Source organism: Nomascus leucogenys, chromosome 4 (assembly GCF_006542625.1).
Source record: "Nomascus leucogenys isolate Asia chromosome 4, Asia_NLE_v1, whole genome shotgun sequence".
Classification (NCBI taxonomy): domain Eukaryota; kingdom Metazoa; phylum Chordata; class Mammalia; order Primates; family Hylobatidae; genus Nomascus; species Nomascus leucogenys.
The window spans coordinates 142,043,724-142,115,812 of NC_044384.1; the positions used below are offsets into that span (position 1 = coordinate 142,043,724).

At 43.6% G+C, this 72,089-nt stretch overlaps 1 long non-coding RNA gene across 1 annotated transcript; it reads right to left on the minus strand.

Moving 5' to 3' along the window:
* Positions 1-27,877: 27,877 nt before the first annotated feature.
* LOC101176489 lies at positions 27,878-38,085 on the minus strand. The gene is made up of 3 exons (XR_178220.2): positions 37,726-38,085; positions 36,835-37,232; positions 27,878-30,537 (listed from the first exon to the last, which is right to left on the minus strand). It is a non-coding gene; the product is annotated as an uncharacterized LOC101176489 (long non-coding RNA).
* Positions 38,086-72,089: the final 34,004 nt, after the last annotated feature.

Below are 72,089 nucleotides of genomic sequence, written 5' to 3' on the forward strand. Positions count from 1 at the left end.
ACCGAATCCAGCAGCACATCAAAAAGCTTATCCACCATGATCAAGTGGGCTTCATCCCTGGGATGCAAGGCTGGTTCAACATACGCAAATCAATAAATGTAATCCAGCATATAAACAGAACCAAAGACAAAAACCACATGATTATCTCAATAGATGCAGAAAAGGCCTTTGACAAAATTCAACAACCCTTCATGCTAAAAACTCTCAATAAATTAGGTATTGATGGGACGTATCTCAAAATAATAAGAGCTATCTACGACAAACCCACAGCCAATATCATACTGAATGGGCAAAAACTGGAAGCATTCCCTCTGAAAACTGGCACAAGACAGGGATGCCCTCTCTCACCGCTCCTATTCAACATAGTGCTGGAAGTTCTGGCCAGAGCAATCAGACAGGAGAAGGAAATAAAAGGTATTCAATTAGGAAAAGAGGAAGTCAGATTGTCCCTGTTTGCAGATGACATGATTGTATATCTAGAAAACCCCATTGTCTCAGCCCAAAATCTCCTTAAGCTGATTAGCAACTTCAGCGAAGTCTCAGGATACAAAATTAATGTACAAAAATCACAAGCATTCTTGTACACCAATAACAGACAAACAGAGAGCCAAATCATGAGTGAACTCCCATTCACAATTGCTTCAAAGAGAATAAAATACCTAGGAATCCAACTTACAAGGGATGTGAAGGACCTCTTCAAGGAGAACTACAAACCACTGCTCAATGAAATAAAAGAGGATACAAACAAATGGAAGAACATTCCATGCTCATGGGTTGGAAGAATCAATATCGTGAAAATGGCCATACTGCCCAAGGTAATTTATAGATTCAATGCCATCCCCATCAAGCTACCAATGACTTTCTTCACAGAATTGGAAAAAACTACTTTAAACTTCATATGGAACCAAAAAAGAGCCCGCATCGCCAAGTCAATCCTAAGCCAAAAGAACAAAGCTGGAGGCATCACGCTACCTGACTTTAAACTATACTACAAGGCTACAGTAACCAAAACAGCATGGTACTGGTACCACAACAGAGACATAGATCAATGGAACAGAACAGAGCCCTCAGAAATGACGCCGCATAGCTACAACTATCTGATCTTTGACAAACCTGACAAAAACAAGAAATGGGGAAAGGATTCCCTATTTAATAAATGGTGCTGGGAAAACTGGCTAGCCATATGTAGAAAGCTGAAACTGGATCCCTTCCTTACACCTTATACAAAAATTAATTCAAGATGGATTAAAGACTTATATGTTAGACCTAAAACCATTAAAATCCTACAAGAAAACCTAGGCAATACCATTCAGGACATAGGCATGGGCAAGGACTTCATGTCTAAAACACCAAAAGCAATGGCAACAAAAGCCAAAATCGACAAATGGGATCTCATTAAACTAAAGAGCTTCTGCACAGCAAAAGAAACTATCATCAGAATGAACAGGCAACCTACAGAATGGGAGAAAATTTTTGCAACCTACTCATCTGACAAAGGGCTAATATCCAGAATCTACAATGAACTCAAACAAATTTACAAGAAAAAAACAAACAACCCCATCAAAAAGTGGGCAGAGGACATGAACAGACACTTCTCAAAAGAAGACATTTATGCAGCCAGAAAACACATGAAGAAATGCTCATCATCACTGGCCATCAGAGAAATGCAAATCAAAACCACAGTGAGATACCATCTCACACCAGTTAGAATGGCCATCATTAAAAAATCAGGAAACAACAGGTGCTGGAGAGGATGTGGAGAAATAGGAACACTTTTACACTGTTGGTGGGACTGTAAACTAGTTCAACCATTGTGGAAGTCAGTGTGGCGATTCCTCAGGGATCTCGAACTAGAAATACCATTTGACCCAGCCATCCCATTACTGGGCATATACCCAAAGGACTATAAATCATGCTGCTATAAAGACACATGCACACGTATGTTTATTGCGGCACTATTCACAATAGCAAAGAGTTGGAACCAACCCAAATGTCCAACAACAATAGACTGGATTAAGGAAATGTGGCACATATACACCATGGAATACTATGCAGCCATAAAAAATGATGAGTTCGTGTCCTTTGTAGGGACATGGATGAAACTGGAAAACATCATTCTCAGTAAACTGTCGTAAGGACAAAAAACCAAACACCGCATGTTCTCTCTCATAGGTGGGAATTGAACAACGAGAACACATGGACACAGGAAGGGGAACATCACACTCCGGGGACTGTTGTGGGGTGGGGGGAGGGGGGAGGGACAGCATTAGGAGATACACCTAATGCTAAATGACGAGTTAATGGGTGCAGGAAATCAACATGGCACATGGATACATATGTAACAAACCTGCACATTGTGCACATGTACCCTAAAACCCTAAAGTATAATAAAAAAAAAATAATAAAATAAAATTAAAAAAATAAAATAAAATAAAATACATAACACCTTACAAATTAAATGGGACAATCAAATAAAGGTTTTTTTGATCAAAAAAAATAAAAATAAAAAAATAAAACCATCAAATCTCATGAGAACTCACTATCACGAGAACAGCATGGAGGTAAACAGCCCCATGATTCAATTACCTCCCACTGGGTTCCTCCCATGACAAGTGGGAATTATGGGAACTACAATTCAAGATGAGATTTGGGTGGAGACACAGCCAAACCATACCACAATCTTAAGAATACCACGATAGCAATGTTTTGTTTTTGTTGTTGTTTCTGTTTCGCCCTCCTGTTTCTTCTCTGGTAATATAAACCTAACTGTTCCAAGCATAGCACTTTGGGTTGGATGTCATAGAACCCTTTCACCTACTTTCAGAGATGGTAACCTCCTGCAGTAGATGTGGTGAGCACATGTTTCATTCATTCATTCATTCACCAACAGTTACCGAGTGTCAAGCGCTGGTCTGACTACGTATATCTTGCCCTTGTTAATTCTCATTCAGTCAGATCCAAATATTCCTCAGAATGGTTTGCAGAGCTATAGATATGATTTTCTGTGTGTTTCAGAAAAGGAAAGTGACAGATAGCATTTTATCCCACCATCTGTTATTGGATGTGTCAATAGATAATTTTTTTAAAGTATTGGAAAAGTGGTTTAGATGCATGGAGCTCATGTGAAACTGAAGCTTGGTTTCCAAGTGACCATCTTCATGAACAGAGAAAGAATTCTCTTGCCTTAACCATTTACCTAAGCCTTAACTGATCTTTCATCTCCTAAATACTATTCAGCCTTTATGCCTTTTACCTTCCATCAAGCAGGTAGAGTTTATTGGTCAGAATTACTCTGTTGAAAACATGGGCATGGACAGGCTGGAAACAAAGACAGGGGGCAGCCTTCTGCCCTTGTCTAAGGAGAATGCCCAGACTCTCAGCCCTTTGCAGACCTGACTCTGAATCTGAAAATATGCTCAGCTTCTTTTATTCTTGCTTAAGGCTGTCTAAGGGAAGCTGGCAACAATAGCTGATGTGGAAGGTCAATAAGTGTGTCAATAAACCCTCGCCTGGACTCTTTTTTTTTTCCCACCTGCAAAATTGCTTTGGTCAGCAGAGACCCCAACTGAGAGGGGCCCTCTGTCTTTGGGTCATGCAGTTTCTGTTCTCGCCCCTGGACAAGACTAACTCCAAAGAAAGAGAATCAAAACCTAATCATAAGTCACACTGGAGGCTTTACATAAAACTGGAAAATAATCAGATGGAGTCAAGCATCTCTCAGTCAGACATTAGCTTGGGGCCCACTAACATATCAATGTGATGGCCTCTTTCACCCTGTGCTGGATGCTGCAGGCTTCTAGAGAGCAGCCTGGGGACCGAGGCCAACTCTGCATTCAGGAAGGCTGAAGGCAGTGCCAGGTGAGTTTGGACACACTTTCCAGCCACCTGCCTCATGTGACGATCCTGTGAAAAGCCAGAGATCCACTTCATGGGCTGGCTCACACTTTTGAAATAAAACACCCGCCTGAAACAAGCATTGGCAGGTTTTTTTCAGGGATGTGGCAGAGGCAGGGACCCTGGCCTTGTCTCCATACAGCTTTAGGTGATGGAGGATTTTTGAATTTGGACTCTATTTCAAGCACTTTCTGAAAAAGAAGAGCATAACCAGGATAGTTCCAAGGCAGATGGTGCTTCTGTTTATTTTTTCACAGGAGTGTGTGAGAAATGCAGACAGAGTGATTGGAGAGATGAGGATGGAGGATCCGTGGTCTCAAGCCCCCAAAGCTTGTGTGAGGGTGGGAGCTCAGGTGCGGGACAGCCTGGGTATGGGTAATGGCTTTCCTCTACATAAATTACTGGGGGATCTAGAAATGACTTCCACAAAATGCTTCCCTTCTGGACCTCACTCTGCTGAAAGGAAAGATACGTCCAGCTAATCAGGAAGGTAGCTGATAAAGATACCAATAAAAGCAACAGTAAAGTTTTTCCCAGGGTACACCAGCCTGGCCCTTCCTGACAACTGACAGAGGCTCTGGGTTAAAGATTACCCCTCCTTCTAGAACAATCTTTGAAACACTAAATCTGATTTTCATCCTGAGCGCATTTGTTAAACTCCAGCGGCCAGGCCACAGGAGAAAAAGCCTAGGGACTTTGCAAAGTATAGAATCTAATAGAAGACTGCACAGAAAACTGGGCCCCAGGGGTTTATATCTTTAGTATGATCACAAATTAGCTAGAAACTTATCCTCTCCCACAACTACTACTGCTAACCCCAACCACTGCTCTTACCCTGGATATCAAGGAAAAATGCCTTTCTCCAGACTTAGTACTTGGGTAAGAGAACAAAATATCTGCCTTGACTATTCATAAACACAAGGCCATTGTACAATTTTCCAGCTTCAATTCACACTACCTGGTTAGTCCCAAAAAACTCATGCTGAGAATTAGTGTAGAATGCTGCTGACTTGGAAGTGGCTTTAGGCTCATGGTACTAAGAAAAGTGAATCCTTTCCAATTTGTTCAAAGAATTCTCATTGATAGAACTTTCAAAACATATGAGCTCACCAGCACAGATCACAAAACTCACAAAAATACCATTCTCTAGAAGCACCATACACCTGAAAAAACAAACAGCAGATTTAGCTTCCAAAAGGTTTCACATATTGGCTTATCAGACAAAGAATATGAAACAAGTATTTTCAATTATGTTTCAAGAAAAATAATAGACAGGTCTGCATTAGTTTGCTAGGACTGCCATAATAAAGTATCACAGACTGGGTGGCTGAAACAACAGAGATTCACTTCCCATAGTTCTGGAGACTGGAAGTCTGAGCTCAAGGTGTCAGCAGGGTTAATTTCTTCTGAGACCTCTCCCCTTGGCTTGTAGATGACTGCCTTCACCGCCTTCATATGCTCTTTCCTCTCTGTGTTTTGTGTCCTAATCTCCTTTTCTTACAGGAAGACCATCATATTGGACTAGAACCCACCCTAATAACCCCACTTAAACTTAATGACCTCTTTGAAGGCCCTATCTCCACATAAAGTCATATTCTAAGGTACTATGAATTTTGGGAGTAAACACAATTCATAATAGAAAATAAAAATAAAATAAAATAAAGTTTTTTTGTTTTGTTTTGTTTTGTTTTTTTTAGATGGAGGCTAGTTCTGTCGCCCAGGCTGGAGTGCAGTGGCACGATCTCAGCTCACTGCAACATCCACTTCCTGGGTTTAAGCAATTCTCCTGCCTAAGCCTCCTCAGTAGCTGGGATTACAGGTGACTACCACCACGCCCAGCTAATTTTTGTATTTTTAGTAGAGACGGCGTTTCACTGTGTTGTCCAGGCTGGTCTTGAACTCCTGACCTCGTGATCCACCCACCTTGGCCTCCCAAAGTGCTGGGATCACAGGCATGAGTCACCGCACCCAGCCAAAATTAAAGGTTTTTAAGGACACAAAAGAAAAAATTCAACTAGAAATTCTACAAATGAAAAATATTCTAACAAAGTTTTTATAAACCTCAATGAGTGGTTTGAGAGAAGATTAGCATGGGTGAAGAAAGAATTAAAGAACCGAAAGACAGACCAGTACACTGTCCAGAGAAAAAAAGGGATACAGAGAAATGCTCAGAATTAATGGACTCCAATCCTCAAATTCAGAAATCCCAAGGAGCACAAGCAAGGTTTTTTACAAAGAAAGAAATGCACAGCCAGATACAGCCTAATGACACTTCAAGATAGACAGATTGCTTACAAAGGAATGACAATGAAATTGACTTCTAGATAGCATCCATAGCAACTATAGGTAATAGTGGAACAATATTTGCTGTTCTTGTTGTCACTGTTTAATTCTTTTTAACTTTTATTTTAGGTTTGGGGTTCATGTGAAGGATTGTTTCACAGATAAACTCATGTCATGGGGGTTTGTTATATAGATTATTTCATCACCAATAAATTAAACCCAGTACCCAATCATTATCTTCTCTGCTCCTCTCCCTCCTCCCACCCTCCACACTCGACTCTCTTGTTTTCTTCTCTGTGAAACAATATTTTAAATATGCTGAGAGAAAATAGCCATCAACCTAAAACTGTATATGCAGTAAAGATAGTTTTCAAAAATAAAAGTGAAGTTAAAAAAATCGAAGCAAGGAAAAACAGACAGTGATTAAAGGAAATTCTGAGGGCTTGTCTCAAGCAGAGGGAAGACAACTCAAGTTAGGGATATTGAGATGAAAACATGATGAGCCAAGAAAGTGGCAAATACATAAGCAAATCTTAAAAAAATTGACCGCATAGAATAATGGCAATAAACTTTTGTAAGTACAGCGATAGACATGCAATACAAAGCAACAATAGCATACAAATTGGGAGATGTAAGAGGATTAAAGTGTTCTAAGTTCATGTAATGTAAAGAAGGAGAGTAAACCTATTAATTAAATTTAGAATATGAGAAGTTAAAAATGCTTGTTAACATTCTAGGATGAGTTCTAGAAGAAGAGAATTTGATATAACTGTATTAGTCAGAGTTCTCCAGAGGGACAGAACAAATAGGATGTAGATGCATATAAAAGGGAGTTTATTAGCGAGAATTGGCTCACAGGATTACAAGATGAAGTCCCACGATGGGCCATCTGCAAGCTGGGGAAAGAGAGCAGATGGAAGCGGCTCAAGTCCAAGTCCAAATGCCTCAAAACTAGGGAAGACCACAGTGCATCCCTCAGTCTATCGCCGAAAGAGATGGAGTCTGATGTCCAGGGGCAGGAGGAACAGAAGCAAACGTCTTGCATGGGAAGAAGAAAAAGAGCCAGAAGACACAGCAAGCGAACTTATCCCACCTTCTTCCATCTGCTTTGTTCCAGCTGCACTGGCTGCCAGTTGGATGGTGCCCACCCACATTGAAGATTGGTCTTCCTCTCCAGTCCACCACTCACATGTCAATCTCCTCAGGCAACACCTTCACAGATACACCCAGAAACAATACTTCACCAACCATCTAGGCATCCCTCAATCCAATCAAGTTGACACCTAATATTAACCATCACAATAACTTTCCAAGTAGTAGAGAGAAACAAAAAATAATCAGTTCAAATGAAGGCAAAAAGAAAGGGCAGGGGAAGGAGAAAATGAGAGATATATAATATACATACACATATATATGTATATATATATGATTTTATCTATATAGATATATAGATATAGTATAGATATATAGTAAATGCAGGATAGTTATGAAAGAAAAAATAAGATACGGAAATAGGCCAGGCACAATGGCTCACACCTGTAATCCCAGCACTTTGGGAGGCCAAGGCAGGCGGATCACTTGAGGCCAGGAGTTTAAGACCAGCCTGGTCAACATGGTCAAACCCCATCTCTACTGAAAACACAAAATTTAGCTGGGAGTGGTGGTGCACGCCTGTAATCCCAGCTACTCAGGAGGCTGAGACATGAGAATCTCTTGCACCCTGGACACCGAGGTTGCAGTGACCCGAGATTGTGCCACTTCACTCCAGCCTGGGCAACACAGCAAGACTCTGTCTCATTAAAAAAGAAAATTTTCTAAAAATCTAGAAATAAAATATTTCAGTGATTACATTCAAATGAACATAGATTAAATGCCTCAGTTAAAAATCAAAGCTTGTCAGACTGAATTTAAATGCACTTTTATGAGAGATCCCATCTAAACCACAAAGATCAAAAGGCTCAAAGTACACAACGGAAAAAGATACAACAGACAAATCTAAATGAAAGAAAACAGTGTCACTCGTTTTTAGACTTTAGGGCAAAAATGTTTCTAGAGATTAAGAGGCTCCCAATGTATTGGTGGAAGTTTTAGTTGAACAGAAAAATACAAGCCTAAACTAATTGGTACCTAAAAACACAGTCTTGAAATACATAAAGCAAAATTAAAGAGACCTGGTAAGGACAAATAGACACTATAGTAAGAGACTCAACTAATTCTCATAAATGACTGGACAAATACATTTTTTAAATCAAGGAAAATATACCACACTGGAATAACGCATCAGACAAGCCATGCAGAAATAGGTTCCAAAGCTGGGTGCGGCAGCTCACGCCTGTAATCTCAGCACTTTGGAAGGCCGAGGCGGGCGGATCACGAGGTCAGGAGATCAAGACCATCCTGGCTAACGTGGTGAAACCCCATCTCTACTAAAAATACAAAAAATTAGCCAGGCGTGGTGGCGGGCGCCTGTAGTCTCAGCTACTCGGGAGGCTGAGGCAGGAGAATGGCGTGAACCCGGGAGGCGGAGCTTGCAGTGAGCTGAGATTGCACCACTGCACTCCAGCCTGGGCGACAGAGTGAGACTCTGTCTCAAAAAAAAAAAAAACAAAACACAGCCATGCTCATCTGTGTACTTAGTGTCTGTGGCCGCTTGCACGCTACAATGCAGAGGTGAGTAGACATGACAGGATCATATGGCCCTAAAATTTAAAATATTATTTTGCTTTTACAGAAGAAGTTGCTGATCTCTGACATAGAACAATGCCTATCAATAGAATTTTCTGTAACAATAGAATGTTCTGTAGTTGCACAATTTTAATCTGATAGTCGTTGACCAATATGGCTACGAAACACTTGAAATGTGACTATGACAACTGAATAAGTACATGTTTAAATTTAAATTAAATTTATTTATTTATGTATTTATTTGAGGCAGGGTCTCACTCTGTCACCCAGGCTGGAGTGCAGTGGCGTGATCACCGCTCACTGCAGCCTTGACCTTACAGGCTCAGGTGATCCTCCCACCTCAGCCTGCCGAGTAGCTGGGACTACAGGCACACGCCACCATGCCTGGTTAATTTTTGTACCTTTTCTAGAGACGAGGTTTTGCCACATTGCCCAGGCTGGTCTTAAACTCCTGGGCTCAAGAGATCCACCTACCTTGGCATCCCATCCCAAAGTGCCGGGATGATAGGCATGAGCTACTGTGCCTGGCCTAATTCACTTAAATTTGAATAGTCACTGTAGTACAACATACACCATACCCACTCTTAAAAAGCCTAAATCTGAGCCCTAATAGGATCGTCATGAGAGACAGTTTGGAGAATGAGTCTTCCAAGTTAGCACTTAGGAAACACGTCTGACTTTGAGAGCATAAAACCAAGATGGACATTCCAAGGTGATCAGATAATAATCAAACTGCTTGCTAAAATGAGAATCAACATTTTTCTGAGGAAGATAGTAGAATCCAGGTCTCTACAATATATTATCTACAACGTCCAGTATTCAGTTAAAAAATCACTAGGCTTTCAAAGAAACAGGAAAACATAATGGATAATCACAGCAAAATGTACTCAGAAGAAACTGAGATGGCCCAAGTATTAGACTTGGCAGCAAAAGACTTTAAATGAGTTATTAAAATTGTTGTCAAAGGCTGGGGCACAGTGGCTCATGCCTGTAATCTCAGCACTTTGGGATGCTGAGGCAAGTGGATCTCTTGAGTCCAGGAGTTCGAGACCAGCCTGGCCAACACTTCTAAAGTAGTAGAAACCCCATCTCTACTAAAAATACAAAAATTAGCCAGGCATAGTGGTGGGTGCCTGTAATCCCAGCTACTTGGGAGGCTGAGGCAGGAGAATCGCTTGAACCTGGGAGGCAGAGGTTGCAGTGAGCCGAGATCGCACCACTGCACTCCAGCCTGGGCGACAGATCGAGACTCCATCACACACATACACACACACACGCACACACACACACAAACACACACACATTGTCAAATAGTTAATGGAAGATGTTCAAAGAATTAAAGAAAAATATGGATTTAATGAATTAGTGACTATGAAATCTCACTTGGAAAATGGAAACTTTTTTTTTAAACCCTACGGAAACTCTAAAACTCAAGTGTATAATACCTGAAATGAAAAATTCCCTGAATGGGCTTATTAGGGATGACAGAAGAAAAACTCAGTAAACTTGAAGACAGATCAATAAAATTGAATCAATCTGGTAAATAGAAAATTAATTGAAAAAAATGATCAAAGCCTCAGGGATCGATAGGACAGTATCAAATGGCCTAACTCACCTGCAATACGGATTCCAAAGGAGAAGAGAATGAGGATGGAGGAAAAAGACATTTGAAAGAATAATGGCCCAAGACTTCCCAAAAGTTGTTGAAAAACACCAACTTTTAGGTTTAAGAAACTCAGTGAACCCCAAGCAGGATACACGTAAAGAAAACCACACCTAGGCACATCATAGCCAAACTGCTGAAAACCAAAAATGATACAAAATACGGAAATCGGCCCAGCGTCGTCACTCATCCCTGTAATCCCAGCACTTTGAGAGGCCAAGGCGGGCAGATCACTTGAGGTCAAGAGTTCACGACCAGCCTAGCCAACATGGTGAAACCCCATCTCTGCTGAAAATACAAAAATTAGCAGGGTGTGGTGGCACATGCCTGTAATCCCAGCTGGTCAGGAGGCTGAGGCACGAGAATGGCTTGAACCCAGGAGGTGGAGGTTGCAGTGAGCCGAGACGGCACACCACTGCACTCCAGCCTGGCAACAGAGCAAGACTCTGTCTAAAAAGAAAAAAAAGGAAACCAAAAACCAAAAAAACAGAAAATACAGAAATCATCCAAAAAAACAGAAAATACAGAAATCATCCAAAAAACAAAACACATTATATATAGGAAAACAAAAATAATTTCTGATTTCTTATTAGAGATAATGGAGGCCAAAAGACCAGGGAATAACACCATTAAAATGCTGAAAAAAATCTCACCAGTATAGAATTCTATATAGAGTGAAAATAAACTTAAAATAATGGTAAAATTAAGACACTTTGAGATAAACAAAAGCTGATAGAATTTGTTACAGGCAGAACTGCAGGAAATTCCTCAGGGTATTCTTCAGAATGAAGGGAAATAGTAGAAGATACAAACTTGAATCTACAGTAAGAAAATGGTGATTACTAGAAACCACGCTGCAAAGTATCTGACAGAAGAGAGTAATGAGAAGACAAACATTTTTGAGTTCTTGACTTTCGCTTAATTTCCAGATATGGTCAGAGAAGATTCTAGAGTTGATGACAAGCATTTAAGATTGGGGTCTTAAAAGAGTGACACAAAATGCTCTAGAACCTCAATATTTCATATAACACATAGACAATTTTTGTTGAAATTGTCCTATTGCAATGTTTTCCTCTTGAATTAGGTTTCCTTTTTCCAGTGAAGCTTTCTACCAGAAAAAAGGCAAAGAAGATGGCTTTTCTGATAAAGTCCCATGAGAATTGCTCTGATGACACTGCAGAAGCTTTCTTCCATTCCAGCTATCATTCCCACCCATGAATATTTCTATAGAAACAATTATTCATCATGCATAGTACTAGGTGCTGCAGGGAAGGGAATAAAAATAATCTTTGGCCTTGAGGATTTCATAAGCAAATAAGGAGATACATGCACAGAGCTAACTATAATGCAACTTAGATCGAGTGCCAGTGTTTATTTATCATCTATATATGAAGTGTCAAGGAGGAGATATTATAAGAACATAAGTCATTTCCCCTGCCTTTAAGTGGCTGATCATCTCACTTGAGGTACAGAATGTAAACCTGCTAAACGAATCCCGGCAAAATTCCCATGAGTGACCTTGGATTCACAGCTCGAGGAGCACATACTAAAAGAGAAACTCATCCTGGCCCATAGCTGTGCTTTCTCGCTGTCCTCTGGAGCAACAGTGGTATGTCTCTGAAAATGTACATCATCTCTGTGTGTGGGCAGGTCTGCTGGCAAATACTTTTACAAGCTGTTTTCATCAGCCCTTCGCCTGCTCAACTGAAATTCCCAGGGCTCAAAAGACCCATTGCTTAAGCAGGGTAGAGCTGTATTTCCATGTACGATTGACAAGCCTGGCATTTAAAGCACTAACAACAGCAGTGTGGATACCCTGGCAGTCCCAGGAGCCCATTTTCTAGACCAGCTCTCTTCAATGGAACTTTGTGCAGTGATGGAAAGGCACACATACTGTAGCCACCAGCTAATGCAGCTAGTGAGCACTTGAGACTTGGCTAGTGAGACAGAGGAAAGGAATTCTTAGTTGTATTTAATTCGAATGCATTTATTTCAAATTCAAACACCTTAATTTTAATTAATTCAGTCTTAAACCATGGCTACTATTTTAGACAGCAGAGTTCCAGATCCTGAAGCTGAAGGACAGGGTGAAATAAAGCATCCTTCTTGAGCAAGTAGGTGGGCGCCCTGGTAATTCACAGAATTAGGTAGCTACCAAAGTGGGTAAAACCAGACCTTGACCTTCAACAGCCAGATGGGCCCATGCCACAGGGTTCATCCTCCCTCTTCTCAACACCCCCACCCCCAGCTTCAATATAGTGGCTTCTAACATTTTTTTTATCCCCCTGGAACAAGGAACTCACAAGGTTTCTTAACCTGACCTCCATTAGCCTGAAGACTAATCCCCTTTTCCCCTGCCTTGGCCACTTCAAAACTTTTCATCAGAGTGAATGGAAAGATTAGGACACCGTCAGTGACACACCAATAACGACTGGGATGGGGCTCAAAAACCTGCAGGATTTCCAATGTGTCTAGGTAATTCTCCCGAGCTGCCAGGCTTGAAAACCATGTGGCTTCATTCTGCAAATAGAAACACAATACAGAACTCACCACGATGAGACCACTTACTCGCACAACAAATATTACTGAGCATCTGATATGAGGTGGGCATTCATATAAGTTAGGGAAATAGCAGAGAAAAAGACAGAAAAGATTGCTTTCATGGAGTCTAGTGCGGGGAGACAAAAATAAACCATAAATAAATAAAAAGATAAGTTGAGGCAGAGAGTATTGACATGGAGAAAAACATTTGTGATGAGATAAAGACTGGATTGGGAGCTACTTTAAGAGGGAAGTCCTCTCTTAGGAAATGACACTGATGCCGAGACTTGCATGGTGCACTGTGAATTGTGTTGAGGTCTTGGGGGAAAGCGTTCCAGGCAGAAGGCACAGGAAGCACAGAGGTTCTGAAGTAGGAACAAGCCAGGGCTGCCCGCAGGCTAGAAGACAGCCAGTGTGAACAAGCAGAGAATGCAGGCACGAGGGAAAGGGGTCAGATCATGCAGGGTCTTATAGGCATGGCAAGTTACCTAAATTTTATTCTGTAATGTGATTATAAGCCATTAGCAGGATTTATGCAAGGGAGTGATGCGGTAGATTTACACGCTTAAGAGATTATTTTGCCTGTTGGGTAGAGAATGCATCACAGTAGGGCAACTGTGGAAAACCAGAGATAGGAATTCTTGCTATGGCCTAGGCAGAAAATGACAATGGCTTGGATTAGGGCTATAACAGTGGATGCGGTGAGATATTATTAGATTCTGGATATATTCTGAAGTTAGAAAAAATAGGACTGGTTGGTTGAATGTGGGGTATGATAGTAAAAGAGCCAAAAATACATGATTATTAAGTTTTAGATCTGAGCAACTGGGTAGTAGTTGATGGAATTATTTGTTGGGAAATAAAGAATGGGGGAGAAATAAGCTTTGGAGGGATATCAAGAGTTTCATTTTGGATATTCAAGTTTGAGACATCTGTTAGGCATCTAAGCAGAGGTGTCATAGAGGCAGTTGGATTTAGGAATGTGGACCTTTGTGGGGCAATAAGGACTGGAAAGATAGATACGAGAGTCATTAATGTATAGACGATTTGAGACTGGAAGAGATTACCAGGAGAGGGAGTGCAGAAGAGAAGGAAAAGGGAGAGAGAAGAGGAACAAAGGGAAGATAAGAGAAAGGGAGGGAAGGGAAATGAAGAGAAGGAAAAGAAAAGGAAGAGAAGAGAAGGGAAAGGGAAGGGAAAAGAAGACAAAGCAAGACAAGAGATCTGGAGATTTATTTTTGGGGGTTCTAACTCAGGCAGAAAAGTCAAGCTGATAATATGGTAGGAGGAAAACCAAGAAAATTTCTTGGTTTCTGGGACCCCAGAGAAGAAAAAGCTCCACAAAAGAAGGGGGCGTCAACAGTGACAATAGCTGCTAGGAAGGCCTGTAAGATGGAGCAGAGAGTTGACCCCTGGATCAAACAAGTGGGGCCCAATGGTAGCACGTGAATAGAATTGAACAAGTGGATGACCTTGTTGGGAGAGAATGGGCAGTGAGAAATAGAGATGGTGCTAATCCCTGACTTTTCAGAACTTTTGCTATAAAGGGAAACAGAGAGCTTGGCCATGGTTGGATGGGACTATAAGGTCAAGGGAAAGTTTTTGTTTTGTTTTTAAGATGAGCTGTTCCAAGTTAGATGTATTTGTCAATGGAGATGATGTGGGAGTAAGAAAGATTTAGAAGGTGCAGAATGATGAGCAATTCTCACTATCCTATGAGAAATCAGTGGCCACCTGGAGAAGCCTTACAGACCCCTGCTTGTCCATGAGTCATTCTATGAGAATCACTCCTGTGGGCACTCCTGAGTTTCCATATGTGAGGAAAGCCTTTAACTGGATTGGATGAAGGCAATATGGCCACTTGACATCACAGTCTGTTAACAACTCATGGGTCCTGATATCATCAGTTGGCATAAATCTTACCACCCAGGGAGACCTGCTACTCAAGACATGGCCCTGGAGGAGTGGGAGGCACTAGCTGACTCACCAAGCCTGGTGTTTGCTGGAGTAAGAGCCAAGCATAGTCCATTGGCCTTCCATCAGCTACCACAACCTAGTGCCAGCCCCACTGTACCACAACATAACATGGACAGGGCTAGGCTTTAGGAGCACTGACCTACCTAGAGGGGATTGGCTTTCTTTCACCTTCATCTCTCTTTTACTTTCTTTTCTTTTTCTTTCTTTCTTTCTTTCTTTCTTTCTTTCTTTCTTTCTCTCTCTCTCTCTCTCTTTCCCTTCCTTCTTTCCTTCCTTCCTTCCTCTTTCTTAAACAAAAAACAAAAAACAAAAAAAACTGTTCTTCCCTTTCAAGCAATAGACACACAAGAACCCAGGAACTTGATACATGAGGCCTGGTTCCTTCCTAAGTCTCTTTCCCTCGCCGCACCCCCTGCACCCCTCCCCCCCGCCAAATTTCTCTGCAGTGAGAAGTTAAGTGGAGGTGGAGCCAGGCAGGCTGTACCTATTAATATGGGCATGTGCCCACAGAGCCTCTGAGATCGTGTATCTGTAGGGGGTAGATGACTGCTGCTCTTCCCTGACACCCCAAATCACATGATTCTTCAGCAAGTGGCACTAAAGATCCAGTAATGCCCACGACACAACAAACTGCTGCCCTCTAGACCAAAGACGGTGTGGTAGTAGCAAGAGGCCCCAATCGACCTGTAGAGTCCAGTCCACAAGGAAGTGACACATGTTCCTGTCTGGCTGGAGAGCTGAGGGCTGCTTTCTAAATGGCACTGCAGACAGCACTTCCATTCCTGGGGACAGCTGCCTCAGCCTCACCAACAAAATCACCAGTAATCCATGTCAATGAATGGGCACCCCTATGCTGGAATGTCCAGACTGAAAAAGAAGTGCCTCAGTACTATTCTAGAATAGTTGATAGGAGCTGGGCATGGTGGCTCAGCACCTTGGGAGGCTGAGGCAGGAGGATCACTTGAGGCCAGGAATTTGAGAGCAGCCTACACAACACAGTGAAAATTCATCTCTTAAAAAAAAAAAATGTAATTAGCCAGCCATGATGGCTTGCACCTGCAATCCCAACTACTCAGGAGACTGAGGCAGGAGGATCACTTGAGCCCGAGAGTTCCAGGTTGCAGTGAGCTATGACTGCACCACTGCACCCCAGCCTGGGCAACAGAGTCAGATCCTGTCTGTAAACAAATAATAATAATAATAAATTTAAAAAATAACAATAAATAAAATAGCTAATAGGGCCACAGCACTCAGAGTCACAGGTAGTTAAAATAGTGTTTGGTTACTTAAAATAGAGAGGGAGGTGATTGTTGCTACCATAAGAAGCCTTTTGGGGAAATACTAAAAAGCAGAGCTGTGTGGTATCCTGCAGGGTGACTGCCTTCTCTTTGGTTTCACTTGTGTTTGAATGAGAGAGCTCCAGTGGCCACTGGGGGACAACAGAAATACCGATCAGATAGCACTATGTAAGCATTAAATAACTTGCTACTCCACGAAGTGCCATTGACGCAAGAAGTCAAAAGAACAGCCCTGTGCTGGCAGGTTCTGGATGGAAATCTTGCTGGGGTTTTATTTTTTTCACTTGATTATTATTCTTGGGAGAGCTGGGAAATGGTGTGACTATGAAACTGTAGAACACTGACTGTAATACCTTAAAAAGCAATATCAATTTAAATAGCGATTTGCCCCTGGTTTGTGACTAATAATAGAATAATGTCATTGTATTCATCACAGAAATATTTATGAGTGGGAAAGAGCTTGACAACAAAGACAGAGTGTTTCAATCAGAATGAGCAAAATGACAGCAGGAGCAGCAGGCTCAGGAAAAGCCTCTATGTTCTGCCCAAATATGGAGTCTCGTCTGCTGTTCCCCAGCTGAGAATTTGACTCATTGATCAGTACACCTGGGAAGGGCTCAGCAAAGTGAAATAGTGCAGAGGGAGCCCAGGGAGTCATGCTTGGTTCTCATACAAAAAAATCTAAAGGAATGTGCAATGTGTTCTCAGTGCAGAAAACGGGGCTGCAGGTGCCTAGTTGGTTGCTTGGTGGATGCATTCAACTATCGCTCAATTTCTACATGACCCTGCTTTCAACAGACCTTGTGCATCCCAGAATGAGCAGACGTGGAAAAAGCTGTGGAGCTGGTTTTGGGCAGCAGCCCCCTTTTGGCTGCTCTTTTCCTTCCTGTTAACACAACCCTCATAATCATGCATGCCTTCAATGAGTCAGAGAGACCCTGAGAAAAGCAACATTTACTTGAACCGGCAGCCTGGGATTTTGGCACAGGATGACTGGGCTGAAGACCCAGCACACTGACTGGTTATGTGACCCCAAGAAGGTTATTTCACCTCTGGAGGCTCAAATTTTCTTATCTGTAAAATGGAGATTTCAGTACCTACTTTGTAGGGTTGCTATGAGAATTTGATGATCTAATACATGCAAAGTGTTTAATGTGTAAAATTCCTGGCATTGGGTGGGCACTCAATATATGTTACCTGTTACAAGTATTATTTGATAAATCAAGAACCATTAAAAAAATTAGTTGGTTTCTAAGCAGATCTCCCAAAGGTGCTGAGGCATGAAAAATAGGTAGAGTGAAGAGTCAACGCTTAACCAAAAGAAATGAATATTCAATTCTGACCTTCCAACCCAACCCTTCTGCCCACTGGGGAGACCTCTCAGGCAGGTAACCCCAAATTATAACAGACTCTTCTGCCTGAACCTAAGGTCATCTTGGCTCCAAATTCCTGGGTATGGTTAATGTGGCATTTGGTGACCGCGTACCTTTCAACTGGCTAACTAGCGATGTAAAAACTTCTCTTTTCTTGTCTTTCTTTTCTTTCTTTCTTTTCTTAGAAACAGGGTCTCTCTGTCACCCAGGCCAACTAGTGATCTAGAAACTTCAATTTCTTCCTTTCCTTTCTTTCCTTTCCTTTCCTTTCCTTTCCTTTCCTTTCCTTCTTCCTTCCTTCCTTCCTTTCCTTCCTTCTTCCCCTTCCCTTCCCCTCCCCTCCCCTTCCCTTCCTTCCTTCGCTCCTTCCTTCCTTTCTTCTTTCCCTCCCTCCCTCCATTCCTTCCGTCTTTCTTTCTGTTGAAACTGAATCTCTCTCTGTCATCCAGGCTGGAATGCAGTCGTGTGATCAGGACTCACCGTGAGCCTCAAAATCCTGGGTTCAAGTGATCCTCCCATCTCAGCCCCTGAGTAGCTGAGACTACAGGTGAGCATCAGCCTGGCTAATTCTTTAATATTTTGTAGAGATGGGGTCTTGCTATGTTGTCCACACTGATCTCAAATTCCTGGCCTCAAGTGGTTCTCCCATCTCAGCCTCCCAAAGAGTTGCGATTATAGGCATGTGTCACTCAGGGCCACAGAGAGTGGATCTCAATTCTTCTAGAAGTCCCTCTAACTATGAGTATGGGGCTTCCTGCTGGCAGTCAAGGCTTCATTCAGATATTTGCATCAGCAGGACCATTGTTCGTACCCAGATCCAAGGAGTCTTGCTTGGTTCCTTTGCACACAAAAGTCATGTGCACCCTCCCAGCACACACATAAGAGAAAGTAACTAATTAATAGACTTTGACTTTGCTTGGTCCTTGATTTTTTTTTATAAGTGCTTCTTGAGCCATTATGGCTAAAGAAGAGCTAAGATTAATGACTTGCAGTGTAACAAATACAGTATTTTCACAAATGCTTATGAGCAAATTTGAGGAGATACGAAGGTAAATCATAGATATACTCAGGTGTTCTAGTTCCCCATAGCTACCATAATGAATTACCACAAACTGGGTAGCTTAAAACAATGGAAATTCATTCTTTCACAGTTCTGGAGGCCAGAAATCTGAAATCAAGGTGTCAGCTAGGACTTCGCTTGCAGGAAGCAACAGAGACTTCTCCTTTGCCTCTGGTCACTTCAGTTTCTGGCAGCTCCTGCTGTTTCTTGATTTGTGGCTGCAGAAGTCCAATTTCTGCCTCCATCTTCATGTGGACTTCTTCCCTGTGTGTCTCTCTGTGTCCAAATCTCTCTCTCCTTTCTCTTATAAAGACATCAGTCACTAGATTTAGGGACCACCCTAAATCCAGGATGACATCACCTCGAGATCTTTAACTAATTATATCTGCAAAAACCATATTTCCAAATAAGGTCACCTATTCTGAGGTTCCAGGTAGACACAAACTCTTCAACCCACTATATTGGGGAACATATACTTTAATGAGACAAATAGCCATTACCTAGAGTACACAGTAGCATAGAAGTTCCATGAGAGACCTGCAATGAGTTCTGGGTATACAAAGGAAGAGATGTTCCCATTCATCAGATTTGGGGGAAATGGGTGGATAAGGTCATTTGAAAGGTATTAAAATGACCCCTATCCTACATTTTACACGACAGGGCATTCCTGGAAGAGGAAAAAATACGACTACAAAAACAGAGAGAATAGCAGGGCTGTTCGGGAATAATAGGATTCTATTATGGTATTATTCTGAATAATAAGTATTGGCCACTTTATATGTGGCTAGGCAACTTGATTACGAGTGTCTAGCATGGCACCTTGCATACACCACAGAGCTGGTTAATATTTGTTGACTGATACCAAGAAAAAGCAAAAGCGTAACTCGCCTCCTCCATTCAAGTTCTTGAACTGCTCAGCTAAGCTTTGTGGGCATACACATTATCCCTCACCAACTGGCACTAAATAATATAATCAATGTAGTGATGGCAAAAATTAATTCTAATAAACAGCTAATTAAAATTGAGTCTAGAATGGTAACATGGCCCTAATTACTACACTGGCGAATTGTTTTCCCTATTCCTGGAACAAATTCCTAGTTCATTATCCTCCATTTGTGCAAGAAATTGAGCTTTTCCAAAGAGCAAGGCATGGATTATGGATAGTGTTGATGGCAGCCCGACCCAGCCCCTGCTCTGTCCAGCTCAGAGGTGAACATGCAACTCAAATGCCCACGTGCCACCTGCCAGTGACTACAATCTGAAGTCACATTTCCTTTCACAGCCAAATTACAGTGACTCTGGGCTCCCACCTGCCACCTTAGCAAGAGTTTCCTTCAACAAATATTCCTAAACAGCCACAAGGTTGGTAAGTTGGTCCCCTTGCCCTCTGCTTATGGTCGAATTGGGAGGACAGAAACTCAGGCCAGTCCTCTTAGGCTGACTTATAAACCATTGACTGCTTCCCGACTGTTCTGTGTGCTGGGCTCTCTCCCGTCGGTGCTGCTACCTCATGCAGGAGAAGGAGCCCAGACTCCCTGCTTGGCTGTGCCAAGGCTGTCTACTGCTGGCCCACGCATGCTCCAATCTCCATTTAGTATTGAGGGTCCCCACTGGGTCAAGATCCCCTCTGGTTCCTTGGTGGTTTGATTTTATGGCTGCTCAAAGCAGGCTCTCTCTCTTCCAGGTGAGCCCTGCCCCTGCCCCTCCTGGATACAGCTGCTGTTTCTCAGCTCTCACTTTCCAGGTATAATCCAAGAAATGGCATTAAATGAATCAATATATCAGAATTTTATAAAATCACAGATGCTTTACCTGCAAGGGATTTCACTAACCACTTGCTCCAACGTCTTCATTTTACAGAGGTTAAAAGATTTTCCCCAAGGCCATACACACAACAACTTAATTTTAATGATGTACCTAAGTTTATTATTGATCTGTTGTCTTAGCTGGCTAGGGCTGCCATAACAAAGCACAACAGGTGGGTGGCTTGAACAACAGAAGTGGATCGTCTGACAGTTTTAGAGGCTGGAAGTCTGAGATCAAGGTATCGGCAGGGTTGGCTCCTTCTGAAGGCTGTGAGAAAGACTCTGTTCCATGCCTGTCCCTGGCTTCTGGTGACTTGGTGGGAATCTTTGGTGTTCCCTGGCTTGCAGATGATGCACCACTGTAATGTCTGCTTTCATCTTCATATGGTATCCTCCCTGTGTGTGAGTGTCTATGTCCAAATTTCCTCTTTTCGTAAGGACATCAGTCAGATTAGATTAAGGATCCACACTATTCCAGTAAGTTAAGACCTCATCTTAATTAATTATATCTGCAATAACCCTATTTCCAAACAAAGCCACATTCTGAGATACGATGGGGTTAGGACTTTAACACAGGAATTCTCAGTGGGGGATATAATTCAACGGATAACATCTGTCCCCACTCTGATTGAAGGGTGGGTGGGATGGCAAGATCATCTCCGCATGTGATTGGAGACTGTCAATACAGAAAGATCATGAGTTCATGGAAACATGCATAGTGTTTTTCAGACAGTGCTGATCTGTGTTTACCTTAAAACCTTTAAAACAAACTCCATCTTCTTTCTGTCTTTTAAACTACTTTGCATCAAAAGTGCTCAATGAACATGCACCAGAATTAATACCTCTCAGGAATCACAGGATGTCTTAGCACGATGGGCACAATCAGAACCTCTGAGTCCTTCTCTGTGGCTGGCCGCTGATACTCCAGCCTTGCATTCAACAGCCTCGCTAAGAAGCTGTTGACATTTATTTCAAAACTAATTGTGCTGCAGTTTGGGACAAGAAATTGAAAAAGACCGCTTCACATTGCAATCCATCTTGGAATGAAATGGCTATTGTGGCACCCGAAAAAATTTTTCCATTAAGTCAAAGGCAAACCTCAATTTGGAGGACAAAAAGTCCAGTGCCTTGAGATGAGGGTCTCCGCCTTACAGAAACATCACTGCATTTTATAGCACTATAGTCATCACGACACTCTGTCCCTTGCAGCCATAAAACTCTCCTTTCTCCCTCCCCTTCCCCAAACCAATAATTCTCCATTATCCATGAGCATTTTAACCACAGCAACATTCTGCATTTTATAGCACTATAGTCATCATGACACTCTGTCCCTTGCACCCATAAAATTCTCCTTTCTCCCTCCCCTTCCCCAAACCAATAATTCTCCATTATCCATGAGCATTTTAACCACAGCAACTTTCTACGCTCAGCCTGGCTTGACCCTCATCTTCTGCAAGAGTCTTGGAGAAGACAGTGCCAATCTCCCTCAGGAAGACCCCACAGACCTTCCCTCCAGAAGCCACGTAGTTAACACCCCCGACCTAACACCCTAACACCAATGACTCCTCCTCTGGCATTTGGGGCCATCCCCTCCTCTAAACTGCAACTGTATTTAAAATTTGGACCCCTCAGTCAACACCCAGCAGGAAATCTTGTAGGACAACAATTTTTCTGCACATTTATGTCTGATTTCTCCTAAGAACATCCTAGAAATGCCGAATCTTCGGCTCCACCTCAGGCTTATTGAAGCAGATTCTGTGTCTCAACATGTCCTGTGAGTGAAATGGATGCTGAATTACAGAAGTGCCACAGAGTGTCTCTCAGAGTTAGGACTGAGTTCAGGCCCTCAAGAGCAATTGTCAAGCTGGTGAATGACTCTCTCTTATCTCAGGGACTTATTCTGTCCTCCAGTGGCTGACTACCATTAGTGGTCATAGAATGTAGACTACTATTAGCATTCATTATTAATATTGCCAGACCCACTCAGTTCTCTGCAGAACAAACAATACTCAGATATGACACACAGGATGGTAAATCTGAATTTCCAGATCAAACATAAATGCTTTTTTCATTTTTTTTTCCTGCTGTCTGGGATTCCCTGTGTCATGATTCTAACAATTCTTGCAGGATTATCATGACCATCAGTTAATTGGAACTTTTGATAGTTTTAAAATTGAAGATCAGAAAATGTTAACCTTGGAAGGGAACTTAAATTTCATTAAGATTGACCTCCTTAATTGACAGATGAGGAAACCGAGTTATGGTCTAGTAATAGCCTCAGACGACTTCACCAGTCCTGGGAGTTTCCAGTAGGGACAAGAATCTACAATTTGGACTCCAGGTGTGAGCATTTTCTATACCACACTGTACTAATTTGTGTTACACTGGGATGGTTAGTAGATTGCATAACCTGTTTGGCCTGGTCACTTCTCAATTTCTAACCAAGCAGAGGGGACTGGACAGTGAATGAAAGTTTGTGGAAGGGTGGATGGAGTAGCTTCTTTATATTCTAGCCTCTAAACTCTTCTCAGAGCTCGCTGGTGTAGACTGGGGAGGAGAGTACATGAAATCACAGTTATCAGTATTGTTTTCTTTATGTAATAAAATGGTTACTTAAGGGAGTGGTCAGCCCCCGATCCCTGCTACAAGGGACCTGTGCAAGGGAGTGAATCCTGTCTAGACATCCAGAAATGCGGAGGCCCCCGCCGCCTCCAGTTTCACTTCATTCTTTGCAAAATAACCAGACTTCCAACTTGATGTTGCCTCTCCATCTTCTGTGTGTGTTTACAATGCCAAAGAACTGTCAGGAGCGGAATCAAGTTCCCAGGTTCTAATTAGTTCATTCATTCAACGAAATGAGGTCAGGGGTGTTAATTACGTGGCTTCTGGAATGCAAAGGCTGTGGGGTCTTCCTGAGGGAGATTGGCACTGTCTTCTCCAAGACCATAGCTCCACAGAGGCAACTGCACCCACAAGCCCCACCACCTCCACCCTCACCAATACCCGCTTGTGCCCAGCCTGAGCTTGGCCCTTTGCATCTGTTATTAATGCTCCGCACTGGCTGTTTTTCCTGATATGCAGCCTGACGCTAGAGGCTGAATCATTTGGAGCAGAAAAGAAATCATACAGTCTGTAGCCTGAGAAGCACATGAAAGGCAGAACAGGGTATTTTAAGGTTGACCTGAAGGTGGCCCAGGAATATCTATGCAACATTTATATTGTATATATTTACGTATGCTTAATATATACTGTGTAATATATTTTTATATTTAAATAAAAAGATATGTTGACTGTAGATTAGCTGGAGCTCATGCACACATAGAAACATACATATCTCACAAATATCTCATACATATATCTACACATATATCCCACAGATATCTCATAGGCATATTTATGTTATTGTTTTCTTTATGTAATAAAGAAAATATAGATATATGAGGTATCTATGGGATATCTATGTAGATATATGTAGACCTCTCCTATCTATGATATGTGTGTAATTATATGTAGATTTCATATCTATGATACGAGAGCTATCATAGATCTCTGCAGATATATGTAGATCTCTCATGTCTATGTAGGTAGTTATATAATGTCATATATATGAGATTTCATATATATGAGATATTCATGAGATGAGTGTAGATACATGTACATATATCTCATATTGCATGCATATTTCATGAATGTAAATATACACATACATAAATAACCTGTATACGTCTATGAATACACATAATGACTGCTACTCTGGGTCTAATATGCTCACATTCCCTAGGGATATTTTTCCTGGGCTGTGTTTTCCTTTGCATGCCCACAGCCTAGAAGTTTGAAGCGCTTGTCAGGAGGAGGATTCATTTTCCCAGAGGACAGTAGTAACTGAAAAAAAATGAAATAAAATGAATGCCCCCTGTAGTGACCAGGTCTGTCCATGAGGTGGTGGTGTTAGTATAATGGAAGCAGGAGGGAATAAGGTCAGGGCAGAGAGACGCCCTCTGTTGGATTCATGGTGGAAGGATTAAATCCACGCCCCTCCATGAACTTCCACCCCGAAGCCTGACAGATGCCCGGCCACTGGCTGCCAGGGTGTAGGAAATTCGCACACATAGCTTCTCAGCAGCTCCTAGACCAGCTGGCCTGGAGGTTTGGAAGCAGTCCAGGCAGGGGACACAGGATAAGCCATCAGGAGCAACAGCTCTATCAAGTGGACTTGAGTAGAATGTTCTCATGGCACTTGGACACCCTCACATTCTCCGGCGTGTAGCTGGTTTTCTTTGCCGCCCACTGAGGGCTGCAAGAAGCATTCCAGCCAACACACAAAGCCTGGCACTGAGGCTCCTCCAGCTCAGCCTCCTGGGCAAGCTTTTCTGCCCTTTCCACACACATCTGCAAGCTCCTGCTGTTGGAATCCATAGAGATACGACCCGGGCCAACAACACATCTCTGAATATTGAAAGCATTCCCAAACACCACTTCTTTTGCAAGCAATGGCTGCTAAAGGCTGAACCACACCAAAGTAGATACTCCCTGTCTGCATGGTCTTTGAAGGGAGTAGAGATGCTATGAAAACAATTCACCACTGAAGCTTTCCCTGGTGCTAATCTTGCTTTCTAGTTTCTGAAGTTATATTTTTTACATTTTTTTTAAAAAAGGTACCCTGTGTCTTCACCAGAGAGAAGGGAGAAGGAACCTTGGTTGATTATCTGTCTGTGACAGGCACAAGATCTTATCACTTTCAGTCCATTTAGCAACCCTGCTCTGAGGACTTCCCAGAGGGGGAAGCTGGGCTCTGAAGGGTGATGGAATTCGTCTGTAGTCGTACATGTGTCAGCCACAGACCCAGATCTCTCTGGTTTCCTTTGTTTTGTTGACTACTTTGTTGATATTAAACAACTGGCTTTCCAATGAAAAGTAGTAACAATCATAGGATAACACCCTTAACATCTGTGTGGCCCTCTACAGTATACAAGATGCCTTTCCATTGCTGCGGCCCGGCGCAGCCTGGAGATCAGCCCCCTCTGCTCTGCTTCTCCCTGGCTCCACCTTGCCAGCTCCAGACTGCGCATGTCCCCAAGGGAGCTGGTTCTCACTCCCTCATGCTCCCTTGGTGGGTGACTTCACTGGAAGCCTGTCTACTCATTCAGGGTGACAGGCTGTGCCAAAGCCCCACCCCTTGTGGGGCTCATAAATCCTGGGATGGTAGGCGCTAGAGAGGTGCAGCTCAATGACAGCAAATTTGGCCTGTCTCTCGGTTTTACCCAGGGCCAGCCTTGACTGATGCTGAGCAAAAGTGTCAGTGATGAAGGACTTGTCAACACTGCCTGGCTTCCTTCCTCACCCGCCATCAAAGGTGGACTTCTGTCCAAAGCTCTTTAATTTGGGAATTAGGTCTTACATGTAACTGCCAAGTTAAATTGGACCCGAGTGAATTTGGATCTGCATTGAAGAGGGAGTGGAAATTAGTAAGTTCTGGGGTGCCCTAAGCTTTGCGCATAATCATAATAATAAAGACTGACGCTTTGAGCTCTTGCTGCAGGCCAGCTGTGTGCTAAGTGCTTCTTCACTCTATCAGCTTCTTACTTCACAGCCCTGTCAGGTACAGGCTATTTGTGCCCAGAGAAATGAGACACTAAGAGATGATGTGATTTGCCCAAGATCCCACAGCTAGCAGTGGAGGCATTGGCATTTGAATTTGTATAGTCTTTATTGCCAGAATGGCCGCTGACCTCTCCAAGGCCATGTGGGAGGTTTTTGATGAGCCCTGAAGCTCTGCAGAGTTTCTGGCATCTAGGGGAGGCCTCTATTTAGATCCAAGCCTTCGGAGAAGCCCTAGGACAAAGCAGCCTCTAAGGACCACATGGGGTGACAGCGCTGTGTTGGTGGCAGCCCGTCATGGGTCCTGAAGCCCAGCTTATTTTCTTTCTTTTCCTCCCTCCCAAATCCTTTCTGCCTTGCCTGCCATCCAGCAAATCAATTCCAATTGATTCCAACTGATAACATTTTATTGGAGCTTTGTTTATTTGAAGATCAGTACTGACAAGAATGTGGCAGTCTCTGCCCTGAAGGACCATATCCAAGCACACTTTTTTATCTTGACTTCGAGTCCCACCCTGGACTCCAGCCTACAGCCTCTGGAAGGCAGACGATCTTGTGGTCGCCCTTGTCTTGACAGCACAATCACATGCTCATTTTGTGTGTTTGCCTTTTGGGCCCCAGTATACAAAAAATGGGCTTAATTGAAACTATAAGTGAATTTGTCTGGAGCACAGAAAACACTCAACAGCACATCTCACTCTGACAGACACTGTCAATCTAATCAGAGGCCTTGAATTATTAACACTCTCCAGCCACTTAGAGCTGCAGGTCACCAAGGCACTGAACACACTTGCCTGAGTGGCACTGGATTAGGAATCAGTGGGCTCACAGCCAGCTGTTACTGTGGACCCCCCAGACTTGTTTCATCACCACTCTTCTTAGTCATGAAATCCCACCCTCCCTTCCCAGGCCTGATCCTGCTGACAGAGCCCTGAACTGGCTCAGGTCCTGGCTTCTGGTCCTACCTCTGGAGTTGACTCTGGGGGTTTTGGCCAATCCTTTTTCTTCTTGGTACCTCCATATTCCCACCTGTATTGTGTGGCTACAAATATTTGTTTAGGATCATTTTAGCAGCTGTGAAGTGTCCTGGGAACTCTGAATGAAAGGCGCTCTATTCCAGCTTATGAACCAAGTGATGACTCTGGCCCTGTCCACACGGCAGGGCTCTGCAGGAGAGAGACTGGACCCATTCATCCTTTATACAGTCCTCATTTTATTCCAGTGCCTCACTGTGGGCTGAGGCAGCAGGGCTTGTCAGAGAACTGAGCAGTCTTCACACTTTCAAAGTCCCTTCTATTTGGTAGCATTGCTTTTTTTCCTTTCCGTTTTTTCTTTTTTTTAACCATTGCATATTAGCAAAGGTAAAATCTACCATGCAAAAAAAAGAACAATCATGAAAGGAGAAAGGACTTCTCAAGGGAGGGCTGCTTATTAGGCCATTGGAAGGTCAAGAAGGCCATTTGCCTGAGGCCAGGAGTTATACTATTAGCATGGTAGGCACACCTGGGGCCCACCCTGTGTAAATATCAGGGTGCCATTTTTACATTAATTTTTACGTATGTATCTTGTTTTAGGGTGCCCACAGTGCAAGAGAGCAGAGCTGAGAATCAATAGGATAATATGTCCAGGGCCTGCTAGTGATGAACGTGGGTGTTTTGGCCCATTTGGGCTGCCACAACAAAGTACCCCATAGACTGGGTGACATGCAAACAACAGAAATTTATTTCTCCCAGTTCTGGAGCCTGAAAGTCCAAGATCAAAGTGTCAGCACGGTCAGGTTTTGGGGAGGGCCCTTTCCAGACTGCACACTGCAGGCTTCTTGTATACTCACACGGTGGAGTGAGGGCGAGAGAGCGCTCTGGGGTCCCGTTTATAAGAGCACCAATCATATCCCTGAGAACTCCACCCTCATTACCTCCCAATGGCTTTACCTCCTAATCCTATCACATAGTGGGTTAGGGTTTCAACATATGAATTTTGGAAGGACACTAACATGCAGTCCATTGCACTGAGTATTTTTGCTTCTTCAAAATGACTCCATTGTTGTAACCTATAATTGTGCATCTGTCTTGAGGCTACAATAGCATGTCTTAGAGCTAGAATCTCCGGCTTCCCAGAATCCTGGGCCCCTCTGCCGACCTCTCTAACCCTTCCCCTGTAGGAGCACTTACTTACAGAACATTGAGGCTCTGCTCACTCTCTCCTGAATCCATTTCTGCTCCTTCTTCTTTGAACTCCTCACTAGCCCCAGGGGCCAGGCATCCCATCCCGATATCATCCCCACCTGCAGATATCTGAGAAACTTTGCAGTCACTCTCTCCTTCAGGGCTCAAGTCTTCACTGCCAGTAGGTCTTCAATCACCATGGTTTCCAATCTCACTCTTATTCTGAGTATGCAGAGCATGGCTTCCCATTGCTTTCAAAGGGAAGTGCAAATGTCTTATGCAAATTTACTGTACTAGTTTGTTCTCATGCTGCTAAGAAAGACATATCTGAGACTGGTAATTTATAAGGGAAAAGAGGTTTAATGGACTCACAGTTCTACATGGGTGGGAGGCCTCACAATCATTGCAGAAGGAGAAGGAGAATCAAACGCATTTCTTACGTGTGGGCAGGCAAGACAGAAGTGCCGAACAAAAGGGGGAAATCCCTTATAAAACCTATAAAACCATCAGATCTCGTGAAAACTCGCTCCCTGTCATGAGAACAGCAGCATGGGGTAATCACCCCCATGATTCAATTATCTCCCACTGGGTCCCTCCCACAACAGTGGGAATTATGGCAACTACAATTCGAGATTTGGGTGAGGACACAGCCAAACCATATCACTTACCAAAGCCTTACATGATCTAGTCTGTGTCTTCCTGTTTGACTTAATTTTTCCTCTTATTCACCTCCTTGCTCATCAAATCCAACCACACTGTCCTCTTTCCCATCCTTCAGACTCATCCAGGTTCATTCCCACTTTAGGGTTTTGTGCTTGTGCTGGTCTCTCTACCCAATATACTCTGCCCACCAAAATTGGCATGCTGGCTTCTTCTTGTCATTCAGATCTTTGTTTAAATGTCATATTCCCAGAGCTAATTCCTTGAGCATTTTGTATAAAATAGCCCTTCCCTCTCAGTTACTTACATCTTATACAGCTAATTGTCTTCAGACATTTAAGATCATTGACAATCATTGATGCTATATGTGCTATCTCTTTCCGTCCAATAGTAGAATATGGATTCTAAGAGTAGAAACCTTGTCTGACATTTTCCCTGTTACATCCCTAACACTATGGAATGTATATGGCACTTGATGGTTGCTCTATAAATACTTGTTGGATGACTCAATGAATGAACAAACTAGAAATATTTGCTATGGACTATAAGAGGTTGCCAGTGAACTGTACCTTGCAAACCTCATAGTCTTTAGTATTAGCACTAGAAGTCTCATCTGGATCCCATGCTCAACTGGTAGACGGCCACAATGTTGGGTCTGGGCTGGGTTGCAGCGTCCCAGTCACCTAGGCTTTGTGGAGCTTAGCTGTGGCCAGTAGAACAAGGTACCAAGGGTGAGCGAAGAAGCAACCTCCAACACTTATCACAAAGTCCAACCTGGCCGCTACTTCTTGTAGGACAGGCAAAGTGGGGAGATCTTGGTATGAAGCATAGGATATAAACTGGGGAAGTCAAACCAGAGTTCAAGTCTGGAGGAATTCCCAGAGCCATGGGAACATGACTGTAGAAAGCCCCTACAGTTCTGGGTGAGCTGGTGAAGGAGCAGTTAGACTTACTTGGTTCAGGCACACAATGATCTTCAGTCCTTCTCTTGAAGGCATGAGCTGGCTGCAGTTGCACTTTACCCTACTGGAGAGGATCTGACGCCAGACACTGACAATGGGTCAAGGGCTGAGTGGAGAGTATTCACTGCTGATTAAGCCTTTCTTGATACTGAATAGAGAGTAAATTTAGTGGAGGGGAAGGGAAGACCACCAAAGAGATTATTCTACAGTCCAGTAAAGAGAGGACAAGAGCCAGTAATGGCAGAAGGGAGGAAGAGAAAGAGATTCATGCAAGAGAATTACTAATGCAAAATGTGCAAAATTTAAATTCAATCAGATTAGACCAATGGAATAAGGAAAAAGAAAGACTCCATGAAGACTAGGAGGATCTGAGTTTGCTCAGCATTGCAGAGGGTGTTATGGGCCTTGATTAAGTCAAAGACAGCAAGGGAGAGGCACGTGAGGGCTGACAAATGTGCTTTACCCCTGGACGGGCTGATGTGACAAGCTCATTGGGCCTCCAGAGAGATTTTTTCCAAAAGTAGCTGGAAATATAGGCCTACAGCACAAAAGCCCTAGGAGCCAGGTGAATGCCTGGAAGAATAGAAGAAATTATATTATTTAAAGTAAAATGGGCCAGACGTGGTGGCTCATGCCTGTAATCCCAGGAATTTGGGAAGCCAAGGTGGGCAGATCACTTGAGATCAGGAGTTCAAGACCAGCCTGGCCAACATGGGGAGACCCCCGTCTCTACTAAAAATACAAAAATTAGCCAGGTGTGGCGTGCCTGTAATCCCAGCTACTCCAGAGGCCAAGGCAGGAGAATCACTTGAAGTGGGGAGGTGGAGGTTGCAGTGAGCCAAGATGGCACCACTGCACTGCAGCCTGAGCGACAGAGCGAGACACTGTCTCTAAACAAAACAAAATAAAACAAGCAAACAAACAAACAAAGTAAAGCGGGGCTTTTGAAAGTAACCAAGAATTCTAGTAGAGGGAGGGGAAGCCAGGAGGACATTTTTAATGTGAATGAAAACTAATGCTGATGCAGGGAAAGCTTGAAGCTGGAGGATGGTTTCTTATTCAAACGCAGTTTGGTATTCAGTTACTTAAAATGTATCATGTGATTTCAGAAATCAGCTGTCTTTTTGCTTTACAAAGAGAACTCAGGAGTGTCATTAGAGTCAGAAGCCTAGGAACCAAAACCCCAAAGGGGCCAGACCAGGAAAACCTAGCTCTCCCTGATACAAAGGGGAAAGCGCTCCCGTTCACTGCTGCTTTCTGCACCACAAACACTTGTGAAGAGCACTTTGTACGAGTAATTCTGAAAACGTCACACTAAAAAAAGAATTACATGTTTTTAATCATAAATGCGAAAGCAAAAACAGATGAAGTTTTCTCCTTGCCTTCAAATGAAGACAACCAAAAGCATCAGAGGTGAAAACAAGACAGACACGACATGATGATTGAAAACCAGATTATAAGGCCGGGCGCGGTGGCTCACGCCTGTAATCCCAGCACTTTGGGAGGCCGAGGCGGGCGGATCACAAGGTCAGGAGATCGAGACCATCCTGGCTAACACGCTGAAACCCTGTCTCTACTAAAAATACAAAAAATTAGCTAGGCGTGGTGGCCGGCACCTGTAGTCCCAGCTACTAGGGAGGCTGAGGCAGGAGAATGGCGTGAACCCGGGAGGCGGAGTTTGCACTGAACAGAGATCGCGCCACTGCATTCCAGCCTGGGCGACAGAGCGAGACTCTGTCTCAAAAAAAAAAAAAAAAGAAAGAAAACCAGATTATACCCTAGGGAGCACGCATAAAATTAAGAAAAGAATTAATGACCATGAGACATATATCACAGAGCAAAAGGAGTCCTAAAAGAACCTCCCACCCACAATAGAAACAAACAACAACTTAAAAATATGAAGAAAATCGGCCGGACACGGTGGCTCATTCCTATAATCCCAGCACTTTGGGAAGCTGAGGCGGGCGGATCACTTGAGCTCAGGAGTTTGAGACCAGCCTGGGCAACATCTCTATCAAAAATACAAAGTTAGCCTGGTGTGGTGACGGGTGCCTGTAATCCCAGCTACTCAGGAGGCTGAGGCAAGAGAATTGCTTGAATCCAGGAGATGGAGGTTGCAGTGAGCCAAGATCACGCCACTGCACTCCAGCCTAGGGAACAGAGTGAGACTCCGTCTCAAAAATAAAATGAATAGAACAGAATAGAGATATTTCATAAGACGGTGTTACATCGATGAGAGAATATTATCAAGGTAGCCTTGGGTCCTTCTCCCTGACTTCTGACAATAAGCCCCAGGCCAGGGTTACAAACATCAAGCAAAGGGAACACTAAGGAGGTAGGGATAGGACCACGAGTCAGGGCTGGTAATAAAAAGATGGTCATGTGGGGTGAGGTCATGTGGGGAAGTAGGGCAGGTCTTAGCTAAGAACCTCAGAGGAAGCTTCTCAGACCAGACCCAAGGCTACAGGGTAAGGATTGACCGCAGAGACGGGGGGCTGCTGGCTTTCCGCAGTTACAGCTTCTGGTGCTGCCTCTTGGACTAGTTCCCACATTACAGGTTACCTACAGCTTCCCCCAGAAATGAACATTTTCCTTTTGAAATATAGGACAGAGACTCTACTATTTCTTGAGTATGTTGGAGGGCCTCCAGGCAATGTGGACCCGGAAATAAGAGATTTGGTGGTCAAATCAACCTTGAGAAATGCTGGATTCAAATAACCTTCTTTGAATTCTCAGTGACCACTGAATTCTCAGTGTATGAAAGGCCCTCCAAAGTCCTGCTTTTATTTATTTATTTATTTATTTAATGTATTTATTTTGAGACAGAATCTTGCTCAGTCACCCAGGTTGGAGCACAGTGGCGCAATCTCGGCTCACTGCAACCTCCGCTTCTTGGATTCAAGTGAGTCTTCTGCCTCAGCCTCCCATGTAGCTGGGATTACAGACACTCACCACCACACCCGGCTAATTTTTGTATTTTTAGTAGAGATGGGGTTTCACCATGTTTGCCAGTCTGGTCTCGAACTCCTGACCTCAAGTGATCCGCCCGCATCGGCCTCCCAAAATGCTGGGATTACACGTGTGAGCCACCACGCCGGGGCAAAAGTCCTGCTTCCACAAAACACACTTTATCTTCACTGCCTTGGGGTTATAATTTGGAACAATCACAATATTGGTCACCAAATTGGAGTTGGCTGATGTGATTGACTGTGCCCATCTCTTCTTACTTCCATATTTCTGCTTTATAGTAAAGTTGAAGGGAGCAACTTTCTCAGAGGAGGGTATCTGAGCAATATGTATTCTGGCTAGAGCCTCTCAGCACACCCATGGAAAACTACAATACAAATGATCAATCCATTTGTAGAGCACTCTGTGTGTTATAAAGCACTTTACAATTATTTATCATAGTATGATAAATATGGTGAATATGTAAATACAGTAAATATATGTGCATAAAGTAAATGTGGAATATGACAGGAGTTGGAGGTAGCTGAGTCAACTGTACTCTAGGAGTGCAGTAAAACAAGCTTGGCTCCTGCAAGGTATATGTCAGTTGGAGCACACCTACTGCTTGCCCTGGGGGCGCTTTCCCCACCATCCCTTCTCAAGGTTCGTTTCTAATTACCTGAATACCCCTAGCGAGCTGACTGAACAGGTTAATTTAAATGGGAAGACCTAAAACTCTTGTTTTTCAGCTCCTTGCTGAGGTACCTGATGATTATCCCATCGCCAACAGGGGCAAGTCCAAATGCCTTTACATCCCTTCATGACGTCATCTCCCATCATTTTCCCTGCATGCTGTGTTCCAGCTCCTCAGAACGACCTCCCATTTCCTAAACAGGTCGCACTTCCTCCGCTTCTCACCCCTCAACATACCTACCCTGCATTCTGTTCCTGGCTGTCCTTCTTTCCTTTCTCTACCTGCAAAACCCTCCCCAGCTCCCCAAGGCAGAGCTAGTTGCTTCTTCCCCTGGATCCCACACCCGTTTCTGCCCATGGGCCTCCCATAGTGCCTAATGGCTTGTAGATGACGCCCAGGAAACATTCATTGAGGGGATGGTTCATTTAGGGACTGCCTTTTACTGTAGTGTCTCTACATTTGACATTAAGACACAGGAAAGCATGCCACCAATTGCCAGCAGTCAATCAAGATCGGTGGGAAGAGGTAGGAGCCAGAGCTGGTGCTGGCTGGCTGGGGGTGGTGGGACAGGCCTAGGTAAGTGGCTGCCAAGTATAATCTCTTTAGGGGAAGAGATATGGTATGGTTTGGAGGTTTGTCCCCTTCAAATCTAACGTTGACGTGTGACCCCCCCAATGTTGGAGGTGGGGCCTAGCAGGAGGTGTTTGGATCATGGGGGTGGACCCCTCATGAATGGCTTGGTTCCCTTGGTGATGAGTGAGTTCTCACTCTGTTCGTTATTGATATCTGATTGTTAACAAGAGCCTGGCATCTCCTCCCTCTCTCTCTTGCTCCCACTCTCACCGTGTGACACGTCTGCTCCCCCTATACTTTCTGCCATTAGTAAAAGCTTCCGGAGGCCTCCCCCAAAACAGATGCTGGCACCGTGCTTCTTGCACAGTCTGAAGAACCATGAACGAAAATAAGCCTCTTTTCTGTATGAATTACCTAGTCCTGGGTATTTCTTTATAGCAATGCAAAATGGACTAATACAAGGCATATACGTAAATTTTTTTAAATGCTTTTCTAAAGAAACATAGATTTAATGAGGATAAGGAACAATGGCCTGACAGGAAGAATGGATTCAAAGTAAGCCACCTTGAATAGTAGAGGGAAGAAGAGATGGGGCAAAGGACGGTGCCTGGGCCCCGCATGCTGGCAGGGCAGAGATCTCACTGCGCTGCCAGGGGCGATCCTTGTCTCAGAGACAGGGCAGGGCTGAGGAGCAGGCTGAAGTCCCTCCCCACACCTTCAGCCTCCATGATACAGGCAGGGACTCGTAGCCAAGTTCTCCTGGAAGAGAGGTAAAGGTAGTACATGATTTGCTACTGGTTTTTCACTATTTTACCAGTCATTTCCTCTTCATGTTTAACCTTCTGTTACTTGACTAAAATCTCTAAGAAAAGCTTAGTTCCTTCTGAGCTCAGTCCACCCTTGTTATCTTTTCTCAAAATTTCTGAACTCAAAGGGGCAGAAACCAGGTTTCCAGACATTCAGCTCAGCCATGCAAACGGCCTCTAGTAATTCCAGGCAAGTGCAAAGACAAGCACCAAATCGGGCAAACAGTAGAGGTTGCACCTGTTTTCTTTTTGAGAGTATCCTTATCAGAGAGCCAGAACTAGTCATTAAATTGTGTTCGTTTGCTAACGTTGCTTCATCTTGCCGAGCTAAAAGTGCCTCCACGGAAAAAAAAAAAAAAGATCACAGACCACTGCAATTAACAGGGACTGCAGAGTGCATTTAGTTCCTCCCACCTTATTTCACAGGGTGGAAATTGATAGCGGGAAAGGGGGAATTCAAATTACAACAGACTTGATAGAATTCTTTTGCTGTCTTCCTCTAGACAACTCACGCTCAGTTTAAGGTCCTCTTAAAAAGCCACCATTTTCTGATTTGCTCCTTCAGAAACAGGGTAGCAAATATAAGGATGGGAACAGAAGTGAGAAAGGCACTCCGAAGCAACAGACACAAAAGAAGAGCGATTGATGGACTGCCCGAGCTTGGGTAGGTAATTCCACTCTGAACCAATCCTCGCATAGAGGAAACACCATAAAACACTGATCTATGAACAGATATATTGAACTGCCCATTCCTTCTTAAAATATACTAATGGATAGATGCAGCGATACAGGTACATATCTTAACTGCTAATCCCAGAAACGTGATTGACCATCCACTCTGTATTAAATCCAGAGATTAAAGTAAGAATATGCATATGTATAATGAGAAGAACAAACATTTATTGAGAGCTACAATGTTTCAGGTGCTGGACCAAGTTATATCCTTAACAGTAACTACATTTAACCTTAATAGTAAGTACAACTGTTTGTCCATTTTATAGGTAAGGAAACTGAGTGTAGGTTGATGAAGTAGCTTGCCTGAGGTCACACAGCTGACAGGTGACGGTGCTGACATTCTGAATTAGTTTAGCCTGAGTTCCTAATCATTCTGCCCCAGTGACCCCCATGAGACTAGATCCCTGGAACCTGCAGTAAAATGGGTGGCGCATACCCAAACAGAGTGCCAGTACCACGTGATAAAAACTTCAAATATGACAAGGGAAGATGGGAGAAAGAACAGGGAGATTTGCTAAATGATACAAAATTACAGCTGGATAGGAGGTGTAAGGTCTAGTGTTCTATAGCACCGTAGGATGACTGTAGTTAATAGAAACATACAGTTTCAAAGAGCTAGAAGGAGGATCTTGAAAATTTCTAACACAAAGAAATGATAATGTTTGATGTGACAGATATGCTAATTATCCCAGTCTGATCACTGTACCTTCTATGTATCAAAAGATCACTATGCACCCCATAAATTTGTGCAATTATTATTTGTCAATTAAATAAATAAAATAAAAAGGATCCCAAATGGGAAAAAAGAAAGAAAGAATTCACAGGGAAGGTAACACTAGAGCAGTCACTTAAAGAATGAGGGGGGAGACCAGGTGAGGTGGCTCATGCCCATAATCCTAACACTTAGGGAGTCTGAGGTGTGAGGATTACGTGACCAAAGGGGATCGAGACCAGCCTGGGTAACATAGCAAGACTCCGTCTCTATTTTCAATACATATTTATGTTATAAAATTAAAAAAAAAAGAGAGAATGAGAGAGGAGATGTCCATTTGGAAAGGAGTGGAGGAGTAGAAACGTGCCTTAGGAATGGGGTCGAGCTAAACAGGAACATCGTACCTGATGCTGCAGAAGAACCGAATGGTGCCAGGGTCAGACAAAACATACCCCGGGGGCTCAGACGGTGGCCTAAATCCAGCTGAAGAGAGAGACCAATCTCCATGCCATCGGGATGAAGAGTTGTAGACCACAAGTTGGAAACTGCTGTTGGCCATCTGAGCTCAACCTTGATGGAGACTGGTGCGCCGCTGCCCTCTCAGGTCACCTACTGGACGCTGCCCTGGAGTAGACTAGCTGGGAGGGTTATGCAGGGTAGGGACGCAGCCAAATGGAGCTGCCAAGAACCAGAGAAATTACTGAAGATGGTGTCAAGTCCTCTGAAACAGTCTCCTTTTCCATAGCCCCTGGCTTCATCCAGCCTCACCCTTGGAGATCAGCACGTGCTGCAGGCAGGGGATCTGCAAGAAATGCAAGAGGTATCAAAGAAAAGGCTGGTTCCACGTGATATTGATGCCCAAGCATCTAGCAAAGTCAGCTTTCTGTTCTTTGCTCTGTGCTTGGTTAGGCAAGTCCTCAAGTTTGAAAGACCAAAAATCTTTCAGTGTCTGTGGCTAACACACGGACACCAGCCAGCCTGAGGGGCCCTAGCACCTCCATTAATACTCGCTAGCCTCCTTAGAGAGGCATCCCTTTTCTCTTTTGCACACCTTGGATTTTCTCTTTTGCCATTTCCCACCCTAATCCTCTCTGAGGTGCCCTGTTCCTTTCTTCTTCCTCTTTCCTCCATCAGTCTCTGGTGGACCCGCCCCATGGCTGGCAGCTCTGGGGCCAGGCAGTTGCCAGTTCTGGTTCTCCAGGCCCGCTATGGAAGAGCACCATCCCCTTGTGATCACGGACTACCTGCATCTGGATCCCCCAGAGAGCTGGGAAAATGCAGAGCCCTGGGCCCACCTCCAATCTGCTGAAATAGGCTCGCTGAACTGGAAGCTACGCCTCCAACAAGTCTTCTCAATCAGTTTTTGCTCACTAAGTTTTGAGACCCTCTGCTCTGGAGATAAAGGTCCTGGAAACTTTGGTCTCTCATCTCTCTCTGCTTCCCCTATTAACCCTTCTCCAAAAAATGGAGAAGCTGAGTTGAAGGCACAGCATTGAGCTTTTCCTTTCCCTTTTGTCTTCTGTCTAGACGTCTTTCTCCTCTACTGGATGGCGAATCCCTAAGGATGGGAGTTGTGTTCTACTCAGCCCTGGAACCCCGAGGTTCCCGTGATTTCTGGGTCACCATGGACACTTAGAAATGTTTGTGGAATGAATAAATTGTTGACGCAGGGAACACTCTCTCTCCCTTCCTCCCCGCTCCTTTCTTTCCTCCTCCTCCCCTTTTCTGTTCCTCTTTCTCTTGGGATCCCCTTGGCCTTGGGCACAAAAACCAAATGTTTTAAGAGATTGTTAATGTTTAAAGGGAGACAGGGGGGCACAGGCAGGGCAATGGCAGGTTGCTCAATGGACAAACAAATCCACCTTCTTCTGTTGTCTCCTAAGCCAACAGGAAGCAGCCAGAAGACGGTCAGACGGTCACTAACCCAGCAAGGGCTCGGGACAGCTGTCCTGCCTGCCCCACGCAGCAGTTGCACAACCTTGCTGCAATAATCTGAGCTATAAATAGTCTTTACTGAGAAGACCCAATCTGGGATTGGACAGGCCCGAGGAGTGGCCTTTATTTGTTGCCCCTTCAAATCAGTGGTGAAAAACGTTTTTTGAAAATCTCACTTATAGACTCTAAGCCTCGGGCAAAATATTCCGTGTTCTCCTTTGAGTTTAGCCTGTGGTCTCATTCTGTGACTGCATTTAGAGTCTCCATGCGGCTCTTTCTCCTTCCGCTTACTGTGACAATATATGACCCAGTTCCACTGATGGAATGATGCTAACGAAGATAATAATGATAATTCTTTAGTAGATCTTCTTTTCCCCTCATTCCTGTCACTCCTATTCTTGTCTAGTCTTTTATCTCTTGTGTATGGCCCTTTCAGTGCCTTGCCCACTGGTTGACTCTATCTCCATCTAGTCTGTAAGACCGATTCTTCTGAACACTTGTTTTTTTCATGTTTTCCCCCTGTTCAGAGTCTTTCAGTGGCTCCCCCTTACTTGCAACAGCAGCCTACAATTCTCAAAGGCACCTCCTATTCTTAATGTATGTGTTTTGCTTGTTTGGTTGTTTGAGACAGAGTCTTGCTCTGTTGCTCAGGCTGGAGCGCAGTGGAGGCGATCTCGGCTCACTGCAACCTCCGCCTCCTGGGTTCCAGCGAATTTCCTGCCTCAGCCTCTCAAGTAGCTGGGATGACAGGTGCACACCACCATGCCTGGCTAATTTTTGTATTTTTTAGTACATACGCGATTTCACCATATTGGCCAGGCTGACCTTGAACTCCTGACCTCGTGATCCACCCGCCTTGGCCTCTCAAAGTGCTGCCATTACAGGCGTGAGCCACCATGCCTGGCCAATATTTGTGTTTATTTATAAATTAAATACGTGTGCTACTGTCAGTTTATAGAAAATATTAGAAAAGCTTACTTTCGTTGTTAATTTTTGACAAACCATAAATTGTAGTTCTAATATTTTCTCCCTGACCGCCAGCGGATCATTGTGAATACCCCACAATGGATATCACTGAAGATAGCATTGAATCATTTTGCTGGGATATCAAAGGCTTCCAAGATCTAGTTTCAGGTCATTTCTCCATTGTCTCAACATTTCTTAGAGATGACTATGGCCAGGCACAAGGCTAGGCTCAGGAGGCAACAATGAGTAGTTACCATCCCTGCATATCAGGAGCTCACAGACTGGTAAAGGAGATAAACTCATAAACAGGTAACTTTTGGAGAGTCCTATGTATCATCAGAAAAGTTTGCACAAGGCATTAAGAAAGAACAGTGGAAAGAAATGACAGCCTGTGTGAATCCAGAAAGGCTTCAAGGATGACTATTTGACCGGGGTCTTGAAGGATGAGTATTTCACCAAGTCACAAAAAGGACAAAGGGCCTTTTGGGCACAGGCAAAGGCACAAAGATAAAAGAAGAGCTTGGTACACTAGGGAAGGGAGAAGCTGTTCACAGAAGCTGATGGGGCCTGGAGGAGAGGGATGGAAGATGAAGACTGTAAACGGAGGTTGAGACCAAATCACAGAGGACCTTATCTGCCATACCAATAAGACTGGCTTGTATCCTGAAGTTGGTGGGATCCAAGGATGTTGTGACGAACTACATTCTCTCCTAAATCTGACCTTTCCTGACCTCTCTGCAGGAGTAACAGACTATAAAGAAGAATAAAATCAGCATTTTCCCCAGGGCTCCCATGAAGCTGATAATCTGGGCTGCTCAACAGGCCCTACACCAAGGGCCACAGCCCCAACACAGTAGGACATGCCCCTCCCCAAAGTCTAAAGGCAAGGTCAAGAGGGTCCAATGTTCACACTAAAACTAAGGAAAACTCGCACTCCGTGACTGGGACTAGTGGTCATTGGAAAAGCTTTTCAGGGGTCACTAGAAGTTGACTTTGTGATGAGATGAAAACTATCTCTTGTACATTGTCAGGAATAAATCAACCCAAACTCTAGTAAAAGAACAAAGTTGTAAAATATAACAGAATTACAGATGCATGTAGTTTAATGGAACCAAGATTGGAGGGTAAGAATTTTTCATCTCTGGCTCGCCACAGTTTCAGTGTGGGAGACACCGCTATCCATCTTCTCTCTTTATCACACTTTTATTAAGAAACTGATGTTTATACAGTGTTCCCCAAGAAGCCATTTATCTTTTAAGTTCATTAGCATGTGCAATTCCTCTTCTAAAAAGCTTCACCTCGAAAATCTTTGTAGAAGGGTTTTCGTTCATTTAATCAACCTTATTATGTGCCTAATGGTTGCCACGCACTGCTCTTGGCTAAGTTTTTGCTTCTAAAATATTTCCCTTCATCTGTGAAAAAAGTGCAGATGGCCACTGTCCTCATGATGGGGACTTTCAGTTTTGCCCAGAAGGGATGCTAGACAGACCCTGAGCTGTCTGCTCTGTCCCTCCTGTGAACAGGGCCAGGCATTCGTAAGCTCCTTGGGTCATGTTTGGAGGGGTGGTCTGTGTTGGAGGACTGGCGCCTTCCTTTGTGGAATAGAGTTGTCCTCTGTGCTGTGCTGAAACAGCAGCCTTGAGCTTTTAGCCTAATGTGCTAACAAAATGAAATAATCATTCAGAGGGAAAATGTTGGACGGAATTAGAAATGATAGAGATCCTCATCTGGACAGGGACAAGACTATTAGAGATTATAAGAATGAAACGACAGGCCTGAGGTGTAGCTGTGTAGGGATGTGACCAGCAAGGTACTGACAACCTGGGCAACAGCAGGGTGTCATAGAAGATGGACTGGACGGCTGGGCACGGTGGCTCATTCCTGTACTCCCAGCACTTTGGGAGGCCGAAGCGGGTGGATCACGAGGTCAGGAGTTCCAGACCATCCTGACCAACACTATGAAACCCCGTCTCTACTAAAAATACAAAAATTAGCCAGGCATGGCGGTGAGTGCCTGTAATCCCAGCTACTCAGGAGGCTGAGGCAGGAGAATAGCTGGAACCCAGGAGGCGGAGGTTGCGGTGAGCTGAGATCATGCCACTGCACTCCAGCCTGGACAACAGAGCAAGACTCCTTTTCAAAAAATATAAATAAATAAGATGGACTGGACTCAAAGTCAGAGACTGGAGCACCAGCCTCAGCTCTGAACACCAGCCATCTCCTTGAAATGCTCATACACTTTCTGTCTCTCCATATACCCTTCTGTCAAAAGAGGATACTAGGGGTTGCCAGCTAAGACCGTGATTCTAAAGTGTTGCATTTATTTCATCATATTTCCACACTTGTCAACAAAAGTAAGATGGATTAGGTCAGCACTTGGGTATATCTGAAATCTAGCTGCTTTCATTACTGTAGATGAGTGTTACTGACCTGCCATTTTTCTTTGGAAATCCTTTGGAAGGGGAGAGAAAGAAATAAACATTCTTTGCTATCAGCTGTTCTCATTAAGGGCTTCATTCTGGGGCTCCTCTGATATCTTCTAATGAAGACTGAGGCTGGGAAAAGGAGAAAGAGACATGCAAAGGGGAAAAGGGATCTCATGGGAGAGATGAGAAATCAGAAACATTGGTCCACCTCATCAGGAAAGTTGACTGTAGTGTCTTGAGTACGTTGTTTAAATATCTGTCATCACAATTCCCTTGTTTGCAAATGACAGTGATAATGCCAGCTTATCTCATTAGGATATTATGGGAGAAATAATAACAGTTTAAACACACAGTCAACAAAGTACTGTCAGAATGCTCATTGTCACCGGTAACATGAATTGGTTTTTACATGGGCAGTAGTGATCCCCAAATTAAGAACCTTTTCCCATTCTCCCTAAGAAGGAGGCCACGCAGGAGCTATGCCCAGGCAGCACTGCCCAGGTAGGCAAGATGGTCTGCCAATGGTTTCATTTCCCCAGTGAACCTCTTAGGAGTGACAACCAGCCAAGCTGAGGCTGAAGGCTGGCCTCTAGTTTTAAAACTGCTAAGCAATTCAGAGTAGATGCTGTTTTGCCCAGGAGGGATGCCAGACAGACCCTGAGCCACCTCTGCATGATTGATTGTTTCATTTTGTTAGGCTCGGCAATGAAGAATTCAGTGAATGGCAAAATAGTCTGGGAGTTCTCAAACAAGATGGCCTATGGGCTGCAGTTCAAATAATTACATGAGTGTGGGCCACAAGTCAGAAAAAAACATGTATATGTACATTCCTTTCCATTTATATATGATTCATATATTATGTATTTTTAATGTTTATTTAGATTTCGACTTATCACAACTGCTGACCCTACCTCCAGTCCTCAGCTCTGATTTGCTCTGAGCAGAGGTTTGCAAACTATAACCTGTGTGCCAAATCCAGCCTGTGGCCTGTTTTTGTGTGACCCAAGAGCTGATAATTAGTTTTACATTTTTCAAGGTTTGTAAAACACACACACAGGAATATGCAGCAGAGGCCTGATGCAGTACAAAAAGCCTAAAATATTTACTACCTGGCCTTTTGCATAAAAGGTTGCCAACATCTAGCCTTGAGGACTACTGGCCTCTTGTGTTTGACATGATTTATGATTGCTTTCCCATTTCATCCTTACAGCCATCCTGGAAGGGAGGTAGGACAGTTGCTATCATGTCCATTTTAAAGGTGAGGAAACAGAAGGCCAGAACAGTTACATAACTGCTCAAGGTCACGTTCATAGTGGCAAGGCTGGGAATAGACCCATGGCCTTGGAATTCCCCATCCAGGACTCTTATCAGTAGGTCACAGAGAGAATGACTGACCCAGCTCTTCTGTACCAGAAGAAGGTTGAACTGAGTCCAAACTGATCTGAGGGCATTGGGTTTGTCTACTGTTTCTTAGCAGGCAGTCCATTGGGGGAAAAAGTCACAAAGAGGATTTGGAAATTCTAGCAATGTTTAACTAGTCTTATTACAAACTTAGGCAAGGCAGGCAACAAAAGTTCACATATTACCCTGAACTGATGTCTCAACTGTCCAAGCTGACAGTGCCCCCCGCCCCCTACCCTGCAGAGGAACCCCCGAAGACAGTGGCAATGCACTTGTGGCAAAGGCCTGCTTGCACCCCTGGGCTGTCTGCACTCCTAGTTCAGAATTCACCTCCCTCTGCTCCAGTAAGTGCTGCAGGGAGCTACCGGAACGAATGAATGCCCACATTATCCGACGCCCCAGCCTGTCGGCAGCTTCCCAGCCACAGACCCGGGCAGACCGCAGGCAGCTGGCGTGGACTGCTGTGCCCCTGACAAAAACAGCCCACAGCTGAGTAGCAGCTTGTTCTTATCCCCACCCTAAGCAAGGTCTACCAGAACCCAGGCCTCCCTGCTGCCCTAGGGCTGAAGAGGGGCTTTGTGCCCGTAATTCAGAACAGCTTCTGCCTAACCCCCTTGACTGATACCAAGCGGATACCTGGAATAAAGATGTGCATGGGGTTGGTCCCTAAGTCTTCCCCAGGCAGGCACGACTGGGGGCCGCCAAGACCCAGGCCTGTCTGCCTGTCAGCGATGATTTAGGGAGCTTCGATAGAATAGTAGGAGGTTGCGCAGGGTGAGTTTAGAGGCTTTTCTAAGAACTTACAAATCCAAGTCCTCAAACATCTTCCTTTTGACTCAGTGTGGAGGGAGATTGCCATTCTTACTGATCGACCTCTAAGAAACAACTACAGAGTCATTACTAATTTCATCATATCAGTAACTTAGTAATTTAGCCCTTACTAGGCAGAGACCTGGACGCTAGGTAGGAACGACAGAGAGCGGAAAAGGAGGACGACAGGTAAGAGTGGAGTCCCTCAGAGGTAGAGTCCCTGCACACCAAGCCATGGCACGAGAGTGCTGAGAATCCAGGCAGCAGGTGTCAACAAAGGGTTCAGTGAGGATGAGGGCACAGCAGTATTAGGCCTTGCTGCCTTTGTAATTCTTCCTCATCTTCACTCTTCTCACAGCAGCTCAAACATAAGGAAGCCTGCTCGCTGCGTTCTCACTGCCATCTTCTCATCTGCACCCACCGTGGCTTCCCCGTCCTCTGCCTTTCACTGACCCAGAGAACCTTTTGCACAACCCAGTTCCAAACTAGCAACTCTCATCTTAAAGATCACACGGATCTGCAGCTCCTTATGCAAGTCTTGGCCCTGCCTTGTACTTTTTATGGCCCTTCTTTCTTTCTACCTTGAATTCCAATTTTTGGAGACCTGTCCTATTTCCATCATGAGACTGTGGGCAACTTGAGGGAGAGGCCTGTCTGATTCAGCCAGCACCAAGCACAGTCCTTTGCCCACAGGTGAACCTGCAATAAATATGAAGCCATTTTAGTATTTCTTCATGATTCTTCCAGCCAGATGCTAAGAAAAACTTTTAAAACCCTAGGGAAGGGCCAGCTGGGATCTTTATAGCTGCTCTAATCTGAGAGGGATTCTTTTCATGCTCAGGATTTTAAAAAATTTAATGTTATTCGGGACATCAGGTTGCATCAGACACTAATAGAGATTTCCAAACTCCTTAGCAATCACCCATTCAAAACTTCTGCCAATACAAACATGTCCAATGATGGGGGAGAAGAAAGAGACTTCGTTTTCTTTCAAAGTCATTCACATGTAAAGATCAATTAGGATTTATAGAAGACAATTCTTACCAAGGGGCTCACTAGGCTTTAGTTCTGAAATCACGTTTTTTCTTCACAATCACATTTTTTGTAGGTCTCTTATTAGACCTGCCAGGACAGGCAATCTGCTGTGTCTGCTTATTTGCTGAATCACTGCTCATGTAAACTCAGCAAACAGCAACAAAAAGCTGTTTTAATGAGATTTTAAAGTTCAGCTGTGAAAATTAAAAGTCACCCAATATCAAACCACCCAACCACCTGAGAATATTCCACTGCAATGTTCTTGTCGCTCACAGCAATTCTATTTCTGACCAGCCAGTTTACAGTAGCAGGAGGGAGTGAGGCAAGGAGGATAAGAAGCAGTTACCCAGGGACAATTTGGAGATAATTAAATAGATAATGTTTGCAAAGGGCCCGGCATAGGACTTGGAGTCAAATAGATACTCAATAAATACTGGTTGTCCATTCTGTGGGCTTCTTGTAGATCTCATATGAGTAGGGTTCACTGTGGTGCACAGTATTCTTCAGTATAAAATTTGGACTTTGAATGCATTCATCTCTTTCAATAATTAAACAAATGCGGTCACTCACACTCTCAAAAAAGGCCATCATGAGAGTGTGTTACAAATCAAGTTATAATTAGTCTACTTCTATGCACCTGAGGTCAATTAAAAACAAAAATATGAATGAGTCTATCTTTTATTGTTTCAATTAAGCACATAGGCCCCTACTTGTCCCAGGAAGTCAAGTATCTCTCTCTGGGGACCTCCACTTCTCATTCAAGAAAATACTCTTCCATTCCAGGCTGCTTCAGCACAAAGGGGCTGATGATCAGTTCTGGTGTCAAGGCCAGGCATCTGGAAACTGAAAACTGTTAGTAGTTCACTGTATCTCTTGCATGGCCGTGCCACACAGCATTGCAGATGGAGCTTCATGTGATCATTCCCTGGACGCTTGCCCTCTCTGTGGCAATACTCTGGGTTTCTGCCCAGGCCAAGTGGTGTTCTGCTGCTGAGCTCAGATATGCAGCCTCCAGCAGCAGCCACATGATGTGCAGAAACAAATCTTCCCTCAAGTTCAGGGACTCTTGAGGGGATTGAAAGTCACATGCCTATACAGCAGGCAGATAACAGAAATGAGTGAAGTGGACAAAATTTAAGAAAAGTTGGCATATACACTTTATTCTTATTTTATTATTATTATTATTTTTAGACAGAATCTCACTCTGAGACCCAGGCTGGAGTGCAGTGGCTCAATCATAGCTCACTGCAGCCTCGAACTCCTAGGCTCCAGCAATCCTCCCACCTCAGCCTCCCTGGTAGCTAGGACCACAGGCATGTACCACCAGGCTGAACTCATTTTTTAAATATTTTGTACAGATGGGGCCTTGTCATGTCGTCCAGGCTGGTCTCAAACCCTTGGGCTCAAGCAATCCTCCTGCCTTAACCGTTGAAAGTGCTGGGATTATAGTCATGGGCCACCACACCCAGCCAGATTTATTTTTTATTAAACTTGAATGTTAGCAGATTATATGTAAATATATGTAATATTTACTAGATTTTCTATGTATAAAATGCAAGTGGAGAATAAGGAATGCTTAATAAATACACTTTTTAAATAATTCATTTCTTCTTTAATATAACTCTGGAAACCAGGCACTGCTGCTCCTAGATCAAAATGTCAATGTCTCTTCTTCTGTTTTGTGTTCTGGACATGGATTCCTAGAAGAGTTACACCTTTAGATTTCTGGGACTTCAATATAGTTATGTTAAATTTTTAGTACTATTTTTCCCTACAGTTCAAGCATATCAATTTATAGTGCCTCCTTTATCCCATCAAGATTAATTGAGGAAAGCAAACTCAACAATGTTAGTTCATTTTCATTAAGTTTCAAATACAATTTTTTGGAGTCTGGTCTTCAAATGGGCAATTTTGAGAATATAGTTCCGTCTATCACTTTCATTTCTGGAAACTCATTCCAGTGTAGTTAAATGGGTCAGGTAATTCTCCATGAAATGCGTTTCTCAGATGTAATTTCTTTAGAGATGAGGGCATTGCATTTCACATTTCTTAACTACAGTGTCTAGGTATCTCACGCACGGACACCCTTCAAAACAAATATACCAAATTTTGTTTCTGATGGCCTAGTCTTTGGTGAGTAGGCATGGAAATTTTTCCTTGGATCAGTGAGCAAGTCAATTTATTTCAACAATTCAAAAAAACTCTTTCTGGCCAGGTGCAGTGGTTCATGCCTGTAATCCCAGCACTTTGGGAGGCCAAGGCGGGCAGATCACTTGAGGTCAGGAGTTTGAGATCAGCCTGGCCAACATGCGGAAATCTTGTCTCTACTCACAATACAAAAATGAGCCGGGCGTGTGGCACACACTTGTGATCCCAGCTACTTGGGAGGCTGAGGCAGGAGAATCGCTTGAACGCAGGAGGCAGAGGTTGCAGTGAGCCGAGATTGCGCCACTGCACTCTAGCATAGGTGACAGAGCAAGACTCTGTCTCAAGAAAACAAAACAAAACATCTTTCCAATTTTAAACCCCCTTCACGGATCTCCCCAGACTTCATGAAATACAGATGAATATGGTGTCCAGTATCAAGAGGGTCATGAAAATCATTGTACTTTCAGCAGTTCAAGGCACAGAAGCATATTCCGTACTCAGTGCTAATTGCAACGTCCCTGACATTTTCCAATTCTAACCTTTTAGGGCTAAGCAATTGCTGGTGAATAATGTAATGAATGGGCTGAAGTTCTACGTCCTTAAAAATGTTGCCTTGCTACATTTTCTAATAAGTCTGAAATTAACACCTGCCACAGCCTGTAACCACGCTGTCTGATATTGACTGGTCTACTGTCTGCTCAAACAATCAAGACTCTCCTGGCACCCCTAAATAGTTCATTTCCTGATATTATGTCTGTCATACTGATACATCCAAATGACCTCTTAGCCCATCAATCCTAATCAACTCCATGAACAAATATACTAACTTACCAGCTACAGCAAGAAAACACTAGTAATTACTTAACTTTCTTATGTAAGTTGTGCTGTGGATTCTTAGCCATACCTTCAACACACACTGCAACAGAATTTCTGGTTCTGTTTGAGATAGGTAATGTCTGTTGCATTCAATAGACACTCTTGTGTAAACTCACCATCTGTCAGTGCTATTGATGCCCACGCAGAATTTTCTCTTAAGATATAGTGGCATTTAACTATAGCATCACTTTAACAGACTCAGTTTTTTTTTTTTAAAGCCTTTAAAAATACCTGTCCTCTTTTTGGTTTAGTGTTTTTTATCATGCATGTTTTTTCATACTGGTCATAGCTATGGCCATGTTTTGTTGCATCACTTATATTCTTTTGACACAGAAACACAACAACCTTCTCGAGGTATCTTTCATTTCAGAGAAGCGGCAGGTGGGAGTTCAGTAGATCTGATCTGTGACATTAAACCAGACAACTTAACTTCTCTAGATCTCAAGTTCTGGGTCTCCTCTGTAAAAATGATGGCTGGCTGCTGACTAACCCTCTAAGGTCCTGTGCATTCTAATATGTTTAAATTTTATGGCCTGAAGTCCTAATGGATCCCAGGTTCCTCCCCTATCCCAGAGGCAAGCTGCCTGGAAGAGGGACTTTTTCCTAAGGAAAATGAGTCTGTACCCCAAGCTATAACAGGCACTCACAGCAAAGCAGCAGTATTATTCATCCTAGCACTACTTAACCTTAGATGTGATTATATGCAAAGCACTTCATTGCTTTTCACTTTATGTCTACATATACATAAGATAAAAGGAAGAAGAGAGGATAAATGAGGTGAGAGGGGGCCTAACATTACATACCTACCACAAATCAGGTTTATGCAAGGACTTTTATATACAAGCTCTTATTTAATCCTCCCAATAAATCCATGTGAGAGTTTATGTTGTCCTGACGTTACAGATAAGGAAAAGAAGCTCAGAGGCATTCAATATTCTGGCCAAGATGACACAACTAGCAGCAGATCTAGGATCTGAGTAATTTGGCTTCACCGCAAAGCCCATGGTGTATCCACTATACACCGTGTGATGCTTGGTTCCTGGGCAGTCTTCCTTGCCAGTGGGTTTTCTTGGGTTGCCCATCTCCCGGGCTGTCCATGCTAAACAAGAATGCTTTATTCTTTTATGCCCCTTGGGCCTAGAAGCCCTGGCTCAATCTTGGGTTGACCAGGTTGAAGGCCAAAATGAGGAGAGACGAGGCCAGGATGCAGAGCCTGGTGTGAAGATCAACAAGACCCAGGGGCTGCAGGTCCAGCCGGAGCCCTGGGTCCAAGCTGGGTGAGCCTGTAAGAGGCAGGAGCAGGCGGAAGCTGAGAGGCAATGGCCAGGAGATGCAGGGATCGGGCCCAGGGCACACAACCTGAATGGGCTTAGGGTCTGTTGCAGGCCATGGTCCAACCCAAAAGCACTGACTGCCAGAGAGTCAAGTCCTTTTCAGAGGAGATGGAAAAACCAACCAACCAATTAGACTGATTTTATACCATCTGACACCTTGTGCTGGCTGGTATTAAGAGAACATCTGCGGCTAGAAGTACTTTCCTGATGGCATGCGCTCTCTCTCTCCTTTCTCCAGCCATTTCCCCCTAATGTTTATCATGAGCGTTGTAAGAAGAAAAAATAATAATAATGAAAAGAAAGAAAAGAAAAGGGGCTGGCTGTGGTGGCTCACACCTGTAATCTTAGAACTTTGGGAGGCCAAGGCAGGAGGACCCCTTCAGCTCAAGAGTTCAAGACCAGCCTGGGCACCATGGTGAGACTCCCATCTCTACAAAAAATACAAAGATTAGCTAGGTGTGGTGGTGCAAGCCTGTGGTACCAGTGACTCAACAGGCGAAGGTAGGAGGATTGCTTGGGCCCGGGAGGTTGACGCTGCAGTGAGCTGAGATTGCACCACTGCACTCCAGCCTGGGTGACAGAGCAAGACCCTGTCTAAAAAAAAAAAAACAAAGAAAAGAAAAAGAAAAAAGAAAAGAAATCAACAGAAGAAATTACAATGAAAACCTATAGTCACCACCCACCCCATTCTTCCCCATGTAGCTTCTCTTCCCCAAGGCAAATTGTTTCTGCTCTTAATTCTAGAAGTTACCTCCTTAACGATAACTAACGTATATGCTATTTCCTGACTTATTAACTTAAGACATTATCAAGTCACTCATACCTACAGAAAGCTAACGATTTAACTCACCTTAACCTCCCTTTTCTTACTCCTAATTTTTGACACTTATTTTGTCCTACTGTGTATTACCCCTGAATAATAATGAAAGTATATATTTTCATATTACATCCATTTTAGAAAGTATTTCTTGATTTTCAACTCAATTAGGTGAAGACATGAGAGCCCCTCTTCTTCCTCCCCTGCCTTTCTCACTTTCTGACAGCTGGAATTTGCATTTACACTGGGAAGCTGATCATATCACATTTTCTTCTATAAACGTATTTAATCTTCTGTGTCCTATGAGACTGACTCTCAAGGTTAAAAACCAAAAAACACTATTTCTGTTATTATAAATCTGAAGTCATTGATATATGACTCCTTTTCATAAATATTGAAGCAGGTGCTGAGCTTGGATTACCAGACAGGGGTCATGAGGCAGGAGTCATGCGCCCTAGGTGCAGCGACTTCTCTTCATCACATTCTGGCAGTGTCCCGGCAGCATGTCACCATCTGGCGGGGCTTCACTTTGGCTTAAGCAGACAGAGGAATCTGGCCAGGACACCACTTACACAGGGATCTAGAAGCCCGAGTTCTGAGAAAGAATGTTTGTCTCTACGGAAGGGAGCTCCGATTTTTGCCTGGAGATGGCTGCCACACCGCCAAACTCAGGGATGTGTGAGAAGATGCCTCCCCACCAAGTGGCCAGTTCTTCCCCAGATAATGAATTATCTTTTCTGCAACCCCACCCCTCCATCTCCTCCACTATGCTGGAATATGGCTTCCATGTTCTCATTCTCCAACTTGTCAGCTGGTTTCTATTCTCTTTATCTGTCTTGAAATTGTTCCGGGATCTCTCCTCCACCGTTTCCCCCCATTACCTCGACTGTTAGGAGTTCATTCCCATATTTTTACCTTATGTCTCTGGAGGGAGGAGTAAACCATGGTCATATGTGTATTTTATTTCCTTCTTGATTATAACATAGTTTAGGTTTATTATAAACAAAAAATTCAAGCAATGAAGAAAAATATAAAAACGAAAGGAAAACTTCATAAAATCTTGTGTCTCAGAGGCACTCACTGTTAACAGGCTGATGGAAATTCTTCCCGAGTCTACCAGTTCTTCCTGCTCCGTGTGCAATTCCCAGAGGTGGTTCACCTGTGCTTTTAACTTGGAGTCTTCACTCCTCTGGGAGCCATTATGCCAAAAGTAGGCAATCAAGTTAAAAGGCAATGTTCATCCCTTTCTGTTGCAGCCCCAACCAAGGCTTTAGTGAAAGAGAAATTAGTCTGGGTAAATAGTTTTACTCAAGATTGCCCCTTGCTGCTCTACTTTTCCTGCTCCTGGCTTCTAGAGCATCTTATGGTGGAGGTGCCTCCCTAAGGCTTCATCCGTAAGGCAGCATCTTCAGTCCCTTTGCAGAAAAGGACCCTCTACTGCAGATTCTTCTGGAATCTCTTCTTTCTCTGGGTTAGAGTGTGGGAATATGGAAAGTCAGATTTACTAGTTTATGAAATGCACATTTCACAGTCGGGGCAGCCTCCCAAGTAAGACACTACCCATCTAGTCTCCTTTTACGGGAGAAGGGCTCTTCATGGAATATACAGCCCCTGGGTCGGAAAGAGAGGGCAGAGGACAGATGTGCAAAGCTGAGAGTGGGCACTCGGAATTTCTGTCCTCCCACCCTTCTTGCTTTAGGAACAAGCACTTTTTCATTTTCTCATTTTGCAACGGTTGCATTCTTTGGCTTGTTTGGACGTGAATTAGAAAAGAGACAAATTTATCTCTTTTTCAGTTGACTGCTGAGCCAGGGAGAGTTAGCAGGAGCTAACTTTGCCTTCTACTGTGTGGGATAACCCACAGGGTCAGAGACAACTCTCTGAAGGCGTGCACCTGGCAGACCCACTTTCTCCGTCCATGTGAGGGGCCCGTGTGAAGGCATCAGATGACCCCGTGCTTTTCTGGGCCATCAGTCAACTCTCCAAGTCTGTGCTTTGCTTTTGACTTGGCCCAAGCTCCTGGCAGCAAAGAGGCTGAAGAGAGGGGAAGGCCTCAATCTCCCAGCCATGCACAGGTTGAAAGAAAGAAAACCATCACACTGCTTTCCTGAGGAAGACTTTGGACTTTTTCTTAAATGCTTATGCTTCTCCCCTTCATCCCCATGTAAGACATTTTAGACAAACTCTGCCACCAAGATACTGAGTTTGTGGGTCCCAGGTAGGGAGGGTGCAGAGACGGGGCAGAAGGATTCTGCCTGTGAGTGACAGCTTGAAAAACGGAACTTTGCAGGGCCAGGTCCCCTACTCTTATCATCATTTGCTGACTATCCTAGGGACGAGGAGACAAAATCTCTCACTTTCTCGGACACACAGATAATCAGAGCACTCTCTGAGACTTTGATCAAATCACACATTTTTTTCTAATAGTGGTTCTGGTGGAGATAGGCCATTTTATGGTTATTTTGGAAGCGATTTCCTCTACATAAAAAGCATGTGTTCTGAGTTTGTTCTCCTGGCCAAAAATGTCGCTATAGCATGGCAATGAACCCCTCCCAGAACCTTTTTGTTTTTTGTTGTGCAACGCATCAGGTGATTGAACTGAGAGATAAAACATGGAGATAGGAACAGGAAAATATAAAAGTCACACCTTGCCAAGCTCACCACACCCAGAAAAAAAAGAAAAAAACTGTCAATAAAACAAGGGCCCTATACAACTACTTGTCCTTCTAGACTGAACTCACCTTCCTTGTTCAGCATAAGCTTCTTGGACCTGCAAGGCAGGATTGAGACTGCTGGCCTCTATGTGACATAATATATTTCTTATTGCACCATTTTGCCATGATATGTTTGTGTCTTTCTTTTTTTTTTTTTTTTTTTTTTTGTTGGTTGTTGTCATTTTGAGATGGAGTCTCACTTTGTTACCCAGGCTGGAGTGCAGTGGGGCAATCTCAGCTCGCTGCAACCTCCACCTCCAGGGTTCAAGTGATTCTCCTGCCTCTCAACCTCCTGAGTAGCTGGGATTACAGGTGCATGCCACCACACCCAGCTAATTTTCTGTGCATTTTTAGTAGAGATGGGGTTTCACCATTTTGGCCAGGCTGGTCTCAAACTCCTGACCTCGTGATCCGCCTGCCTTGGCCTCCCAAAGTGCTGGGATTACAGGCGTGAGCCACCGCGCCTGGCCTATGTCTTGCCTATTATAATTTGAACCCCATTGGGAGTAGAGATCTTTACGTGTTTTAGTGCTCTATCACTGAGTACAGCACCTTATAACTATAAAGTAAAAAATAGTCTATGAAGTGAAAAAATGAATGAATAAATGACATACGGATCATAGGCTTTTCTTCCCAATACACATGTCCACAAAAAAAAATTTGCCTCACATTATTCTAGGTGAAGTAACTCAGGAATAGAAAACCAAATACCGTATGTTCTCACTTATAAGTGGGAGCTAAGCTATGAAGTTGCAAAACCATACAGAGAGATTTAATGGACTGTGGGGACTCTGCTGTGGGAGAGGTTGGGAGGGGAGTGAGGGATAAAAAATAATATATTGTGGGCCGGGCGCCGGGGCTCACACCTGTAATCCCAGCACTTTGGGAGGCCAAGGTGGGCGGATCACGAGGTCAGGAGATTGAGACCATCCTGGCTAACATGGCGAAACCCCGTCTCTACTAAAAAAAATACAAAAAATTTAGCCAGGCGTGGTGGCGGGCACCTGTAGTCCCAGCTACTTGGGAGGCTGAGGCAAGAGAATGGCATGAGCCGAGGTCGTGCCACTGCACTCCAGTCTGGGCAACAGAGCGAGACTCCCTCTCAAAAACAACATAAAAAAAACAAAAAACCCCCAAAAAACCATATTGGGTACAGTGTACACTGCTTGGTAATGGGTGCACTAAAATCTCAGAATTCACTACTAAGGAATTAACCATATAACCAAAAACCAACTGTGCCCCCAAAACTATTGAAATAAAAGAAAAAGATTAGCCTCCCTGAACCATGTTCTTTAGAGCTTTAGTAACAGCAGCTACTGTTTACTGGGCACTCATGTGCTAGGTACCATGCTGCACACTTCATGCACAGTATCTCATTTAATCCACATTCCTCCCCTAAGTTCACTTTAGATGTTACATGATCTTAAAGTGACTTTTACTTCTTCATTGTGATACCTGTCACACTTATAAATAATTGTTCACTCTGTCTTCTCTTGGATTTTTAAGTCCCATGAGAATAGAAATGTCTTTTCTTGCATGATGCTAAATCCTTCAGCATGCAGCCCATATCACACGTGCTATGGAACACATGCCGAATTCATCTTCATGACTTTCATGAGTCCCAGCAGATTGCTGGTAGGTGCTGTTCCAAGTATTCTCCAGTATAATTTTTGCAATCCTGGCTGTCTCTCTTCCTTTTTGATGCTCAGGTAGAAAGTAAAGGAAACTCGCAAATTCTCCTTGTGGTAGCTGAAAACATTGGTAACCCCTAACATCACCATTTGTCACCTCTAATGTCACCATTAGATTACTCCGTACCTCAACCCTTCAAAGAAATTCCTTCCCTGCTCTCTGATCATCTGTTCTTTCGGTCTCCATTTTCATCTCAGTGTTGCTGTCTCCACCATCATGACATCTCTTCTAGGCATTGCTACCGCTTCTTTGGGATTCCAGGAATCAACAGAACTGGAATGAAGTAGGCACATCCAGGGGCAAGACAGGGCAGGGCAGGGTACAGGGCAAAAAGCGTCTGATGTTGAGACTGTGCTCAGCTTAGAAAGCTTCAGGCACTTTTTCCCATTTTGCTGGAGGAGTAAGGTGGGTCCCCATCTCTGCCAATCTGAGGGAGTTCCCTTCTGCCTTCAACCCCCCACCCATCTCCCCACTGCATACTACATTTAATGTTTCCATCCTAATAAGATTTTCTGCATGGTTTCTATAGATCTGTTTTTCTGTTTATTTGAGCTCCTTCTTAGCACCCTTGCTCCCCACTTCTCACTGTTCCATTTCCAAGTGCAATCATCTTATTGATCTGGTCCCAAGGCCAGAAAGGAGTTGAGCAATTTCCACAAAGTAGGCTAAGAACATTCTCACTATCCCAGGGCACTGAACCAAGTTTCTGAAAGTGGCACAAGTTGGATGTTATTACTATTCTCTCTTTAATGTTCATCAATTCCAGAAACGGAGATTTCTTCCACAGACCCTGGACAAGCACCCTGCCAACCTCTGGAGTCATTGCCATTCTGGTCCGGGGCCATAAGGGATCTAACCGTTTCCGAGAAAATTAGCAGAGAGTGGGAGGGGTATTATTTCAAACTGGCGCTGACTGCATTTGGTATCCTAGGCTTGCTGCTGGGATCATGCACTAAATCCCTGGTAGAAGAACAGAGGCGACTCACAGTTTGCATGATAATAATAAGCTGCAGATGACTATTTAGAGCACCCCGACATTTATTTCAAAGTAAAGACAGTAGAAAACAACCAGACTACAAGATGGGAGTCTTGGTCACTCACTGTGTGATATTAACAGAGTCACTCAACCTCCTTGGGCTCAGTTTCTTCTTCTCTAAAATGGGGCTGTTGTCCTCATTCAGCTCTAAGGCTCCTATTAAAGCAAAAGTGATGGTTCTTGGAATTTCTTTTATTTCTCCAGCGAGAATCACTTCGATCTTCAGGCAAGATACCTGCCTGTCTCCTGCCCCTCTCTCCCATTCTGTCCCGGATATTGTGAAGCTACTTCTTCAGTTTCATGAACCTGGATTTTAGCCAAACCCTTGATCATTCATCTTAGAAGCCAGATTTCCTTTTCGAAGCCACAACTCTGGGAAAGGTCTTCACAGCCAGTTCCTGATGTTGCTGAGCTGATCTTGTCCATTCTGAGTCAAGGTAGGATGACAGCTCCCCGTGAGAAAAAAAACGGGTGTTGCATAAGAGAACATCTTGGCCATTTATGAAAGATTTTCTATGCTTCTGTTTTAAGTTTGTTTTTCAATTACAAAAGGGACTCATTCTTTTATATAAAATTTGGAAAACTAAGTTAAGTTTAGAGAAGAGGGTAAAATCATTCTTAATCCCATAATTCTACCATGGGGAAATTTTGTTAGTATTTTGGTGTATTCTCAATTTCGTCTGCAGTTTTTTACATTGTTGAAATCATGCTATTTATACTATTTCATCCTTTCTTCCCACTGAAAATTGTATGATAAGCATTTCTTCACGTCATTGACGTCATTGATAAATAATATTTTAATAGCTCCATAATATTTTATTTTGTGGGTTTTGTCCTAAGGTTGAACAGTTAGGTTGTTTCTAGTTTTATTTTTTAAAAATATTATTAGTAATGCTGAGATGAACATTTGTGTGTATATATCTCTGGAAATTTCAGATTATTTCCTTAAAGTACATTCCTAGATGTGAATTACTAAAGAGCCTGAATAATTTTAAGATTCTTGATACCATTTAATTTTTGATACCATCTTGGTCTTAATTTTTCAACCACATTTTGTGACTTAAAATAACCACCTTTTCCCTTAAAGAATATCATACTCACTTTAATCATGAGAAAACTTCAAGTTTTCTAACACCTTTCCTGAAACAACTTATTCCAAAACCTCCACCCAAGAAACATCAGAATCCAGATGTTTGTCCTGAGCTGTCAATCAACTCATTGAACACCTGCCTGACCCTAGGCCTCTGCCAGGCCCGTGATACTTATTTTCTACATCACTGGGAAACGTGGAATTATAAAGGAAGCAGAGAGAATGACTCTTCAGTATAAGGAGGAGAAAACAGATGAATGCAGAAAAGATCCTAAATTGTATTTGTGAGAGCCCCCACTGTACTTTAAACACACTAAAATATAAGAGAACCAGCTATTACTAGAATGTTCTGTGTGATTTTGAGTCATTCCACAGCTTTGCTGCACACCAATCTCCTCTTCTGCAAAAAGAGAAGCAAAAGCTAGAGTGGTTTCTCAGGTCTTTTCAGTCCAGTATTGGATGATTCTCTATTTCTTCCCCACAGTGTGAGGGTAATGAAGTCACATGCTACAGGTACTTTGAAACAATTTTTGAGTTTGAGGTATTCTTCAAAATGGTGATAGTTAAAATAACCATCTTTGGGGTAAGGGGTGCTGCATAAATGAGACTAGTCTGAGTTTGGGATCAGATCAAATCCCAGCTTTGCTAATTATTAGCCATATGTGTCCTTAGGCCAATTATTCAAATTCCTTGAGCCTTAGTTTCTTCATCTGTAAAAAGGCTGATAGCAGAGCCTATCCTATGCTGTAGCTGGGGGATTAAAAAGATAATGTATATAACAGGCACACGGGAAGTCCCCAGGAACTAGCCTTGTGAGAACTGCTAAGTTTGGTGTGCCAAAATGTTCATTACTCTTAGTCCAGCAAGGGAAACTAAGGCTCAAAGAATTTGCCCCTGGACAAAAATTACACAGTAGGTTAGCAATGAAACAAATCCCCTCTGCCTTACTTGTCTGGTTAACCCCTCCATTGTACATCATTCAAGAACTAGCTGAATGAAGCTAGTTCCCAGTGCTCTGGGAGGCTGAGGCAGCCGCATCACTTGAGGTCAGGAGTACGAGACCAACCCAGCCAACATGGTGAAACCCTATCTCTACTAAAAAATACAAAAATTAGCCCATGGTGGTGGCACACACCTGTAGTCCCAGCTACTCAGAAGGCTGAGGCATGAGAATCACTTGAAACCAAGAGGTGGAGATTGCCGTGAGCCGAGATCCATTACTGCACTCCATGCTGGTCGACAAAACAAGACTCCATCTCAAAAAAAATAAAAAAATAAAAAATAAAGAACTAGCTGAGTGAAGACAAATATTTCAAATGGAAGCTTAGACAAAGATGTAATTGTTTTGCTAACCGTGGTCCAAAGTCAACTGCCAGTATTATGTATGTATAAGCTTATTCTATCCAAGTAAGGTGAGAAAGTGATAAATAGGCAGCACTGTGTGTAGGACAAAGTCTAAACCCCCTACCTGGTATTCAAGAGGACTCTGAGCTCAGCCTCAGCCTCCCTGCCCATGCTTACTTGCCTGCTGTCATAGCCCCTCATGGACTCCCAGGTTTCTACTCAATCCACAGTGCATCCTTCTCCTCCTGCAGGGACTTCACCATGGCCCTGCCAGAGCTGCGGCCTCCTTCTAGAAGACCTTCCCCCATGTCACTGGCAGCTTCCTCCTCATCCTTCAAGGCACAGCCCACATGTTACCTTTGGTGAAGTCTCCTCTTTCCAGGCATACTCACTGCTCTGGGCTCTGGCTGACTTACTAAAGCACCCATGTTTTTCATCACATCTCACAGTGTCACCGATGTGATTTAGCTCCATAACAGACGGGTACATACAGGAAGTCTTCTTCCTCTGACACCTCTAACGTAATCTATAGTGGGTCAGATCTTCCCAAAGCTAGGCAAAGATTACTTCTGCAAGGCTTCAGAACCTCAGAGAGTCTTAATCTTAACACAAAAGTGTGGTCATTCTTCTAAGTAGAAAGTGAGAAAGAAAAGGTTATCTTTATTTTTTTGTGTTCCCTTTAGCATCAAAAACAAATAACAAATGAGTATCTTAAATAGACTGTCACGCAACAATCATTATTTATGTTTTTCTTCTGCTATTATTATGAGAATCCATGTTTGTTATTCACCTTGGAACCTCGATGTCAAGGTGTATTAGTTACTATGCATGCTGGCTGCTCTGTGATTCATTGAATGGCCCTGCCATGAGTCAGCCACTTACTCAGTGGCCATTAATGTGTCCAGCAATGTGCCAGGTGCTCTGGAGACTGAAGGAGGCTGAGTGTGATAGCTAATACCTCTAATCCCAGCATTTTAGGAAGCTGAGGCAGGAGAATTACTTCAGGCCAGGAGTTCGAGACCATCCTGGGCAACAAAATGAGACCCTCATCACTACAAAAAATAAAAAATTTAGCTGGGCATGGTGGAAGTGCGCCTGTGGTCCCAGCTACTCAGGAGGCTGAGGTGAGAGGATTGCTTGAGTCCAGGAGTTCAAAGCTGCAGTGAGCTATGACTGCACCACTGTACTCCAGCCCGGATGACAGAACAAGACCCCGTCTCTAAAAAAAGAAAAGACCAAAGGAGACACACCTGCCTTTTCAGCTAAACTCAGCCAGCTACCACAACATTTAGCCTTTCAACTCTAGAGATGGTCACTTTCTGGGGTTGCAGTGGAGTTTTAAGACCCCACAGAGGTCTCCGCAGTTCTTTGGCACTTGCATTCCATACTCTACCCCTCTATGTTCATTTCAGCTTGAGGCCACTCCCCCTCCTTTCTGCCTGTGTAAGCTCTAACATGCTTAGACAGATCCTCTCTGTTCCCAAAGCCTTCCAGCCCCACGTAGGCTCCGTAACACACACCCTCTTCTGTTTCACTCTAGTGGTTTCATGTTTGCATGTCTTATCTCCTCTTTTTAAAAACTCTTCAGGGTACTTAGCAGAGTGCAAAGTACACAACTGACAATAAGGAATTCACTCATTGGTACCGACATTCTTCACATTCCATCAGAAGAAACTGGGATCCTCTGGTCTTGCTACTCATGGGCGGGCTAGACCAGCACCTGCACGAGCATCTTCTGGGAGCTTGGGAGGAATACAGAATTGCAGGCCTGGCCCTAGACCTGCTAAATCAGAACCTGCATTTTCACAAGATCACCAGGTGATTCCTGTGCACACTGAAGTTAGAGAAGCACTGCACTAAGTGACTTTCATTGCCAAATTCTCTATCTTTCTTCCTCACATGGCCCACGGATTTTGCTTCCCCTATACCTGGCTCTCACCCGCCTTTTCCTTCCTTTATCTCCCTAGTGCACCACTTTAGCCATTTTTTTCCAGTATCCTCAACCTCCCACTCTTCTAGTCTCTCTATCCCTGCCTACAATATGCCAACGATTCACCTTCTCAACTCTTTCCTTGTTCTTCCTTGAGCCTTTGGCACTTGCAGTGTTACCAATACACAGCAAGGCGTCCTGTGCTGTTGAATCAATACACACCTTGCTTATCAAATTGCCCTGTGAGAGCTGGTTAGCAAGAAATCTGACCTCAGTTTTCTCTTGAAGGTGTTGTAACTCTTTTAGTATTTCTGTTTATCAACACACTTCTAACTGGACAGTAGGAGTTAATTGGCCAATAAAAAAGGTGGCAATGAATCTATTCTCTACTTTGCTTATAGATTTACCAGCTAAAAGAGAATTTGAGAACTGTAGCAGTCGTCATTAGTTAAGATTAAACCTTTAACTCAAAAAAAGGTATCACTTGAAGACCAACAGAGAAAATCATACTCAGAAAAAGGAATGCTAGGGTTTGCTTTAAACAATAATTCTTCCACTTTAAAAAAAAAAAAAACTTCAAAGCGTCTTTAAACTAGTAATCTTTAAAGTGACTTTCAAATTACATTTATTTACACCTTGATAACAGCACAGGTATCTTGAAATTCAGGGGAGAGGGGAGACTTATCCTTAGTTTCAGTTGCCGTATTCTATGGGGAATCCAGGAAAATGCAGGGTTGGGACCTGAATTATACAGAAAATTATCTGATTCCTCACTCTCTTTATTGCAGCAGGAACTAGCGTTAAGTATTACCTCCTGAACATCACACCCCTTTCTGGCTCTCTTCCTACCTGAGGATTGATTTACAGTGATACTTTTCTTTAGACATTTTAAAAACTGACTCTTCATTAAAAAAAAAAAAAAAAGAAAGATATATTGGACAGCATCTTCCTGAATGTCAAAGGCTGACGATAATTGGGTCATTTGATTTCTCCTCATTTTTCTAAATTCTCTGATTGCTTGCACAATAACTTTCTTCCCCCAATCGATTAGTCTAACAATTGATATCCATATTTTATTTTTAATGGTTGACTACTCATTTCATTAAAAATGTAAGTGCATTAGCTTCCTGTGAAATGATTCCATTGAGAATGGGCATATTTAAATATTCATAACATAAAAAGTAATAACTCTGAGCACAGTGTTTGCATTTTAAAAAGTCAGGCTACTGTCAGATGTACCATGTCCCAGATGAGATTCACTAAATTAAAAACCTCGAGCATCCTCTTTCTATTGATTCTTCTTTACAACGAAACAATGCAACAGAAATGCAATGGGAATAGGATTCCTACCCAGTAACTCACTGCTTCTCTCAGCTTCATTCAAGTCTAGCTTGCTTCTCCCCGTTCTTGTCTTTCATGCTACCTTCCACCCTATCACCTGGATTCTGATCACTAAATCAGGCTTAATATCAAAGAAGTTAAATGCTGGGTGTGGGTAATATTTATTTACATTCTATTCAATGTCTCTCTCTCTCCCTCTGGCAAAATAAATCCAATGGATCCCAATCGTGCACAGCAAGAGCTCTAGGGAAAACCTTTCCTGATAAGCTTCCTCCCAACTGTAGGAAGGATCATACACTTCACGGTGAGTAAAAGCGATTTGTTGTTTGTGTGTTCATGAGCATTATATAGCCTTGGAATCAGCAAATTTGACAAATCAGTACATTGCCTAAGAGGCAGAGGAAACCAACCAATGCAGGGCACCTCTAATAACTACCAGAGGCTTGAGAATGCCACTCAGAAAGAGGAAGAAACACTGAAATAGGCAAGATCTGCCCTCCTTCAAGAGCCCCCGGCAACCCAGCATGGGATTACACTTTCCTCACATTCAGCCCCAAATCATTCCTGTGAGCGAAAGTTCCCTGGATTTTCTATTTTGGTGATATGGTTTGGCTGTATCCCCACCCAAATCTCTACTTGAATTGTATCCCCCTCTGTGGGAGGGACCCAGGGGGAGGTAATTGAATCGTGGGGGTCAGTCTTTCCCATGCTATTCTCGTGATAGTAAGTCTCATGAGATCTGATCGGTTTATCAGGGGTTTCCGCTTTTGCTTGTTCCTCATTTTCTCTTGTCACTGCCATGAAAGAAGTGCCTTTCACTTCCCGCCATGATTCTCATTCCTCCCCAGCCATGCGGAACTGTAAGTCCAATTAAACCACTTTCTTTTTTTTTTTTTTTTTGAGACGGAGTCTCGCTCTGTCGCCCAGGCTGGAGTGCAGTGGCGCAATCTCAGCTCACGGCAAGCTCCACTTCCCGGGTTCATGTCATTCTCCCGCCTCAGCCTCCCCAGCAGCTGGGACTACCGGCGCCCACCACCAGGCCTGGCTAATTTTTTGTATTTTTAGTAGAGACGAGATTTCACTGTGCTAGCCAGGATGGTTTCGATCTCCTGACCTTGTGATCCACCCACCTTGGCCTTCCAAAGTGCTGGGATTACAGGCATGAGCCACTGCTCCCGGCCTTAAACCACTTTTTGTTCCTAGTTTTGGTTATGTCTATCAGCAGCGTGAAAACAGTCTAATACAGTTGGTCTTCAAGCGATACCTTTAAGTTAAAGGTTTAAGGTTAACTCATGAAGACTGCAGCAGTTCTCAAATTCTTTTCTAGCTGGTAAACCTATACACAAAGAACAGATTCACCACCACCTCATATTTTTTTTGTGGACCAATGAGTTTGTACCTTCTACTCAGTTCAAAGTTGATAAACAGAAAGGCAAAAACAGCTATAACCCACCCATTCAAGAGAAGATTGACGTCAGATTTTTTGCTAACTATCTCTCACTACTGATAGCAAAACTTGTCTGGATTAGTGTCCTCCACTAATGGGGATGATTTATTATGAACTAGGTTATTGGGAAGAACATGGAATTTGGAGTCAAGAGACAGAAATTCTAACCCTTAGCTATCAAATTTAAAAGTTCTAAAATTATGTATAAAAGGAGTAGGTATTGCAAGAGAAAGGTCAGGGCTGGACTGGCAAATAGTGATTTAAAAAGGGACCCCACGATATCCCCACAAGGCTGTAGATTACACTCCTTTGCTTGGGGTCCAAAGAGAGCCTCCGAGTCCTTCTCTGCCCACTCCTTTGTTCAGCCTCTGCAAAATGATCATGAGTTGAAACCTATTTGCCATCTCTAAAGGTGGGTGATTAACAGATGAGAAAAAAACTATTTTCACTTGGTCAAGGCAGGGCAAATCGACTAACTTCCTGGCTCTGGAGGCCTCTATGAGGCATCACATTTTGGAGCTCAAGCCCCAGGTTTAAGACTGAAAAGAGTGAGAAGCCATCAGGATAGTAAAGACGAGATTCCCACATTTATTTGAAATGGTCCCTGAACCACTGAAGTCACATGGACATGTCTATGTTTAGTTCTCAGAAAATGTGGAGCCATGTTTGTGATTCTAGTCTTCTTTTATAAATTAAATTCCTCTTCTGGGTCAAGTAAGGAAAGAAAATACTCAAATCCACACACAGTTTATTTGATTTTGCTGAAAACTTATAAAATTCAGTTGTTCTATTATAAAAGAGGCACATGTGGAGTTCATACACAGTAGAGAGAGACAGAGGGTGTACAGTTTCTCCCTGCATGTATACACACAGGCTATGAGTGTATAAAATATACAAAGAATGGAATGTTTCGAGGTTGTATATATATTATACAGCTGAAAAATCCTGGACTCATCTCTTCCGGAACTTCTCGAAGTGTGGTCCACCAACCACCTGCATCAGAACCTCCTGGGGTATCTGCTAAAATTCAGAATGGGGGCCCCACTCCAGACCTTCTGAATAGATCTTCTCCATACCCCCACCAAGACTGATTCAGGGTCAGTGATGTATGACTAGTTGACAGCGAGCCTTTTGAATATACAAATGTTACTCTGTAGCTCTGAGGACCTAGGCATGTGTTTCTGGGCATGGCTGTATTTCATAGGCAAGTGTAAATGTGTTTTTAAGTTACCAGTGGCTTTAGTATTATCTTGACCCCTCCCCCACCCCATCAGCTAATCATGCCTTTAATTCAGTCTGGGTTGCATTCTTTTTTAGTTCTTCCTCCCAGATTTATAGCGTATTATATTCAGCAATGGGGAAGCTTCTTAGAACCATCCCTTGTTATATCTGAACTTACTTCTTCCCCCCAGTCAATTATAGCCTCTTTGCAGTTTTCCTGCTGTGCTCTTGACATAATTAAATGGTCTTGATTTTCTGAAATCCAGTAGTTAATGGGAGAGAATGAGCTACAGTAAAAATGAACAGTAGCAATGCTACATATTTATCCTCTTCTCACCTGGAGGCCCCACACACATTTAAGCTGATATGATTAATTGGGAATACAGTGAATCTCTTTATCATTACGGAAAATCAGGCCCCTTGGAGGGGTAAATTATGGCACCTGCTTAGTTGCATTAAAATCATGACTTAAAAGGTTTAGGTGGTAGTTAAGTAATATGCCAGAAGAGACAGAAAGTGAAGGGAGAATTCAGAAGTTAAACGTGCTCAAGAACTCAACTTGGCCCGGGATTCACGCACAGTGCCCTAATTTGTAGACTCCAGTGTTGGCCATACAGAATAGACAACTGCGAGGCTGAAGAGCTTTTTAGCACCAGTTTAGGACCAGAGAGGAGCTGGTAGCCATCTTCTGAGGAATTACCTGGATAATCCTGCACAAATGTGGTAGGCTGACAGCTGGGACATGAAACAGTCGATGGCCACAGGGTTCAAAATGCTCAGCCAAGCTCCTGAAAGTTCTGATTGCCCAATGCTTTGTGGGGTTGAGATTTTTCTCCCAGAGAGTTTAATTTTTCCCTAGCATAGGCATCCTCTGCGCTGTCCTTAGGGAAAAGAGCTGTTGTCAAAATCTCTGCTCAAGGAAGAATCTTGTAGATTTTATTATGCTATAAATTGTTGCATGTCACCTCGAGAAAGAATTTATCTCAACTCTTCTGTAGGATAAGGGGATAGAGGTGCACGATAACTCTTGTGGTGGGGGCTGAGAGAAAGCTATGTAGCTAGGGATACCAAGGCCCCTGCTTCCCTAGGCCTGCTTTGGTAGATATCATAAAAATGTGACACGGCTGCAAGCCCTGCTTTGAGCTGTGTAAACAGCAGAGCTGGAAAAGGGGCCAGTGGATCTACTCCGGTACCTGGGAGGGCAATGGAGACCACCAGTCCCCAGCATGGTAGAAGGCCACATTCACTGAGCACTTTCCAACTGCCAATTACTGTGATCAATTTCCTTTCCTTTCCTTTCCCTCCCTCCTTTCCTTTCTTTCTCTCCCTCCCTCCCTCCCTTCCTCTCTCTCTCTCTCTCTTTCTTTCTTCTTTCCTTCTGTCTCTCGTTTTCTCTTTCCCTCTTTCCTTCTTTCTCAGGATCTTGCTCTGTTGCCCAGGCATGCAGCGCCATGATCACAGCTTAGTGCAGCCTCAACCTGTAAGACTCAAGCAATCCTCCCCCATCAGCCTCCTGAGTAGTGGGGACTACGGGTGCGCAACACTACACCTGACTAATTTTTTGATTTTCTGTAGAGACAAGTCTTGCTTTGTTACCCAGGCTTGTCTCCAACCACTGGGCTCAAGCAATCCTCTGGACTTGACCTTCCACAGTGCTGGGATTACAGGCGTGAGCCATCACTCCCAGCCTGTGATAACAGTTTCTTACTACTACTACTACCACTGTCATCACTACTATCACCAACACATAAGTACCTAGACACGTCGTCTCACATAATCCCCACAAGAAGCCCATGAGGTTCACATGCTTACTGTGCAGATAAGGAGAAAGTAGTTTAGGGAATTATGTCACTTGGTCAAGGTCATGTGATGTGATTGCAGAGGAGCCACTTTTAACCCCTCCTCTACATGCCTGATGTTTTCAGTGCATGATGGTAGTTCAGGCTCACAACACCTCCATCCCCGTTCTTAGAGATAAGGAAATAAAATGGAGGCCTAGAGAGCTCAGGAGGTGTTTCCTACAGTGATGCCTCTGAAGTGATAACACCAAGATTCACGCCCAGGTCTACCTAATGCAGAGAACAGTGGCCTGGCTGGGGAAGACCTTTAGTTGTTGGAGAGCTGTTGATCTTCAAGGCAACAACAAACATTGGCTGAAGACTGTTTGATTAAGACCCTGATATAGGATCTTGCCTGGTACCACCTTAGACTGGAGCTAACATCACCCAAACCCTGGCTGCAGTTGTGCAGACAGGACTCTCATACCTTAAGCCAAAGTACAAATTCAGACAACATAATTGAATGAGAAAATGCATGGCTGAGGCAACAATGGGTGGTCAGGAGGGGCAGAAAAAAATCAATGTGAGTCAGTGGTTGGGGAAGGTTTCCTGGAGAAATAGGATTTGAGATGCATAGAAAATATGGGTGATATTTGAGAAGCAAAGGATTATTTAATATGCATCTTTCTCTCCATTACCTGCAAATGTTTTCAGTGTGCTAAACATGATGGGGGAAGCTAAAGAAATAGGAAATTCATTTTCTAGCTGTAAATGGCTGATAGTCTAGTCAGTGAAATACGACCTACAGGAAATGGCGATGGTAAATACTAGCCAGTATCCAGTTAATGGCTAAGTTAGGTTCTATTCTCTCTGAGTACTGCGGAGTTTCAGAGGTCAGTAAGGGGTAGGGTGGTCAGGAAAGGCTTCATGCAGGAGGAAGGACTTGAGACATGCCTTGGAGGACGCAGCAGTGAAATGGAGGATACAAAGTCAGTAAATGCACAGAACAGGGAGAGAACGTGGGTGCTCATGGGCTGGTGCGCAGTGGAGCCATCAAGAATGGTGACAAACCTCTGAGACATCTTCCATATTTGGGGGCTGGGATAAACTGAGTCCCTTAAAGCTACCCAAATAATTTGGAATTAAGGTTGCTACCCTATGAATTAAACTATAAAACATGCATATAGCGGATAAAAGCAAGAGAGACCAAATCATCTAAGAGGAAATGCCTCCAGCCTTACGAAAAGTTAGAAATGTCGTTTCTTCATCTCAAACAATATGGCCATCAGAAAAAGAGATAGTCAGCTCCCAAACTAGGAACCCCATGGGGTGAACATTGACTATGCTCGTCTCAGCACTATCCAGGAAGAATGGATCCAAACCCAGTTGTCCATTCCGAGTGGCTGGTCTATGTCTTGCTTCTAATCATACCAGCCTCTGTGAGCACCACTAAGGTGGGTTCTTCCCTGATAGAGGCCTCTATTCCCCCGACAAATGGGGTGGCTAAACCTCCAAAACTGATGTTCAGGCCCAGGCTGTGGCAAAACCACCCAATACAGCCACTCCATGGAGATGTGTTTGTCAGCTGCTGGCTTCCCCACGTGACCCCTGGGCTGTTGCACATCCCTCACCGGTTATGCACTGCATACTCTAGGGGGTCATCACCTAGCACCTCCTGCACAAATGCACTGGCAACCTATGCAGCCTCTTCAATGAGTTCCCATTTAAGCCTCAATGAATATACTCCAAAGGTCCTCAGCCATTCCTAGTGCTAGGGAGCAAGGAGAGTTAAATCAGGGCCTACTTTTGGCCCCCCTTGAGCTCCAGCAGCTGCAGGAGTGCAGCCCCTGGCCTCAGGAACCACACATAGAGGGGGAGTGATCCCCCTTCACTACCATCATGGGGCGGCATACTTGGCATTCCCATGCTATCTTTCACACAGCTCCAGGTTCTGGCAGCTGTCAGAATATCATCAGCCTCCCCAGCCTAGCACACGAAATGGACAAGATTGTGGAACCAGCTACCGGAGATAATTTAAAACTCCAGGCTGTGGTTTTTCTGACCCAACATTGACCTGATGTTGAAGACAGTCTTATTTCCTTGATGGTGAGTTTCATGCCAGAAAATTCTTCTGTTTTGTAAATAACTGGCCAATCCCCCTAGGCAGATGGGGGCTCCTAGTGTCAAGGCTTGAGTCACAGTCCCAGGAATCTTGAATGGAAATGAGGATAGGCACCTAAGAGCAAGTGAGTACTGAGAGCTGTGGGGTTTCTGCAGAAGATGAGGTTCCGTGAAATCTCTCTCCCCAGGTGATACGGTTTGGTTGTGTCCCTACCCAAATCTCATCTTGAATTGTAGCTCCCGTAATTCTCTCGTATTGTGGGAGGGACCCAGTGGGAGATAATTGAATCATGGGGGCAGTTTCCCCCATACTGTTCTCGTGGTGGTGAATCAGTCTCATGATATCTGATGGTTTTATAACAGGAATCCCCTTTCTCTTGGCTCTCACTCTTCTCTTGTCTGCCGCCATGCGAGACCTTCCTTTCACTTTCCACCATAATTGTGAGGCCTCCCCAGTCATGTGGAATCATGAGTCCATTAAACCTCTTTCTTTTGTAAATTGCCCAGTCTTTGGTATGCCTTTATCAGCAGTGTGAAAATGGACTAATATAGCAGGTGAGTCCATGGCGGCCTCATTAGTGATGCTTTCTCTCAGTGGAAGGAAGCCAGGTGCCCTCCCAGGCTGGATAGTCCAGCTTGACACAGTAGGGGTCCAAGATCTCTGGAAGAGAGCAGAGGCCGAGAACTTTCAAACAGGGAGGAAAGACTGTGTGTGTGTGTGTGTGTGTGTGCACGCACGTGCACGCACACATGCACACGTTGGAGGATACTTAGAATAAAGAGGGGTAAACGGTTTCCTCGGAATATTGAAGTTGTTTTGGATTTAGGAAGTTCACACATAACACCAATTTTCTCCACCTGAATTCCCGATCCAGAGAGAGGAAGATGCAGGCGGTCCACTGTTGGAGATCAGCAGGTCAGCTGTGTTACTAACACACTGATAAGCAGGTGTGGTCTTATACCTGCAGCCTAAGCACTGTGCCAGCACTTTATCCCTATGGACCCTTCCAGTTCCAGGTGAGGCCAGAGCTTACCAGGCTTTCCCCACAGAGCTGGGTCCCTCTGCAGGGATGGAGGCACCAGGATGGGTCGGTGTTGCCTACAGACAGGTCTGGAGCAAGAATGAATGAAGAAAAGCTGTGTCACACAGGCCCAGATTCTTCTCCCAGTCACCAGCCTGATGACTGACTCTCTCCTGAGAGTGTGGGGGTGAATTGAGGCTAAGGTAGGGGAAAGTACCTTAGAAGAGGTTCCTCCTCATGGAAGCACACATCCGTGGGGAAGAAGTTCTCTTGACCCTTAAGAAGTTCTCTGCCAACATGAAGGAACAACTAGAATCTATATAGCACTATAAGGTTTTCCTCATTTGTGATTGATGTAAACTGACTAGAAATCAGGTGTCTCTATGAGTATCCCGTAGACTTCCAAGATGTGCACAGGTATTGCTGTTGCAAGGCTTAGTTTATGGACCCAGAGAGGCTTGTATGTCACAATAATGATGTATGAGAATGGGGTCAGAAGAAGAAATGTGCCTATAGGTCAAGAGGGCACCCCCAAAACCTCCCTAGGTTTCTTACCTTCCCCGAGTTTTTGACATACTTCTGTCCAGATAGAAATGCAAGCGCCTTGAGAGGAGGGCACGTGTACGATCTTTCTCAGAACTGGCCCCGCTCATCTTCGGTGTGGGTCAGCAATGCCTCCATGATTTTTTTCTCCATCCACACGGGACTGAAAACTGGCAGATCTAGTTATTAACTTGGATTGTTCCTACCAACTCTGACCTTGATGGCTATTGCAACCATTAAATGCGCAGTTGGAAGGTCACCTTGTCCAATCTCCTACCCCTGAAAAATTCCCTCAACAATCCCTTTAGAGAGTAACTTACATAGCTTCTGTCCTCCACAAACTCCTTTAGTAACTGTACTGAATCCTGAATTTGTTTTGAGACCATCATCTCCATTAGCTAGATGCTTTGTGGCAGGATTATGTTTAATTTTATCTTAAGCTTAACCAGTGCCTTACTCATTCTTTTAAAATGCCTGTGATATTAAAAAATCTTTCTAAAGTATGTGAGCTCCATATGTGTATTAAAAGAAGAAGTTTAGGCTCTCCCTGCTGAGAATGGCAGTCGGATTAATAATCTGAGATGGGACTAGGCTAATGAGATGAGGTTGAATATTCAGATGATGGTGGGGGTTGCAGCCGGAAGCCAGATCCAGAACATGGAAGAACAGGTCCAGCTTGCTAAGCCATGGGCAAGAAGAGAAGATGTCAGAGTTGGGAGTGATTTTGCTTACGGCTCAGGGTCAAAAATAGAAGACAGTCAGGGGCCAATAGAGAACAGAGATGTTTCCAGCACCAAATGACCCCTCCTCACTTACAGGGGTTGCAGGGTGGTTGTTACTCTCTAGCGCTCTACCTCCCTTCAAGATCCTGGCACCCTGCTGTATGAGCAGGGGAACCTGGACACAGCCAAAGGCCTTGCAATACCCAACACAATAATTCTGAACATTACAATTCTTAAGCAAAAAGCCCTTATGTATATTTAAGATATTCTGCAAAGTACTTCTATGTGCATAAAAATGGAAGTAAGATATTAAATGGAGTGCACCAACTCATTTAATATACATGGAATGGAATATAAGGTTATTGGCGATCAAGTTATGGAGAGTTTAGTGCAATCATATTTAATCTTATTTTCTGCCCATGTTATGATGACATATAGGAAGACTGGGAAGCTCTTTTTGCAAGTCTTTACCCAGATCTAGAAAATGCTACTCTCCCTGATTAAGTAGATGAGATTGGTCTTGCCTCTCGGTGTGACATTGGAGGGTATCCAGGCAATAGAAGTGAACGTGACTTTAGGAAATGAAGACTCTCTCTGAGTCTTGTTTACTTCTGAACTCCGGTGGCTTCAGCATCAACCAGAGTAGAATAAACATACATGTGGAAATTGTATCTGTGAATTGCATTATAGCCAGTATTTCCATCTCTTGCTCTTTGCCCTTTAATATAGTTGAAATGTCCCAGTACGAGCTAGAAAAAAAGTCTGTGTTTCTCAATGAAATCCAATTGCATGGACATTATCGTGTTCATAAATCTTCCAAATTTAGTCCTCTGGAATTTTCCCAGATTGAAATCAAATACTGACACTCCTGCCTGGCTCTCAAGTTCCAAGTCAGCAGTATCTCTCAGTGTACACAGCCTGTATGTGACACTTTTGCGGGAGGTTATCACAATATAAGGACGGTCTGAGTACTCAGAGCTTATCTAATCAGGTTTTCTTGACACTTGTTTTATTGTGTTCAAATCTCACAGGCTGATCAAGTGACTGGACTGTTTAGTGAGCTGTAAGGAAGGAGAGCTTCCTTGCAAATGCCTGTCCGTGTTTTAAGCCCATTCTCCCACAAGTTAGAGGAGTATTGCCTCATCCAGCCTGACTGATCACTACCTTGGAAACTTGGGCCTTAGTCTTATCTCTCTAGTTTTAGAAAATATTCCTGAATGCGGTAGGTTTTTGGATAAGATGATTCTTAAGGTCCCTTTGTAGACACTAAAATATAATTGCTGCAGCATCTAGCACAATTCCTTCCTGCTCCTTACCACCAAAATAAGTATTTAATTATTGAATAAATGAATGAGTGAGTGAATGAATAAATGAATAAATAGACAGAATCATCAAGTAACTCTGAGGACATCAAGTCTTCTTCCCAGTTCTGTCCTGGAAAGCTATTTTGCTTTGGATAAAAACTCCTGCAAAAAAAAAAAAAAGACTCCTGGGGCCAGATATGCTCCTTGGTATGCCAGAGCTCCAGTGGTAGGCAGGCAACCTTATATACTCTAGGGTTTCTCACCACATGGCGATGTAACTGACATCCTTAAAAACAATGGGGTTACCACTTCACACTCATTAGGATGGCTGTTATCAAAAATGGAAATGCACAAGTGTTCGTAAGAATGTGGATACATTGGAACTATTATGATTGTTGGTGGGAATGCAAAATGGTGCAGCTGCTATGAAAAACAGTGGTGGTTCCTCAAAAAGTTACACATAGAATCCAGCAACAACCAGTAAAGGACAAAACCAAAACAGAAAACTACAGACCATTATCCCTGATGAACATAGATGCACAAACCCATAACTAAATGCTAGCTAACCAAATCCAACAACATATCAAAAAGATAACCCACCTTGAT